At 36.4% G+C, this 72089-nt stretch overlaps 1 long non-coding RNA gene across 2 annotated transcripts; it reads right to left on the minus strand.

Annotated features, from left to right (window-relative positions):
• Window positions 1-1026: 1026 nt before the first annotated feature.
• On the minus strand, window positions 1027-31605 carry LOC149807801 (uncharacterized). 2 transcript variants are annotated; one of them, XR_016417308.1, is made up of 4 exons: window positions 31354-31605; window positions 16185-16411; window positions 1715-1975; window positions 1027-1375 (listed from the first exon to the last, which is right to left on the minus strand). It is a non-coding gene; the product is annotated as an uncharacterized LOC149807801 (long non-coding RNA). The 2 variants fall into 2 exon arrangements; XR_016417330.1 differs by having other exon boundaries at window positions 1688-1975.
• Between the last annotated feature and the right edge of the window lie 40484 nt (window positions 31606-72089).

A 72089-nucleotide genomic window follows, 5' to 3' on the forward strand; every position in this document is an offset into this window, starting at 1 on the left:
CTAGTTTTATGACTCAGGTTTTTTGTTTTAAACCACGATGAAATGCAGACCCTGAATGTATCTTTTAATTCAGCTAATGGGTATACATTTTTCTCTCCCCCATGGATAGATGGTTAACCAGCATATTTTTCCATGTCGGTTAAGGTGCACAGTACTAGTGGCAAATAATGCATAAAGGTTTATGAAGAAACTAATGATGAGAATAAAATAATAAATTTCTAATGAAATGTGCATTTCAGTATAGTGGTACAAAAGGGCTCACCAGGTATTACATATATTCATGTTTTGCACTTGATAATGCAATATCCAGAAGTCTGCTGTCTAATACAATAAGTATGATAGAGAGTATTTACCACGTATGTTGATTTATCCAGATGTACGTATGAAAATTGCAGTAGTAAAGAAACAGTGTAGATGATGTAAAGAGATCAATGTGATTTTTGATAACACCGAGGAACTCATTGTGGACTGTATCTTCGATTATCCTGAATTTCAGACAGTTTGATTGGATGAATATGTCCTGAAAGTAGCATACTATGCCTACAGACCGCAGTAGGGAAATCGCGAGGAAATTCTGTCAGAGTACGGAAACAATTAGAGGCAAATTGTTCTCACAAAAGTTAACGCGCCAATATCAGGTAGCCTTTGGGAAAAGTGATTGCTGTATGCACATAAATATAAAAGAAAGTCACTCATAAATTCATGAAATCCCTCCTTCATTGAGAAAATGTAACTTTTTTCTAATGTGGAGTTTTCACCCAAACCTTTGAAGAATTAAACCTTGCTAGCATCATTTGTCTGTTATACTGGAAATTATCATGAAAAACTGTAACTTCAATCGAACACTAATTTCGTTTCTTGAACAGACTCTGCACTTTGACATTTAAAACATGTTGTTGTCTATTCCTATTCACTTTATATTCATTTAGCTTCCTACCATTGACCATTGCAAAGTCTAATTTTGTTCTAAATGTCTTGACTCTGAAAACTTTAAATAAATACGTTAAAACCAGAAAAGGTGGAATAATAGAACTTTATTTACGTCTAAACTATGTTGAATATTCTATTTTCAGTTGTCATATATACACTGCATACAGGCAGATGGTAACATTGTGTTGGGGATATCTTGGTCATGAAATCCGAGTTGCTTTGCTACCATTTGCAGTATATGCAGTCACGCAGAAGTTTCCAAGTAAAGGTGGAAACTACATGGGTTTCAAGCACTTGTAGTTATCACGGAAATCGTGATGTGAGAACCTGGACAGCCGTCGAATTGTCTTGCCTCAGGTAGTGGCTGCATAGAGATGGTGCTAACTATCACTTGACTGGTTTCCTGACCGTTTCCTCTAGTGCCGCCATCAACTCATAACAAATTCTGAAAGAAGAAATGTTTCTCACCATAATTTAATAAAGAAGAGTCTTATCCACTGCCTATATACACGCCAAAACATTTTAAACAAACATTTTAAATTGAAATATAGGAATAAAAAATGAAATCGTATTCATTTTAAAAAACATAAATATTATTTGAATGTATAATTATTTTGTTACATTATATGACTTTGAATATGTGTAACAAATATAAATCTGCACCAATTTTATTTTGATTAAAATCCAGGACTTTGTTTTGATTGAATAGTAATATTAAAAATTTGATAGCACCATCAAATCAGTAATGATTTCATACATGCTGACGTCAAGCAATTTACGTAACCTTTTTCCAGAGGTATTGGAGTTGAAGCTGGAATCCACTGTGGTCACTCTCATCTGGTTTATAGCTTGAATCATCGGACTCCCTTATCATAGAACACTCATCATCAAACTCATCATGAATATCATGAACATCAGTAACAGGGTCCGTGTAAGGTTCATCAAAACTGTCTGTTTTGTTCTCCATTTCATTATCTATTGGGATGACTAAGAACACTGAATGCCTTTGCTATTCTCTGTATGGGCCAGACATTGACCTGACAACCTGTGAAATGTAAAATATCATACTTGTGTATGCTGATTATCATGGTTAGATGAGTACTTCTCATGAATATAATTATCAATAACAGTGTATTATTGTTCAGTAACTAAAAGTGGACAAGTGCTTACATGATCATACTTGTACCTGTATCGTTGGCTTGTTAATTTTAATGGTGAGATTATAACATTTAGTCACTTTACATCATTGAATTACAACAGTACACATCCACAGCATGAATGAATGATATCACTATAGTACATGAGTTGAAGTATCTCGTAGTAGAGTGTGCATTCATTCATGGAACTAGTTATTTATGTATTATGATTACGAAATTCAATTAAACCGCTCCGGTGGCCTAGTGGTTAGAGCGTCCGCCTCGGATGCGGGAGGTCGTTGGTTCGATCCCTGGCCGAGTGATACCAAAGACTTACAAAAATGGTACTTGCAGCTTTTAGTGTTAGGACTGGTCGGCCCGGTGTCAGGATAATGTGACTGGGTGGGACATCATGCTACATGTCTGCGGCATGATGCCCCAGTGCTAGACATCACTATAAACAGAAATATTGCAGACATCGTAGCGATATGACTGAAAAATTGTTAAAAGCTACGTTAAAAATCAAAATCACATCACATCACATCACACCAAAATCAATTTGTTTTCCTCTCACTACCGCTTGGGGTCCCGAGTGGTCTAAAGCGCTATCCGTTACGGATCACTGCCATCTCACCTCTGTCTGCGTTGGTTCGAGTCTCGGATTCAGCCAATGTGGGTATGTGAGAAAGCTTAACAGTAGCTTCTCGTGGGTCGCTGGTTCTTTCTGGGGTTTTCCCGGGTTCTTCCTCCACCATTAGTACTAGCCGCCATGTATAGCCTATCGTGTGCTGAAAAATGGCGTTAAACCCTACAACAAAAACTCACTAATGCTTGAATTCTCTTGGATCTCTTCAGTATCTCGTCAGTCTGACATTCAACAGCAATATTGCATGATGGTGTCAAGTCCCTGAAGCAAAAGCAATACATGATAAATGTGCTTATCAAATTCTAGTGAACACCTTTGCAATAGATAAGGTGGCATACTTTAAGTTTTATGTATGTTTCAACAATAAATGGCAAATGTTCATATTTTCACATATAAATGGGGTAACCTTTTTATCATATCATTTTGTTATTCTACCTAAGGTTTAATTGTATAAACAAAATGCACTACAAGAAACAACGTAAATGAATGAATGCCGTATTCCAAACTAAATACACAAGCGCAGATTTGTCATTACACAATGGCATCATTATTAATGCTCACATAACTCCGCCAAGATAAATTTGAACTAAGTCGCGCGCTCGACATAACTTTCGAAAGAAAATGACGTGTCTAGTTAAAATTGAAATTTGCAGTCATATTGTGAATGAATGCGCACTGCAACAACTTTTCCATTTGATTCTGAATGAATATATTTTGGTATTTTGTTTCGATTCGACAAAAGTTTGTGATTTTGAACTGGATTCATCTGTGCAAATTATACATGAAATACATCGGATTGAAGTGGCGCGGGAGAAGCGTGTTAACGTCTGCAAATGTGTTTCTGTTTCTGTCATTGAATGTTTGAAATCATAACGTGAGAAACATATGAAGTCTTTCAATTGCAATTATCAAAAAGACGCTATGGAATGTAATGTTTATTTCATTTTGAGTGCAGTAAGGAGGATGCAATTGCACTTATCATCGAAATTACAGCACAATTTCGAAATGTGTAATCCAGATTGAAAACCTATGACATGGCTCATGTAATTCGGATTTGCAGAATTAAGAAAAAACATTTTGAGGAAATTCAGGATGTAAAACTGTAAGTATATTTTATTTTGCCATTCTTATCACCAGATAAAGAAGAGAATATATGACTTGTCACTTGTATGTTATTTGTAAGGACCTAATCTTCCGTCTTTTATATAATGTAGCTAGCCTAAATCCGTAACACTGTATCAATGCGAAATGTGCCGAAACAGCTGGGTTTTTTTTGCAGTCCACGAAACATGTTTTAATTCATTCAGAAACAAATTAAACAACCACAACGTAAAGGACCTCTTACCCGAGTGTATATGATTTGTTTACAAATCAAAAGTGGTGGCGCCTGCGTCATTGTTTGTTTACAATAGAAAGTAGTTCCTGTATTCACGTGAATGCTATATGTGTATTGTCGCGCACGTTCAGTATCGGGGAATACTGAACGATTCTGACAATGTAAAGTTAACGGGGGAAAAAATAAGCATATAATAATAAAAAGTTATTGCATTTGTATGGGAAAATATGAACTCGTTTTGTCGGATGGATATAATTCGCTCCCAAGGTCATGCAGTATTTCCATACGAAAACTCGTTCATATTTTCCCATTCAAATGCAGTAATATATATATATATATATATATATATATATATATATATATATATATATATATATATATATATATATATATATATATATATATATATATATATATATATATATATATATATATATATATATATATATATATATATATATATATATATATAGACGCAATATTTCATAAGATTGCTGGGTACCTTCAAAAAACATGCAAGTTACAAGGGGAATGGGCGTGGATGCTTGTATGAATTCTGACTGAGGTAGAGAAAGTTTTGGTTGCACCCGGATATAGTTATTTCATCCAGTAGATTCTTTACATTTCAATTCAATAACTTTAATAGACGAGTAGGCTCTGGAGGTTTCTTAATAATGTGTTGTTAGACATGGATTATGTACTTAAAAATGAACATTAACATCAAACTACTAAACGAACGATATTACAGAGGAATATTTAAGATGCATAATTTCATCCTGCTATGAATGGCAATTATATTTTTGAATAAAATACTGAGAGATACAAATAGTACAAGCATACGATATGCCACAATAAATTAATCAGTACAAATAGTATCCAAGATTTACTGGTATTTTTTTTATAGCGAAAGGAACTTATAATGTTTATTAATTATTTAGACAATGACATCAAATAGTATTTAACAGAATTTATAAGGGTTAAAGCAATGTGGGTTGGAGGAGGAAAAACCTATAAAGTTCTGGTGTTTCTTAGGTGGGCAAGGTTATGTAAATACAACTATAAGGGGAGATGATATTAGTATAATTGATCCGTGGAATTTATTTAACAGAAGCCATATTTTAATTGTGACATATTTGGGATAGTTTATAGTTAATGCTTTAAGAATTGTTTAAAATAATGAAACATTTATACTGTACTAAGACAAAGTATAATGACAACATACATAAAGATGCTAAATCCAATGAATCGTTGAGAATATGGCACACAATATCTCTTTAAAGTGTAATGTATACATTTATATAATGTTTCAAATTTTGGTATGCCGTTAAACACTGATCGTTTGATAAATGATGTAGATTTTCCGGAGTGGGTGGAGGGGGCACAGGCACATATCTCATCACTGGCATGTGCTTGGCCTGTGATTAATTGCAGATTTGTTTCATCACCTAGAGGAACATTTACAATTTTATTACGGATGCGGCTTTAATTCAGCGCATTTGTTATGCATTGTCGTGGAAGTCAATGTGACAAACATATCTCCCTTGAATTAATCTTTTAGGGAATTTGGCAGATATTAAATGAGTTCTAATTGGAAAATGTTGTCGGATGTGAATAATTATTTTGAACTGAAATGATTGGTTGAGTATCTGTGTTAAACAGCACATCAACACATGATAGGGTATATACCGAAGCATGTGAGGTAAAGCTTCCATATAGTTATATGATAATGCTGTTCTCGTCATGCAAGTGTTACCTTTAACACGTTATCTAAATATCAAGTAAAGCTATAAATCTTTAACTTAAAAATTCATTATAAATATTTTCATCATATTGATATAGTCATATTAATATCACTATTATTAATATTATTATTATTATTATTATTATTATTATTATTATTATTATTATTATTATTTGTATTCGTTTCAATCATCACAATATCTGAAAATTTCAAGAATATTACATCAATTTCATTTCGAAGTGTGCTAGAACTAAATCAAAAGTTCAACAATATATACAGTCTCAGATCTTTCTTAATATTGAATGTAGGTTTGTTATGACGGAAATTATGCTTTTACTACAGTAACCAAAGTGATTATTTAGATCGTCCGCCTCGGACGCGGGATGTCATGGGTTCCAACCACGGCTGAATAAAATTATACTTGCAGCAGCCTAGCTAGGCGCTCCGCATTAAGAGGTTAATAATGGGACATGTCGGCCTGGTGTTTGGATAATGTAATTTGGTCGGACATGATGTTAGATGTCTGCGGCATGATGCCCCGGTGCTATATGTTGTTAAAGCTGCGTTAAGAATCCAAATTACACACACACACACACACACACACACAGAGAGAGAGAGAGAGAGAGAGAGAGAGAGATTGTTATACTTATGAACCATATGAACTGGGACCGGGTTATGGACACGTACTTAAATAATCACCGAAATTGCAAATACACGCTTTACCAGGTTAAAATGTACTCTAAAGCTGCTTTTTATATCCAAATATGTTCTAGACATAGTAAACTTAAAGGGTTATTGAGTTTCGAAATCTTGACATTATGCTCCTAAATTGTATTTCTGGACACCATGTCCATAATGCTGTGTTAATATTATCGTGTAGCTAGTTGTGAACCATGTGTCCACAAATCTGATGACATATCAGTGTATTATAATAAATGTTCATTCATGTCATCTTCGTCGCGTGATCCTTAGCGGCGAAAATTCTTCATGAAAACGTCAGCTTTCGCGTCGAACATATTCTTCTGCTATAAAGATATTATTGTTTCACGAGGAAAGATAGTTAATTTGCGAAGAATAGTCAACTTATAATTAGGGCCAGCGAGTGTAAAAGATAAAAAACAACAAAGTTTTTTTGTGATGAAAGTAAGCAATTCCATCATAATTTTATTATTAACGTAAATATATTGTCAGACGTATGGAGTAAGTAAACATTGTCTTGTCTAGCGGATAATATATTAGTGGTGAAGTTGTAGCGTTTTGAGAGAGAGAGAGAGAGGGTCAAAATATATTATCTTTCTCAATGCATCCTCTTCATACATGTAATCACTAAACTGCAACTAGTTTAAATTAAAAAGCCCCATTATTTCCTTCGCAAACACACCACCTTTCTGCATATTAACAGTTTATTACGATTACGGAAAGGTAGTTTAATAAAAGCTGGAAAATACTAGATCTGGATAACTATTTGCTATGAATTTCATCATGGCTATTAAATGACAAAGTAGAACAAAGCGAACCTACGCTCATAGGCTAGCACGGATCTCTACGGTAAAATCTACCCACCATGTTCAGTTAAACCACATCAATAAATAAAAACTTAAATATTAATCTGAAAAGGGAAACAAAATGTCATTAATAAATAATGATTTATTTTTGTCTATGTAGTTTGATGATAGGTAATATGAAATGGATATCACCATTCAGGCATGAACATGGACAAAAGATTTAGAAATAATTTTCTTCGTATTTGAACATCATGGACCACCATATCTATGCCGATAGATATTTCATGTCTTTCACGAAAGTTTGCGGGAATGGTCGTCTGTACGGATTTATAAAGTGGCACGAAATATTTAATTTCCTTTAGCTAGAATATATTCTGCGTGATCTTGTTTTAAAGCACAATGATGCGTCCGTGCCGATCTACGATAAATCATTAGAAGACGATAGATTATGAAATATTTCTCGAGTTTTCTGATCTTAGCTTTATGAGTTAGTATGTATTTTTCTTAGATCACTGATTAAAACTGCCTTTTGTTCAGTTTAATGTAGCAACACCTAATATCACTCGATAACCTGAGCAGAATTTCTAAAGTATAAGAAATCAAATAATCGGAAGCTAATTTATTTAGCTTGTAAATATAGACGAAAACATCACCAGAGGTTTTAGAAACAAATGTGCCTAATGCTTAAGGTAAATGAATTATAAAAAAAATAACGGATTACAGAGGAGCGACTGCCTTCTGAAGTTCATTTTTAAAATTTACAGAAATGTCAGAGCTGTTACTTTGAATATTTGCAGAAATATTCGCCAGTGTAATAAGAGCAATTTTTTATTCGATATTTAGAACTATAAATATATTCTGAAGGTTATGTAGGTATGTTTTACACAAAATCCATAACGGTTTGACAATTTGAGCAAGCGGATTATTCAATTTGAGCAATCTTAGTTGCATCATTATGGTGGTTTAGGATTTTGATTTGTTTTCTAGGTCACGACCTATTCCCCATGACATTTGCCCAGTTTAGCAAAAAATCCACACACTTTTCGCAACCCATGGATCATTACCATTAATAATCCATGAATGTAAAGTGGCCCAAGCAATATTCATATAGTGACGCAGAGTAGTGACGGGCAAAATACCGCCAATGACAAATTGTTTTTGTTTTAAATCTTTTTATTGTCTGTATATCTGCTACGCCGTTTCTTCTCTGTGATCGGGTTTGTCGGTGATTTTCCTTGTCCGCCAAAATGGTCTCAAACTCAGCGGTACTAATTATTTTGCCTCCGAATAGACATTTACTCACTGTGTTGGGGCTGCTCTGTGTCGTTACAAGCAGTTCTGAATTCACACGGGCACATGAATGTATACATATTAACATTAATTTGCTAGCACCACCAGAAAACGGTTGCTATCTATATAGAACAGGCAATAATTCGATCAGTGCACTTGTGATTGTTGTCGTGGAAGCACTTCCCTTCACTCCACGACCAACAGTTGCTGCTACAGCAAATCTAGAAATGGCACCTACAAAGACGCGACTTTTTCGTTTTCGTTTAGAATATCAACATGATTTTCTTGGTGCTATCTTCTAGCATATGTTGCTTCACCTCTGCCTTTTTTTTTTCTTTACATCAGTAGCATTACGGGTCTATCGTAATTCATCTATTAATGATACAATCGCATAGTACAATTGCACGACTGATAAACCTTGTCCGAACTCATCATGTGCAGGTACAAAACGCACACGCACGCCTAGCCAATCGCCCTTTTTCACTTTTGTATCAATATCATACAATTATCTATAGAAATATTAGCCACGGACATATTTAAATGGCCGACGATTTTGAGCTCTGATGGTCTAGCACACTTTTCATTTGAAAACACATCAATTACGCCTCTACCATATGCGTCCAAAGATTGTTTTTGCCCGATAACTGTTACCCGAACAAGTATGTCCTTTTGTATTAACAATCGATATAAATTTGTCTCGCATGACTCAGTTTTGGTGTAAATTATTCACTGATGCACGTAACCACTTCTCTGTTATAGAAAAAATCCCTGTGTGTTCTGACATCTTGTTGAGTGGTCACATTTTAGGCATTTGCCTGTGCAAAATTTCTAAGTTGGCTTCGAATTGATTGTGGTACATCAAGGTAGATCCAGAACTCACGGTACTAAATCAACTCCAATGGTAAACATATGGAAACACTATCATATTCAAAATTCAAGAACTTAAAATTTCTGGGTGCTGATAATGACGCCTGTAATTCTTCATGCACATCTAACCTTGGGGCAAGCTTATGTGTGGAGAACACCATATGACCCGCGGCACTTTGTTTACATACATATGCATGAATCACGTGTTATTGATTCTGCACCAAATGAATCAGGTGCTACTTTCAGTATTGAGTACTCCTGAGTCAAGCCTGTAAAAATGCTAAAATTGCATCAGTAGAAATTTGTCAATTTTTGTTTTACATTACATATTGGATAAGCTCTCAAAAGATATTTTTCCTAAAATTTTAATTTTCATTATTAACCAATTATGGACCACCAAACCCGTAAATACTCTATTATTTCTTCACCCATTTCTAGACTGGTTCACAGTTCTTCCGTATAATTAGTACCGTGTGTCCTCCAACGGCCAAGTTATGATAAACAAGTATGACCCAGACTCACGCACCATTAAGATGTGACTTTTGGATCAGTCAGAGCCATTTTGATCAAGAGAGAATTCGTCTCTATCCCTTCTCCTCTCAAATTCCATTTGTCTCTCTTCTTTATCTTTTTGAAGTTGAAGTTTTCCTAAGTCTATTTTTATCTTGTGTTTTAATTTGAATTCTGGATTTTCATTCTAGAACTTGACTTTCTAATCAAACCCAAATCTCTTTATCCGACAAATTCTTTTCCAACAAATATTGGACCAAATTATGTTTTTGATTTCCTGCTTCGTTAAAGAAGCCTTCGCCTCAGAAAGATCATATTGCCTGGCAAGCTGTAGCATTTTCATCCTTTTCGCAAGGACTCTAACCGTTCCAGGGTAGAATTTAAAGTAAAATTATCCACTTGAGATGACTTCGCAAAAGTTTGCTGGTTTCACTAAAGATTTCTTAAATATATGACATAATAAAATCAAGGAATAAAGAAAATTCAAGAACGTTTTTCTGATTATTTTACAGAAACTCGTATTCCATACACGCACCTCCAATTTTCTGTTACGAATCTATGGTTTTAAACCAAGTAACAGGAAGGAACATAAACTAACAATGAACTCAGAAAAAACAACATTAAACTCTTACATAATTGCAATGCCAGTAGCTGGTACAGGAAAGTAACATTTCCATTGGTCAGAATGAAACCACGTGATCAAGACGAATTCCGTTCATTTCTGTATGAACTGTAAGGAGAACTACTTTTCCACTTCTATAAATAGAGTCACGTGTACAGCATAAGATAAACACCGCCAGTTAAGGCAGACATGAAGTAAGCATTAAAGAAAAACAACATTCTAACAAACAAACAAAAAATAATTGAAAAAATTTGACTTCCATTGGTTGAAGGACTGGTATTATGATGACCTTATTGCGATCAAGCTGGACATCCCAAGTGCTATAAATAGCTACGTAACAGAAAAACCACAAACATGTCTTACGATTTCTGTTTTTTAATGATGCAAATAAAATAATATAACAAATAATTAAAATTTCAATTATAAGAGTTTAACGTTGTTTTTTCTGAGTTCGTCGTGGTATAAACTGTCAGTTGCCGACTCACACAGCTTACATAACGCCCTTCGGGCGTTATTTGCCGTGTGAGTCGGCAACTGACAGTGATGTCTAAATTTACCTTGATGAACGAAATATAGATACTTGAGAAAATATTGCTCATACAGCAGACGAATATTCCTTGGCTCACAAAGCTTCATTTGTCAACAAGTTTTTCGCTCAGCCGATTGTTGGCAAGAGACCAAATCAGTCTCAAGCTAGTACTTACAAATTTCTATCTGCCACAACTAATAAGAATATAAAATCCGGTTAACAAAAACTGACCAGAAATCCTTATCTCTTCCTATGTGTATTTATTGCAAAAGAATGGGGCAGGTTATTTCTGATTGCTTTAAGTTAATAAAAAAGCAACATAATAAAGACAGAGAAGTAACAAATTATAATTTTTTTCATAGATCAAGGTCATGTTCAAGTATTGGAAACAGTGTATTTGTTGGGTCAAACAAGCTCCATGTTTTGATTTTTAATGAAGAATTATAAACCATTCATATCGAGGGTTCCATATCACTTATTGGGGTTTCGGTCAATCCTATACCTGTTAAAATTTCAAGGGACATAGGAGCTTCTTGGTATTTTATTGTTAGGTACTTTGTCTGAGAAGTCTTTTTTATCTGAAAGTGTTCCTGTTCAGGGAGGAGAGTGCGGTTTACTTTCGATTCCTCACCATTATGTTAGTTTAACACTACACTTAGTTTCCAGGCCTGTGACTTCTGGCGCTGTAAATTCGTTACCCACTGAAGGTGTTCATTTATTGCTAGGCAATGTCCTAAATGATCATAAGGTTGTGGCTAATCGAATTGTAACTGACAAGTCTTATTTGGATAAAAAAATATTTGATCCTGTTAAAAATGAAATCTGATTAGAACCCAAGCTGTGTAGTTGCTACAGGTATAGCAGAAAGAGAGCTTGATAATGAAGTTGATCTGGAAACTATTCATTTCCCTGCCATTTGTAGTGCTAAGGTTTTTGATGGTGTCACATTTTCTCCTATTATTGATGAATCCAAATGTATTGTTCATTGTGATCCACTTTTAACCACTCATTCTCTTATGTCTAAGCAGGGAGACAACCGACAATCACTTGTCATCGAACAGGAAAGAGATCCTGAGATATCTTGATTGATTCAGAAGGCTATTATCTAATTTTACTCCGTACAGGTAACAACTTGCTATCCTGTTTCTAAATTGGATTCTTATGATAATATTTAGACCACCCGATTACCAGCTGATGACCAGTGGTCAGTTAGCTATCAAACTGTAATAATAAGTCAGGAAATTCTAAGTTTAGCCTATGAAACTCCCTTTGCTGGTCATCTGTGAGTCCATAAAACCTATCACAAGATATTACATCATTTTTGTCGGTCTAGTATTAGGAGTGTTGTTTCAAATTACTGAAGATCTTATGACACTTGTCAAATGGTAGGCAAAACTAACCAAAAGATATATAAAGCTAATTTATAACCAGTTCCTGCATTTAATGAACCATTTATTAGAATACTGGATTGTATAGATTCTTTACCTAATAATAATAATAATAATAATAATAATAATGAGGACTTTGTATAGCGCCTAATCTTTAGAAGCTCTAAGCGCTTTGCAACATTAGACAACACCTATAAGATCAAAAGAAACATATAATAATATTATTACAAAAACAAACACCATGAAATTAGAAAAAAACATTAAAATTAAAAAACATGCTGAGAATATTTCAGGTGGGAAACATTATTAGATTTTTACGTTTGTTCTTGCAGTCGAAATAAGTGAGTTTTGAGAGCCCTCTTGAATGTGATCACTGTGTCTTTGTATCTAAGATCAGTGGGCAATTATTCCACGTTGCTGGGCCCTGGTATGCAAAAGAACGCTGTCCATATGACTTTGTTTTCATACTGGGAATAATGAGTATACGATTATCAGAAGAGGAGCGTAAGTATCTTGCTGTGTGTACACATGGGTGAGATCGGATAGGTATCAAGTTAGGGAACCAATACTTGTTGACCATTATGTGTGCGTCAACATGGTTTCCAGAAACGTTTCCTTTACGGAATATTAAGACTAAACTATAGTCAAACCCTTAATAAAGTTCTTTACACCTTTTGGTCTTCCTACGTCCATCGAATTTGATCACGGTTATATTTGTATGTCAGTAAGCTATGCATGAATTAGGTATTCAACAGTTCAAATCCCGCGTATCGCCCCGAAAGCCAGGGAGCATGGGAAAGATGTCATCAGATTTTAAAGAATATGATATGGTCATATTTATTTGGTACCAAAAACGATTGGGACAACGGTGTTTACTGATTGTTGCTTGCTATCAGAGAGACGGTTCAAGAATCCTTTGGATTTAGTCCTTTTGAAATTGTTTTAGGACACATCACGTGGACCATTGAAGTCGTTGAAGTTGTTGAAACAGAAACTTCATTTAACTTAAGAATCTCTGATTAATTTAGTTGACGATGTCTCTGATTTTAAATACAAACTATCGAAATCTTGTGACATGGCAAAACCAATGAAATTGAGGTATGCCAAAACTTTAGAGAAAATAATTTAACTGGTGATAAAATTCATGCTCTCTTGGTCATACCTCAAAGTGCTCTTCAGGCTAAGTATTATGAATTCTATACAGTAAAACAGAAATTAATGTTTTTAAATTGTATCATCGATACTACTGAGAGGCGGAATGGGAAATAACTCTGCTATATAAATCTGCGGAATGGGAAACAACTATGATATATTAATCTGTTTAAAGAATATGTTAATTGAGATATGCTCTGTAAATCATACAACAAATTTATTTCTTCCTCTCCTACATAATGTTGATTGAAATTATGACATACAACTGAAATGTAATGACGTAAGTTCAATCAGTCTTAAAAAATCTTAAATATTAAAATAACTGGATACTGAACTTTCACAAAGGGGACATACTCAAATTAACACATGATGTCCAATAATCAGTTAAAGTAGCTAATATGTTAATACTCTAGCCTTTGAGAACAGTTTGTGATTAGCCGAATGCTATTCCAGAAAATGAATAGACTATATAAGGACTGCATGTCATATCGTATATGACATTTTCAGAATTACCTCAATGAATCAGATTAATTTATTGTCAATTAACCCAACAGTACATGTGTTTCTTCCATTTCATGATAAGAACTTGACACTTGTACCCTTGTGGATCAAGACGATCACGTTGTACATCTTCGTGGTGAAAGAAACACTGACGATACAACTAAACATTAGAGATCAACCTGATATTTAATATAATGACAGTTGTACATTGACGTGAATAACCTAAGCGAGCAAACCCGTTTATGATCAGAATGTTCTCAGCCACGCCAGTATTACTTTCGGAATTGTCACCGTGCGCTGCACCAGTCGCAAAACATATTGCAGTGCAATTCGTTGATTGTATCAAACATATGCTGGATCCGATGGAAACAAAATTGGATTACAAGTGGTTCAATCACTTCTAGATCGATTGTGGCGATCAGTGTCTCAATAAATATTAAAAGCAGTTGTGATACAATCAACATAAATAATGCAGGCTGCGGTTGGTAAAATCATTAATGAGGCCGCTCAACAATGACTGATTTATTAATCACAGATCTGGCAATGGCACGTGGATTACAGTCCAGAATATTAGTACAGTAAAATAGCAGTTTTGATGGTCACTGTATGACTCCTGGTTGAACCACTTCACAATCATGGATTACTGACAATAATAGTCCACAGTGTGCTAAAATGAGTAATAGTTGTGGGAATAGAAGCATTGACCCAGAAAAGTCACGAATATTTAAAACCTCCATAATGACACTACTATGTCCTTTATTTAGTTACCCCTCATAGTTTTCGTCCCACAACAACTGCATATTGAATATAGTTTTGTTGTATTGCTTGTATAGTCGCATGATTCACTGGTTCTCGCTCTTTACGAGGGCAACTCGTACCAGTTCATACACTACACAAATGAGCCAGATAAACATAAATATGCATATTTGAAAACAATATTTTTAGAATAAACACTTTGAAACAAAGCAGAATTTCTCTAATAATATTTATTGGATAAGTGTATGAAAATAGACAAAAAAGGCCGCTATGTGCGGGAGCCCATGGTTACACATATTATGAACGAAACTCGTTTCTTTTACCACAATATGTATTTGCCAATTGTAATTACATCATTTATGATATAACATTCAAACATAATTGGCGGGCGAAACTGGTCGCATACTGAAGTGCCAGGCCTAGATTTTGCCGGCATTAGCATCTCACTGGTAGCTGAAATATTATGTAACAGAAAGTTTCAGCAACATATTACAGATAATTTGTACACGTTTTTACATTCGTAAATAAACCAATGTTTTCTAAAATCAGTTTTTTATCATGTGGTTGCATCGTATTTCAGCCATACATTTAAGACGAAACTGTCCATTTCTCACTCTAAAGATTTACAAAGTTATTATTTTCTCATGTTTATCAGCACACCATGTACCAAATGTGACACGACATAGGACTGAACTTTACTATTACGCCTGCAAAAATACCATCACTTACAACTGTGCAGTACAATCAGAATACAGATGACAGATAAACCTTAAACTGTAATTAAAACATGCCAATACCTTGTATTGAAAACATGTATTTCAAAATATTTCATTTCATGTTAGAATCGTTAAATATAATATGATTATTATTTCTTAAATGTTGCAGATTATATCATCAAAAAGACAAATTACTACTTCAACTAATCAAAGTGAATTCAATTTTGGATTTATTAAGAAGAGTAAATATTAAGGTAACCATCAACTAGAAACTATTTTAAACCACCAAACAGCTTGATCACAATAATTATTGTATCATTTCCGGTATAAATAGTATAGATTCTAGATCCTTTCATTTCTACGTTTTCTCCTTTTCTCTCATTATCTCCTTTAAATATTGTAATTGTATTATGTTCAAAATTAATTGTATATAAATGCCAACCATATTAAGCTTTTTATATGTAGAAAATGTTCCTTGTATGTGAAAGGCATAATTATTTTTTGCATTTCAGCCTATCCAAATGTTTGCAAACCAGGTATGATATAACGATTTTTTTACCATTATTTGTTTCTTGTTTTCGGTCTTTGCATGGTGTTGTAAACAGAGTATTTAATTGTTGCCCAGTCTCTATTTCTAATGACTTGTTCTGTCCCCAAAGCCTTTGAGCAGTTCTTTGTCCCTAGTAATTTTCAGAAGTCTGAAAAACGTTTCAAACTGACTCTGTATTTACAGCATTTTCATGATTTGTCCAGATAACTCCTTTTTGTCACCCAGCTTTCTTTGTTCTGAAATGTATTGAACGCGAATAATTATAGTAACGTTCATGCCATCGACTGTAAATGTAAGTCTCATATAAGATGTCTGAAAATGAATTGCAATAAAAATACATGTGCACGCTGAAGATCTTCATGTTCAACCATATCACTATCATCACCACTTGGAGCGAAAATTAACTTTTTTTCTATTCTTTCTGTACACTTCAAATAAAATCAGTCCTGTGTAACTTCAAACTTTAGAAATCAATATACCGTTGATACGACTATTCTATTCATTTGTTGCTTTCCCCATATATAACTTTCAACAGTGTATGTCTGAAAACTACGGACACAAATTATGCTTTTATAATTCACATAGACTTGCTACAAAGATTATTTACTGAAACGTTTCATAGATCTTCATTATATTATATTTCTATATTTCTGCGCTACACCATTAATCAAACCGGTACAGAGAAACTGCAGGCTACAGAATTCAACAAACCGTTCATATGACTATTTTGTTCATTTAGTGCTTTCTCAAGATATATTTAAACAATGTATCAACATGGTGAACACAGTGTCCACCAAGCAAGCTTTCAGAATTCACACAGACAAATTTGTAAAAAAGAGTATGTCTAATTAATGAAAATATAGCCTATTTCAATTACATTTTCACTGTCCTTGTTCGTCTTTACTTTCAATCAAACACTATTGAGTCATTCAAATTATTAGAAATTCTGCACGTTTTTTACAACTACTGATTGTTATTCATGTAAACAAATTCGTATCAATTAAGCCATCTGCTTAGTTCTTGTGACAATATCAGTTCTGTCAAATATTAGTAGATGATCTGTCAGATTTTAAAAATGCACAACCGTTTCTTTATGTATTATCAAAAGATACTAATACCTTCAGCAAATATATTTAGGATCAGACAAAAAGAATCCATTTGTAAAGTTGTAGCAGCCATCACTGATTTATTTGCAAGCGTAACCTAAATGTATTCTAAATATAAACAATTGTGGATACTAATCGAGGGACCATTGAAGCAGCAAAGATTTATCACAGTTTCCTGTCCTAAGACATGCTATTTAAATATCATGAAAGATGAAATGTGGAGAACTTTGTTTCATTTATAACCTATGTTATATGATTATTTTACTAATTTAATGCTTTCTCAAGATAGATACATTTCAACAATGTATGTATCAACACTGTGGACAGTGTCCACAAATCATGCCTTCAGAATTAACACATAGCCAAACGCATAAGAAAGAGTATGTCCAATGTTTCTATTACATTTTCACGATCCATCTTCTACACTTTTAATGCAAATGTATTGAGTCATTGACATGATCAGAAATCGTGCACCTATTCACGACTACTGGTAGCATGTTATTCAGATAAATAGCTCCTATCTATTAAGCCATCTGCTCAGTTCTTGTAACAAACATAATTCTGTCAGTAATTTTTTGATTGCATTTCAGATGAATGAAATGCACAACCGAGTGCCTTGATGTATTTGTAAAAAGATAATAACTTCAAGGAATATATTTATGAGCAGCCAAACCATCGATATGAATTGCATTGGCAGTCAAGTAGTTTTAATGTCAAACAGAAAATCATGTATGATGTCGTCGGAATATACACAAATGCTGAAAATTGAGGAACCATTGAAGTAGTTTCATTTTCTCCTAAGGCAAATGAAGTCATTATCATGAACGTTGCATGAAATGAGGTGAGCTCATTTGACTTACAACGTCTGTAAAGATTTTAGGCAACGTGTTCAAAGAGATTATCTGCCATGATAGGGATTACCAAATTTGGGAGGCAAAATTTAATAAAAGTATAGGAATGTATCCTGAGGATATACAGTGGAGAACGGTGTTACGGTTTTTTACAGTTAACATTATTCATGATGTATCTATTGTGCTTTCTAAATACATGGTGACTCCACAATGAGTGAAGCATCATTGTGGACACTGTGTCAACAAACCATGCCTATGAAAATCACACGAACTTGTAAGAAAGATTATTTTGATTAAAGATTACATTTTGAATATAATCTCTGTATACTTTAAATCAAATCATTGATGTCAAACTTCAAACTGCAGTGATCAAAATATCATTCATCCGTGTATTTCCTTCATTTGCGGTTTTCCCCAACATATAACTTCAACAATGCAAGTATCAACACTTTAGACAAAGTTTCCACATCCATGTATTTAGATTTCACACAAACCTTGTATAAAGATTGCTCTCAGAGATCGTTAATGAATCGTCTTTATATTACAATTTAATATTCGGGTTTTTTGCTTTAAATCTAAGCAATAATATGTAACTTCAGATTTTAGAAACCAATGTACTGTTACTTGATTATTTTGTTCCTATAATGCATTAACGTCAACAATGCAGGCATCTACACTGTGTACAGTGTCCACAAACCATGCATTTAGAATTCACACAATCCTAGTACAAAGCTCATTCTCAGGGATAGTTAGTGAATCTTCTTTACATGACATTGTAACATTCACGCTCTATGCTTGAAAACAAACAAATAATTTGCAACTACAGCTTTTTGAAATATATGCACTATTACATGATTATTTTGTTCATTTATTGTTATCTCAAGATATATATATTTCCGCAATACATGTATCAACACTGTATACACAGTATCCATAAACGATGCCATCAAAGTTCACAAATAGACGAACTTGTAAGAAAGAGTATGTCCAATGAAATTTAAATATAACGTTTTTCTATTTCACATTCATTGTCCTTGTTCTATACTGTTAATAATAATGTATGAGTCATTTAAATGATCAAAAATCATGTACGTTTCCATGACTGCTGGTAGCTTGTTATTCAAAGAAATTACTCATATCAAATAAGTCATCTGCTCATTTCTTGTATAAAAAAAAAATGGAGTTCTATCAAATATTAGTAGATCGTCATCTAGATTATGAAATGCACAACCGTGTGTCTTGAAGTATTTGCGAAAAGATAATACATTCAACAAATATATTTAGTCGAAGACAAACGAATACATTTAAATTCTTCGGGCAGCCACCAGTTTTAAATTTTAGTTTAAAAGCATGCAAGAATAAAACAAAATGTAGTCTGCACATAAACAAATGCTGATTTTAATCGGGTGACCATTGAGGTAGTAAAGATCCATCACACTTTCTTGTCAGAAAGCAATTAATTTAAATATCATGAAAGATGAATGAATTGAGGAGACCTCATTTGGCTTATAACCTATGTAAAGATTTTGGACGTGTTCAAAGGGACTTATTTCCATGTTTCATCCTAGGAGTTGCGGATTCGGTAGGTGAAATTGAAGAAAAGTGTCGGAAGAAAGATGAGCAATTAAAAAAATGATCAGGCCCTAGCAGATGCTCATCAACTAAGTCTGCGCGACACTCAAGAATATTGTGTGTCAGCACCAAAACGTTCTCTGAAAGGGCATTTGTACTAGAGTATGTTATTCTGTGAATAACATTTCCGTTAGAGCTTGTTATATTGTACACATCATTTCCATTAGAGTTTGTTATACAGTACAAAGCATTATACTGTACATAGCATTTCCATTAGAGTTTATTATATTGAATATAGTATTTCGATTAAAGTTTGTTATACTGTAAGCTTAAGGACAGATGGGTCAAAATATAATATTGCAGGGTCAGAAAATGAGTGATTGAAAAAAAGTTGTTTTTAAAGCAAAAACGTGTAATTATGTCCGATATCGTTTTCTAACAATAAGTTGTCTTACGTTTTGGTATAAATGTTTACTATGGGACATGGCAAATGCATATTAGTGAGATCATGTCTGTGAAAATATAATAGATGATAGCGGTTTACTCATTTCTCTTAAGTTATGTAATTTATGTATGTATTGATTAAAAATATCAATGACTTTGTTAATTCAAATATTATCAATAATTATAGGTTACTGCATTTGTATGGGAAAATATTAGTTTTTCGGATGGAAATACTTCACGACTTTGGGAGTACAGTATATCCATCCGACAAAACGAGTTCATATTTTCCCATACAAATGCAGTAACCTTTTTAATATATGCTCATTTTTGTTTAACTACCTAAGGCTTAATAATAAAGTACATTACAAGAAAAAGGTGTATTTGATATATGCTTTATTCCAAAATAAATTCACAACCGTAGATTCTTCAATACACAATAACAGTATTCATGCGCACATAGCTCCGCCAATCGACCTTTTAACTCTTCATAGCGTACCTTGTGCTCAGTCACTCATTTGAAAAAGAAATCCCATTTTGCTCTATCTAAAAGTGAAATTCAAAGTCATATTATGAATGACTGAGCCATTGAACAAAGTTCCCAGCTGGTCATTACTGAAGGGATTTAGCTGTTCTGTCAAGCCAGCTAAATTCTGATTATCTCCTTCGGGGTGTTTTCCGCACGATGTACATGTGACTTGAGGGACTGGCGTTGACAATAAGCTGCATAACTGTTTCTGCTCTACCATGGATAACTTTTAATCGTAAGCTGGAAAAATATTAAAGGTTTTAAATCTAAATTCTCAAGAAGATGCTGGATTCAACATTGTTTTTGGAGAACAACAATTTCTTGGAGTGCAGTATAGTCTACTTTGTAGTGTGATTTCGGTTTCAGAAAAGTAGTCTGGATTATAGGCCTACAAATTACCGTACTTTTCCGCGATGCGGATCAGTATTTGGAAACCACGTAATTCTTATTAGCAGAAAGAGCCCACAAAGTACATTTTGAGGAGATTAAAGATGCAAAAAGGCAAGTATTTATTCTCATTATTATTACCAGTTATGTATTACATATTTGTATGCCCAGTTATTTGCATGATCTTTGTTGGAGGGATACCAGCATTCAACAGGATTGTCACAGTAGTTAATATAATTATATCAAAGTAAACTAAAAATATGGAAAAATATGGAATAAATTGTGTACTCTGCAAATACCAAACAATTGTCACAGTGAAATGCATCAACCAACCTTGCAAAATATACAAAGACAGATTTATATGAACGTGTGCATATAAAAAGTGTAAAATATATTTTACTTGACAAAATATAAAAATTGCAGGTATTATCCGAGACCAATTTATTCCAGATATTTCCATATTTTTAGTTTACTTTGATATAATTATATTTTCATTTATTCTTTTTATTGTCGGAAAAGAATTGTACGAATATATTTTTCTTTATTTATATTTTTATTTTAAATAAAGACATTAATTAAATCTTTAGAAATATAATTACCAGATCTGGGAAGTTTCTGTCAGTTTCTGCATGGGAATTGGTGTCAAATAAAAGGGGCTGTCAGGATCCATCATTTCCAAGGGCCTTCGTTTCAAATATTGCAGGTAAAGATGAACAGGGTCTCACTCCGGTGTTGTTCCAGTAGAAAAAATGCGAGATATTGTTGATCTGTAGTCATCCTTTCCAGTACCGTCAAAGGTTTTGCTATCCCTCTCAGTATATTGAAGATATTTTGTACCTGTTGAATCTGTGAAAACTAATACATCTCCAAACTTTAATTTTCTGTGCTCGTCTCGGCCTCTAAATCCAAACATTTTTCCAAAAAAGTAGAACAGTTAGTCTGGCAAAGCAGCTGGCGTTTGACAGAGCATTTCGCTGGCTGAAAATAATGGTTCTTCGTTATTTTGGCTTATCGGCTCTGATTCTCTTGCTTGTCTTCCAAACCCAGCCTTCTTCAGTTGCATTTTTTAGAATTTAGTGCTTCGATTGATATCTGAAATGGACGGTCTCTAAGAGAGACGGGATACCCTTTAGCTTTAAGATGCCGTCCTATGCTGTTTCTTATTGAATCTAAAGAGCATGGCTCATATTCAGAACCATTGGCTTTGCGAATCGTTATAAACATCTCGGCTAAATACGTGTTTAAATGATCCGGAATGATATTTTCAATGCAGCGTGCCTCACGTTTGTTATCATACATCCATCGCTGCAAATTTCTGATATCACGTTCACGTTGTCAGCTTTAGCGTCTTTACTTTCAAATGGCTCAAACAGTTGGTTTACTTCATCCACAGACAAATAAAATAAATCAAAAGTGCTGGCGTCTGCGTCCATTGTTTGTTTGCAATAGAAAGTAGTACCTTTATGCACGTGAATGTAATATGTGTATTTGCGCGCGAGTTCAGTATCGTAAAATTTTGCACGATTCTGACAATGTAAAGTTAACGGAGAAAATAAATGAGCATTTAATAATTACTATTCCGTACTGCTGCTTTTGAATAACCGGCAGTAGAATTTTTCAAAAATCAAGTACAGATTATATTATAAGATTGCTTAACATATGATGGGCAAGTGAACTATAATAATTCTTCGTTATCTAAAATATTACTGGTCACAATGTTAAAATGTAGTATTTTAAAGATCTTTTCAGTAAACATATTGTACAGGTTATCCTTAATTATTAATTTAGTATAACTCCAATAATTATGAGTTGACTGAGTATCTTGCAATTTGGTTTTATTTAAACGGTCACGTGATACTGATCTGGATGTCTGATACATCGGTAAATCATAGATAACCCCTTCGGTTCCCGATCAGTTTCCAGTGAACTTTAGGTGAACCATTGTCTATATCAACAACGTATACCATAAAAAACAACAGCAAGAACTCCATTCCACTCCACACCCACAGGCCCCCACTTTTTAGATGTCAAAATTTGCACCCTGAGCTGCTTATTTAGAACGTCAAGCAACGTAAAACTGCAGTCACGCATTTTAAATGTCATCTGTGTATATACAAAGCATGACTTTACCAGTTATTCTCCATTCGTAAATTATTGTATGTTAGCTTGTATACGTTTCACCAGCTGTTATTAAAATCACAGTCTTAAAATCACAGTCTTATGGCGTGTGATCATGGGATAGAACTAAATATAGCCCGGACTGACCCAATGGTATCAAACCGTCATCCTTTCGATCAAAAGTCTGATATGCTAAATGCTGAACCGCTTCCTCCTCTTGGGGAAAATGAGTATTCATACATCTTAGTCTGACTGACCAAACCGTTTTGTTTTTAAATTATGTAAAACGATACTTTTTATTGTTATTGTTAGGACTGGCAAACAATGTGACAGCCAATTTCCAAACTTATTTTTATTTTCTATATACAGCTTCACTACATCTATATACATGCTTTCACCAGTTTGCACGTGTCAGTTGCCATGTGGCCAATATCAGGCACAGGAAAACAGACCGTATCATAACTGGCATAGCCAGGTCAGGCCCAAGAAAACAACCGCAATATAGGTAGAATATTCAGGTCAGATCCAAGAAAAACAAACCATTGTACCTAGCATAGTCAGATCAGGTCCAAGAAAACAAACTAGCATAACTAGCATAGTCAGGCCAGGCCCAAGAAAACAAATTATAGCGTAACTAGCATATCAGGTCAGGGCAAAGAAAACAAATTGTCGCGTAACTAGCAGAGTCAGGTCAGGTCCAAGAAAACGAACTGTAGCGTAACTAAATAGCGTAACTAGCATAGTCAGGTCAGGTCCAAGAAAACGAACTGTAACGTAACTAACATAGTAAGGGCAGACGAAAGAAAACAAACTGTTTTGTAACTTGCATAGTCAAGTCAGGCCCAAGAAACATAATGTAACGTAACTTGTATAGTCATAACGGGTCCAAGAAAACTAACTGTAGCGTAAATTGCATATATATATATATATATATATATATATATATATATATGTATGTATGATGCTACATAAGTAGCATACAAACTGAGAGCTATGTCTTTAAATAAGAACAGTTATAAGAATGTGTTGTCTCCTTATTCACCTGCATTGTGTTGTATTTCATATTTCATGTATATCTGCAGCGATTACCTCTAATCAGTAACTAATTATATAAACTTGTCAGATCATGAAATCAATTTGTGGTGTTCGGTAAACGCTGTTTTGTAATTCATAGAAACACGAAGATAAGCTAATGATAGGAAAAGATGGATGTTATGCAATTCATCAAAATGCGAGGGTAAGCTGATAACCGGAAAATATGGTTATGAAATTAATCGAAACAAGAGGGCTAACTGACAATCAGAACAGATGGCGGTTATTTAATTGATAAAAACGATGCTAGCTGATAATCAGAAAAGATTGCGGTTTGATAATTCATAGAAAAACGAGAGATAGATGATAGTCGAAAAAGATGATAGTCATATAAAGATGACTTCTATGTAACTGATACAAGCACGAGGGCTAGTTAATAACTGGAAAAAAGTTGTTATGTAATTCATGGAAACATGACGGCTAGCTGATAATCGAAAAATGTGTGATTACGTAATTCATAGACAGATGAGCCTAGCTCATAATCGGAAAAGATTTTTGCCAAGTCATTTATAGAAACACGATGAAGAGCAGATGGTCAAAAAAGACTGATGTCAGGCAATTCAGAGAAACACGTGGGCTAGCTAATAATCTGAAGAAATGGCTCGTGAAAATGGGTTAATATGACAATCATAGCCCGCGAACTAAATTTTGTCAAGTGGCTTGATGTGTGTCATTTTCGGTAAATCACAGTTCAAACCATTCAAAATCCATTTTCGTTTTATTCAGGTATTCTCTCACAAATCCTTAATTGTATCACTATAATGTTCACTAGCACCAAGATCGTCACTTTATTCACTTGTCCGTTTGCAGTTTAATCATAAATGGGCATTTTGCAAATGGGATAACAACATTAGGAAATTTAAACCATTCAAGCAAAAACTTAATTGAAGAAATTTGTGACTGTTTAGTGACCCAAAATTCAAAGAGGTTAGCGAGAATGTTTCATTGATTATGAACTTGACCCAATGTAAAATAGGCAGGCGTTCTTGTTATAGCATGAATTAGCTTAGCTTTAAACTGATTCATCTTAAGGATAATGACATTATTAAAAGGGTTTAGAAAAAAATGTGCAAATATAAAACTCATAAAACTGAAATATGCATTTTCGTTTCATACTAGAGTGCGATTCACAACAAAATAAGAAAGAAAACTCAGCACCAGGACATGCCGCTCTGCAAAATGCATGGCTACTTTGATGAGAATAGACACCGCAACATAACAGCTATGTCATGCAATTATCCAGGTCTTTACTGAAAATGCGATATGGGTCCTATTTTAGGAATAAACATATTACCTGGCGAAGCTGACGATAAGAAACTAATGCGTTTGGGACATAAGGATGCAACATTATACAACTGCATGCATTTCAATAACGTAATCTGAGTCGGGATGTTGAAAAACCACACACAAGATAAACGAAGTTTCTTTTTTAATTGTCAATCTTGAGAAAATATGTTCGTATTTACATCAGACGGTTGTAGGTAACTAGACAAGAATATGAACGGTGTAAGCATTCCGTGTCGTGTTTGATGTGATTATAGACAGAACAAGCCATAGAGGCAAATAAGCGAAATGAATACTCGTCCCTTTATCAATAGTGCAAACACTTATTTAAGCCAAACATGTAAATCTCCATTTTTTGTACCAATTTCAACATACTCTCGACGTTTACAATATAACCATATCTTTCCTCTGTAGTTCTGCCATCTTACTATATTGCCACTGTAACATTTCCGTATTACGTAAGTTCAAGTCCGGATACTATCATGTCAATTTAACTCTAGGTACTATAATGACAGGTTAATTCTATGTACTATAATGACAGTTTAACTCCAAGTACTATGATGGCATTTTAATTATATGTACTATAATGACAGTTTAACTCCAAGTACTATAATGTCGTTTAAATCTTTCTACTATAATGACAGTTTAACTCTATGTACTATAATGTCAGTTTAAATCCGGGTCCGATAATGTCAGTTTAACTTCATATAATATAATGTCAATTTAACGATGGATACTATAATGACAGTTTAGCTGTGCTCATCATACTGTCAGTTTGACTCGGGATACATTAGTGTCACTTTATCTCTATGAATTATAATGTCACTTTAACTATTGGTACTCTTAAAAATAATGTAGTAAGTCACTTAGTAAAGGTTGTAGTCAAACACCACTATGCTGATTTATCCTAATATTGTGAAGTTGTCTGTGAAATGATATATTTTAGCTGTATGTTTTCTTGCAGTGTCAAAAACTTGACAGGACGTATGCCAGGATCTTTGAAACTCAAGTGTTACACGTTTGTGATATCAAATTCATTTTTAGCACATGGATATCAAGTGTGAAGTAATAACATAATCTGCCACCAGCAACACTTTGCTCCAATTTGACACTAGACGGGACATATTGCAGGCGGACAATAGCAATACTGTACTACAAGCCGTCGCTAGCATTACATTGCTCCATTTTGACAATACAAATCCACTGCTATAGTCTGTCACTAGCAAACCATTGCTCCAATATGATACGTGCAATATGTTGCTCCAGTGTGATATTAGAAAGCCACTGCTCCAGTCAGACACAGAATCGAACTATCCCAATCTTACACTAGCAAGATATTGATCCAAACTGACACAGAAACGTACTGCTCCAATCTTACACTAGCAAGACATTGATCCAAACTGACACAGAAACGTACTGCCCCAATCTTACACTAGCAAGACATTGATCCAAACTGACACAGAAACGTACTGCCCCAATCTTACACTAGCAAGACATTGATCCAAACTGACACAGAAACGTACTGCCCCAATCTTACACTAGCAAGACATTGATCCAAACTGACACAGAAACGTACTGCTCCAATCTTACACTAGCAAGACATTGATCCAAACTGACACAGAAACGTACTGCCCCAATCTTACACTAGCAAGACATTGATCCAAACTGACACAGAAACGTACTGCCCCAATCTTACACTAGCAAGACATTGATCCAAACTGACACAGAAACGTACTGCCCCAATCTTACACTAGCAAGACATTGATCCAAACTGACACAGAAACGTACTGCCCCAATCTTACACTAGCAAGATATTGATCCAAACTGACACAGAAACGTACTGCCCCAATCTTACACTAGCAAGATATTGATCCAAACTGACACAGAAACGTACTGCCCCAATCTTACACTAGCAAGACATTGATCCAAACTGACACAGAAACGTACTGCCCCAATCTTACACTAGCAAGATATTGATCCAAACTGACACAGAAACGTACTGCCCCAATCTTACACTAGCAAGACATTGATCCAAACTGACACAGAAACGTACTGCCCCAATCTTACACTAGCAAGACATTGATCCAAACTGACACAGAAACGTACTGCCCCAATCTTACACTAGCAAGACATTGATCCAAACTGACACAGAAACGTACTGCCCCAATCTTACACTAGCAAGACATTGATCCAAACTGACACAGAAACGTACTGCTCCAATCTTACACTAGCAATACATTGATCCAAACTGACACAGAAACGTACTGCCCCAATCTTACACTAGCAAGACATTGATCCAAACTGACACAGAAACGTACTGCCCCAATCTTACACTAGCAAGACATTGATCCAAACTGACACAGAAACGTACTGCCCCAATCTTACACTAGCAAGACATTGATCCAAACTGACACAGAAACGTACTGCCCCAATCTTACACTAGCAAGACATTGATCCAAACTGACACAGAAACGTACTGCCCCAATCTTACACTAGCAAGACATTGATCCAAACTGACACAGAAACGTACTGCCCCAATCTTACACTAGCAAGACATTGATCCAAACTGACACAGAAACGTACTGCCCCAATCTTACACTAGCAAGACATTGATCCAAACTGACACAGAAACGTACTGCCCCAATCTTACACTAGCAAGACATTGATCCAAACTGACACAGAAACGTACTGCCCCAATCTTACACTAGCAAGACATTGATCCAAACTGACACAGAAACGTACTGCCCCAATCTTACACTAGCAAGATATTGATCCAAACTGACACAGAAACGTACTGCCCCAATCTTACACTAGCAAGATATTGATCCAAACTGACACAGAAACGTACTGCCCCAATCTTACACTAGCAAGACATTGATCCAAACTGACACAGAAACGTACTGCCCCAATCTTACACTAGCAAGATATTGATCCAAACTGACACAGAAACGTACTGCCCCAATCTTACACTAGCAAGATATTGATCCTGTCTAACACTAGCGAAGCACTGCTCCAGTGTGACACAGGAAATACTCTACATCAATCTTAACTAGTAATCCATTTGTTTAATTCCGCCAATAGTTATGCCCGGATCCAATCTCTCACTAGAAACGTACTGTTTTAATACTAACATTACATTGATGTTGTGACCGCTCCAGTGGCCTAGTGGTTAGAGCGTCCAGCTCGGATGCGGGAGGTCGCGGGTTCGATCCCCGGTCGAGTCATACCAAAGACTTACAAAAATGGTACTAACAGCTGTCTCGCATGGCACTCAGCATTAAGAGGTTAGTGTTAGGACTGGTCGGCCTGGTGACAGGATAATGTGACTAGGTGGGACATCATGCTAGACATCACTATAAACTGTCACATTGCAGACATCGTAGCGATATGACTGAAAAATTGTTAAAGCAACGTTAAAAATCCATATCACACACACACACACACACACACACATTGATGTTGCCTGACACTAGAAACAAAATGTCATAATACTTCATCGCATATATGTAATCTGACACTAGAAATGTACTCTTCTAATACAAACATTACATTTATGTGGTCTAACACTATAAACGCACTGTTTTAATACTGACATTACCATGATGTTGTCCGACATGAACACACGCTGTTTTAATTAATACTAACATATCATTTATGTTTCAGTCACTATAAACGCACTGTTTTTATACTAACATTACATTTATGAAGCCTGACACCATAAGCGCACTGTTTTAATAACATTGCATTACTGCAGTCTGACACGAGACACACGCTGTTGTAATTAATACTAACATTACATTTATGCAGTCAGACACTATAAAGGCACCATTTTCATACTAACATTACTTTGCTGCAGTCTGACACGAGAAAGACGCTGTTTTAATTTAATACTAACGTTACATTGCTGTAGTCTGACACCAGAAACGCACTGTGTTAATGCTAACATTACACTGATAGAGTCTGACGACCTAAACTTACTAGAAATCTAAAAGAAACTACAAAGGGATCTAATCAGGAAACCTTACTCACGATCTATAAATCCCTAATAAGATCCAGGCTGGACTATGGTTGTCAAGTTTACAACTCAGCAAAGCAAACACTCTACAAAAACTTGACACCATCCAACGAAAAGCACTAATCGTGCACCGGAGCACTACCGTCCACTTCACAAGACGAGCTCCAAGTTCTCACTGGAGAAATTCCGTTATACCTGAGAAGGCAAGAAATGATACTCAGGTACTCAATTCGACTAAATAACCACCCAAATACACCACACACACACACACACACACACCCTGCAAAATAGCCATAAACAAATGTAATATCACGTTTAGACAAAAACTAGTATCGAATATACCAGGCGGCAAACTAGTCCTAGACCTAAGGGAAAAACTACCAATCCTTGAGCAACAGGAAGAATACACCAAGCCACCTGACCAAACCCCTTGGATCCAAGCTAACCCAGGGATAAATACCAAAGCCACGGAAAACGGTAACAAACTTCATCAGGAAAAAAATTTTAAATCAATAATAACAAATGACATTGAAACGACATGCTAAAGTATATACAGACGGATCCAAAACAGCGGAACCGCCAAGAACAGCAGCTGCATTTTAAATCCCAGAATACAACATCCAAATGGGAACCAGATTACCAGATCACTACTCAGTCTTCGCCACATAATTCTGGGCAATCAGTGAATCACTCCAATGGATCGCAGATAAAAACATCCCAAAATCTGTCATTATAAGCGACTCCCTAAGTGTAATCACTTCAATTAAAAACCATCACACTTAGACAAGAGGGCTTTTTCTTGACATTGCTTACTATATGCTCAAAGAATCATCCTCAAAAAACCAATTATTCGAATTTATTTGGATACCATCGCATATAGGGATCCCCAGAAATGAACAAGCCGACAAGAAGTCGCACAAATTAAATCAGGAGACCCCAGTCCAGCCACGCTAAGATATAGTTCCACAGAAGCACAATGCTTTGTTAAAAACTTTATAATCCAAAAGTGGCAGCAACATTGGAATTCCTCTCACAAAGGTTAGGAAATTGCGCTCATTCCTAAAAACAGTAGATCGATCCATCAAAGGGCTACAGCGTTGAACAAAAAAATCATTAACCGAATAATGACAGGAAAAACCAGACTAGCAGGAAATTTTGTAAAAATATATAAGTTCAAAACCAGCAAACATAAATTGTCACAATTGTCACAATGTAGAAGACCTCAAACATATATTCAATGATTGCACTAAATTCAGGAAAGCAAGAAACAGCTTCCAAAAGGCTCAAAAAGAAATTAGATCACCTTATAAATACCCAGACTTAATATATACATCAAATCCAAATAAGCATCTAACTAATCAAAACGTAATAAGATTTCTAGAAATACCAGGCCTCAAAAATAAGATATAAATAACCAAATTAAATAATCATATAAGGCTGGCGACTTTGATAAGTCACAACTGATCCGAGCACTCGGCAAAGAAACCTGCCTGATTAATATACCCTCCGCCCCCCACCCCACCCCAATCCAAACCCATAACAAACTTAGGTAAAACAATTAGGACGGGCGGTTTTGACACAACCAAAGAGATCTGATCGCCCACCTATCCCAACCAATTTAGTGAAACCCCCACCAAATATTAATATTCATATTTAGGGGAGGGGCAAAAATTATCTTATCTCTCTCTCACCCTTCTCAAACCAATCAAACTAACCTACAAAACAGCACAGGATATTATCAGTTTCTCTTTGGCTATACTGATCAACCAAAATTGAAACTCACCTTGAACACAAACCTAGATCCAGCGGACACCACCAAAGAGAACATTCGACGGCCCTCCCGCGCCTTCCCTCCCTTGCCACGCCCGGGCACTACAGTATAGCGTGCTATGCGGGCATAAATGTTCCATATAGATGAGTGAGTGTAGGTACCATTCCCACTCAACAAAACAAGTTAAATAAAAATTAAAAACACATTCGACAGGAGTGCGTGCTGGGTCTATACCCACTCGTGTCAGAATACCCCTCTGCTAGCATGAAACATTATGTTTCGCCAGCTGACGCCAACTGACGGCTAAATTATCAGCACTCTTTGAGGGCATAAAAGCCTGGGGGATGAGGCACTGTTTCCTTCCCTCAGGAACAATTACCATCCTGCGGTGCAGGAATCAACCAGAGGCACATACATTTTTTGTGCGCAAGCCTCTTTAATGTGACTAAGCAAGCAAGCTGACAGGAGACACGCGCTGTTTTAATTAATACTAACATTACATTTATGTATTCTGACACCAGAAACGCACTGTCTTAATATTTACATTACCTTGTTGCAGTCAGACATGAGATACACGCTGTTTTAATTTAATACTAACATTGCATTGCTGCAGTCTGACACTATAAACGCACATGTTTAATATCAGTATTGCATCTATGCAGTCTGACACCAGAAACGCACATTTTAATACTAACATTGCATTGCTACAGTTTGACATGATACACATGCTGTTTTAATGTAATAATAACATTACATATCTGTAGTCTGACATCAGAAACGCACTGTTTTAGTTAAATACTAACAAGTCATTGCTGTAGTCTGACATGATACACACGCTGTTTTAATGTAATAATAACATTACATATCTGTAGTCTGACATCAGAAACGCACTGTTTTAGTTAAATACTAACAAGTCATTGCTGTAGTCTGACATGATACACACGCTGTTTTAATGTAATAATAACATTACATATCTGTAGTCTGACATCAGAAACGCACTGTTTTAGTTAAATACTAACAAGTCATTGCTGTAGTCTGACATGATACACACGCTGTTTTAATGTAATAATAACATTACATATCTGTAGTCTGACATCAGAAACGCACTGTTTTAGTTAAATACTAACAAGTCATTGCTGTAGTCTGACATGATACACACGCTGTTTTAATGTAATAATAACATTACATATCTGTAGTCTGACATCAGAAACGCACTGTTTTAGTTAAATACTAACAAGTCATTGCTGTAGTCTGACATGATACACACGCTGTTTTAATGTTATAATAACATTACATATCTGTAGTCTGACATCAGAAACGCACTGTTTTAGTTAAATACTAACAAGTCATTGCTGTAGTCTGACATGATACACACGCTGTTTTAATGTAATAATAACATTACATATCTGTAGTCTGACATCAGAAACGCACTGTTTTAGTTAAATACTAACAAGTCATTGCTGTAGTCTGACATGATACACACGCTGTTTTAATTTAATATTAACAATGCATATATGAAGTCTGACACCAGAAACGCACTGTTGGAATACTAACATTACATTCATGTTGACTGACATCAGAAACGCACTATTTTCATTTAATACCAACAAGTCATTGGTGTAGTCTGACAGGAGACACACTGTTTGAATTTAATACTAACATTGCATCTATGTAGTCTGACACCAGAAACGCACTGTTTTAATATCAACATTATATTTATGTAGTCTGACACTAGCACTCACTGTTTTAATTTAATACTAACAAGTCATCGCTCTAGTCTGACACAAGGAACGCTCCATTTTAATACTAACATTACGTTTCTGTAGTGTGACCATATAATTAATCAGCTCCTATCAAACGTTACCAATACATTTCAGAAATCTTTTACTCCAGTCTGGCAATGCCAATACATTGCTCCTGTCTGACAATACCAGTAAATTGCTCCAGTCTGAAAACATCGTTACATTGGTTCAATCTGACAATATCAATGCACTGCTCAGTCTGAATACATCGTTACATTGGCTCAATCTTACAGACTAGCCAAACATTGTTTAAGTCTGAAGACATCGTTATTGGTTCCAAAGAAAAGACAATATCAAGACACTACTCCAGAGTATGAATACATCGTTACATTGGTTCATTGTTACACTAGCAAAATGTTACTCATTTTAACACACTAGTTCCTTTTACTCAAATCTGAAACAGAAACGCATTGATTCGATAAGACACTAGAGGCATACTTCTCCAGTCTGATACTAGAACGCTTTGCTCCAGTCTGATACTATTAATAAATTGCTCCAATCTGACACTAGCAACACATTACTTCAACCTGACACTAGCAGGTAAGGTCTCCAGGCTGACACTAGCAATAAATTGATTCAATCTTACACTAGCAACGCATTACTTCAGTAAGACGTTTGCAGGATTTGAACCAACACCATTCTCGTCACCAATCCAAACAATGCTCACTTAACATGTGTTAAATGATGACAGCTGGACTGATATCATTGAGCATGGGATAAATGTAGTCATTAGATCAGTATCACTGAGCATGGGTTAAATGTTGAATGTAGACATGTAGATCAATATCACAAAGTATGGGCTACATGTTGACATGCAGGCCGCTACAACTGAACATGGGCTATGTCACATTTGCTAAGAATAGGTATTAAGACATGTATAATTGCCGCGGCCATGTGTTTGCTGTCTAAACATTGCCGCGGGATAGAGTTATTCTCTTACGCACGATTACCGTGACCCGACAGCAGTATAGTGGGGCTGCCTAGGGACAATGATAAGAACACTTAAAAACATGGTCCCGGCACTCTGGGGACAATGGGAATTTAACATTGTGGGGCTGTCTACAGACAATGGGAATTTAACATAGGGAATTTTAACATGGATAGATCTATAGAGTGACAAAAAGTATTAGGCCTGCCTAGGGACAATGGGACATTCATTACAGAGGAGGTGACGTCACGGTACTAACTATTAGCAACAAAGGAGCTGCCCTCAATCGACCAAACAGCGGGATAATAACCTAGAACGCTTGGCGGGAGCGGGTCTGGTGGGACAGATACAGAGACAATACATACAACATACAACATACATGACACAATACATTATACAACCGACTAAACATTTTTTAGGCAAGAAAGCAAATATTTTCGAGGCATATGAGTGATCCTGAAAAGGACCTTTGGGTTCTTCTATGTTCTCCAGTTCTTCCAATATGTCCTCACTTTCTCAGTCATTCCTTCTTCCTCCTTTTTTCCATCTCTGGCATCCAGTCAGGATGACCCATCGATCTACATTTCCCTGCACCTTCATCCAGTTTTGATTTAGTCTGTCAAAGGTTTTTGTTATTTCTGTTTTCTTTGTCCTTTTCTTTCTTTAGACCACTTGTCTTTTGTCTTCTTCACGTCTTTTTTCATCACTTTTTCATTGGTTCTTCTGTTTGTTTAGCTGGTCAAGACCCACTTCACAAAGGACCACTCTGTCCAATGCAATATGTCTTCCAACAAACACCTTACTTTCATCACATTATCTGTGGCCTCCTTCAAGGTGCCCACTCTTACATATGGAGGTTGAATGAAGCCTAACTTTTCTACTTCCTTTTCGATCATACCTTGTACCAAATCCCTGGTAACTTTCAGGCTGGCCACTTGACTTGTCACAAAGTCTTTGGTAACTTGACGCCTTCATTCATTTTGTAACCTTTCCACCACACAGGCGGCATCCACCACCCAGTACCAACTGTCCTTCAAAGTGTTAAACAACTATATTGTCATCCTTTTTTATTATGTGTAGAATGGCGCGAACGAGAACGCTTTGACTTTAAATTTGTCAAGCACGGACGTGAAGGAAAACATCCTTTACACTCACTTCACATATTATCTACTATCTACACACGGGAAGGAGAAAAAACAAACCCATACTCTGCTATCCACAAACCACAAATATACTATCCACATAAAGTTGATGAGCAAAAATAAACTAAAATATACTATCCACACACGGGAAGGAGAAAAACAAGCCCTTACTCTACTATCCACAAACCACAAATATACTATCCACATAACGATGAGGAGCGAAAACAAACCAAAATATACTATCCACACACGGGAAGGAGAAAAACAAACCTTTAACTATACTATCCACAATATCGAAGTATACTATACACTTCTGAAGGAGAAAAAACAAGCCCAAAATATACGATCAAAAAACCACAATATCTACTATCCACACAAACGTACGTGAACGCTTACAACCCACAAAATCTACTATGCGCACTTATACAAACACACACTTTACTATCCACACAAACATAAGCGAGCTCATACAAACACACACACAAACATATACACACATACACACAATTACATCAGCAAAGGAATCAGTGTTTATAATCACACCGCTCCACGTATTCGCCAATTGGCAATTTGAATAGTCTCTTTTCTAGAGATCTTGGTAGCCCTGGGAAGGGCTGCTTTGTTTGTAACTTCAGATGCACCAGCTTAATGGTGACACCTCCCAGGCCGAGTACCACAAACACAACGCCGACTCCAATCGTTGTCCAAATTGATTGTTGTGGTTGGAAGCACAGACGGGATTTTAGTGGCTTCACTATCCCATTTCTCCGTTTGAGTGATAGTGAAGGCTTGTTCTTGTCTTCTTCGTCTATTATACACCCGCGGATGTTGTGGTCGCTGAGGCTCCCATTCTTGTCTTTGCCTCTCCAATTCCACATCCCGATTTTCTATCTGGGGAACCACGGGTCTTGATGGTGGTAGTGGCTGTGGTGCTTGTTGCAGGGGGGGTGTCCTCACCAAAAGCTTGACTTCGCTGGTCTGTCTCGTGATGAGGTGAGGTAAGATAGGTTTTTGTTTTCCTCCGCTTCTTTTCTTTTCTTCTCCTCCACTTTTTTTCATAACTCTGGTACTTTCTTTTATGGTCTCCATGGCCAGCTCATTCAACAGGCGCCGGGCGTACTCCAGGTTCATCTGAAGTTCCATAAGCTTGGTTAATCTGCTGCTAATTCTTAGTTCACGAATCAACAAGGGATAGCCAGACTGACGAGCGCTCCAGTGAAGGAAAACACCACTGACACCAAAACGTACAAGATCCATATCTTTACCCCAAAACATGGATGGCGCGAACCTATAAGAACACTCACTTTTTTACTTACAAACACTAATTACAATCACAAACTCACCGACTATTTTGTCAAAGTTAAAGAAACTAAGTGCTTATATGCACACTTCTATTTTTCTTAACTTACTAACATACCACTGGCAATTGAATTAGTATCTCTTTTCTATAGTATTTGGATAGCCCTGAAAAGGGTTGTTATTTTATGGACATGGAGCTATGACAATTGTTTATTGTCTGATATTGTGTCCCCGTCTGGCGGCAGGATTTCCCACAGGATAGTGTCTGCTTCTTCGGAAAGAGAAGGAGAACTCTTTTGTGCCTACGCAGCAGTCGACAAAACCTTTGTCTTGGTTCCTGTTGATGCTGCTGCTGCTGCTCTCTGCTTCTGAAGTCTGTACTTCTTCATCCATTCTTCTTTCTTTTTCTTGATTCTCTATCTGTAGACCTCTTTTATCAGGTCTTCAGTCACTTTTAACATTCTGACATTCTCTATCCCTGCAGGCTTCTGTATGAGGCTGTGCCTGACACGATGTAAATTCAAGTAAGCTTCGTTCAGCTTGACTAGCCTTGAGCACATCTTTATAGCAGGAGGATTCAACAATTGATGGGCAGACTGCCAGTCAGTCAGTCATTTTAATTAAAGTCGTTTGCGCCCATATGGGCATTTACTACTAGTTAGTGCTCCGTTTGGGGATATTTGATTTATTAGAGGAGGAGGAATAGTGCCACTGCCCACAACGCATTAATGCATTTTGGAAGTGCTATTGAATAGACCGATTTCGAGACTTTGATGTCTCACGGGACTCATGGTGAGTGGAAATGGCCCACACGCACTCATTTATATGGTACATGTCTGGCAGTGGCAAAGGTATGTCAGACAGAGTGGAATGAATGCCCCTACATCCGGGAGGTTTTCAGGTTTCCCAGTTTCCGACTAGTAAATGGCGTCGTTTTGTAATTCGGAAAATCATTTGTACTGTTTGTAGGATAATATAGAGATGACATGATGAATCTCCTAGTCTATTTAAGGGAAATGCATTTAGTCGAATATTATTTGTGGTTTCTATTCTAATAATTAGTGTTTCCTCCTTGTACGGGGGGGGGAAGGGCTTGATGACTGGGGTTTAGTCATCTTATAGTTCTAAATTCTTAGGACGTATTTCCTAATTATGCAAATATGGTGCCACATTGTGTAGCTGGTCCTGATGCCTTTGGGTTATTAGCCACCTTATGGGTCTTATTCTGAGTTCTTACTTTTGATTTCTAACACGTTATAAGTCATTTCGTTGCTGCATTGTACAGCGGGCCCCGATGGCTGGGATTTAAGCCACCTTATGATATCTAGGTGTATTGGCCAGTTAATTCGTATATTTTAAGATGAAAATTGATGGTTAATTAGTTACTAATCATCTACTGCATTGCTTAATTGATCATGCATTCGGACGACCCAGGGTGGTGCAGTGTGTGATAGGTGCAGGTGCAGCATCAGCCCACATTTCGCGGAAAACACACCTAGTTGGGCGTTAAACCGTATGTTATCCCCACCCCTAAATTCCCGCCCAGTCATTCCACGAGGGATGTCCGGTGATGTGGTAATCATATATTGTATAATGGATATTGAGATATGTCCTACTTCTGAATCTGTCACTAAACTGCATTGCCTGTATAACCACCCAGAGTACTGTAGTGGGTGATGGGGGCAGGTGCAGCATCAGTTCGCATTTCGCTGTACACGCCCCTACTTGGGCCTTAAACCGTATACTACCTTCGCACCCACTTCCCCACCTGTTTTAATGCATGAAACTTACGGATGGGTGATTGGGTTGAGTAAGTGGCTAATTGTAAGACTATATAGAATTTATGATATGTCGAGCCGGTCTGAGTATAATAGGTAGGATTATATCTTGTCGAGTTTGTCAGTCTCCCTAAGGAAGATCAACATGGCAGAATTTGTTTGATTGGTGTTAGGATTAGTTTTATAAAGTAGTTCGGGGTAGGTATATGATGATCCAATTTTCTTTAATGTGGTGGTTAATTTTGTCCTTTGCTCTCCATATCTCGGGCATATGTTGAAAACATGCTGGAGATCATCATCAACGCAGTTGGGGCATTTTGCTCCATTTCCACAGTTATCAAGGACATGTTTCCCCATACTGTTTGCAAGTAGGGTTGTTCTTGTATTAATTTGGTTAATGATTCGTTGATGGTGTTTGATATTGGTGTCTGGTGCTTTCGGTTTGGGACTCACTGTTTATTTGTATCGAGTAAACCGTGAGTCCTTTGGGGCATGTATCCCATTTGGTTTGCCATTTAGAGGAGATATTTTTGGATATCATGCTGTTTAATTCTGGGACTCTGTACACGATTTTGGCCGGTTCTTGTTCGTTGAGTTTGTTTTTTGCTGCTAAGTTGGCCTTGTCGTTACCTGGGATGTTAATATGCGACGAAACCCACATGAATTCTACATTTTGGTCTTGTTTTCCCATGTTGTTAAGTAGCAAGTTTGCTTTTTTGGGGAGATTTCACGCCCCCTTGAGTTTCCTGTTTCCACGGTTTTTAGCACACTCAGTGAGTCGCTTATTATGAATGTTTTCTGGAATTTCTGTTCGTATGCTGTCTTCACTGCTTCAAATATAGCCCAGAATTCTGCTGTGTATATTGAACAATTATCCAGGAGTCTGCTTCCTATTTCCTTATTCAATTCCGGTATAGTGAGTGCTTCAGCAGTCCTATCTGGGTTGTATGATTTTGACACATTTGTGTATATCTTGACAAATTCTTTATAAGAATTGTCTAATATAGTCAGGATCTCTGATATATTTCTAACGGTTGTTCTTCTTTGGATCCGAAAGTCGTTGCTATGGTGATGATATTAGGTTGTTTTCTTGTCCATGGCTCTGGATATCGTGTCGTTTCTGCACGAAGGCAGCCGAGTTGTAGTTGTTTACATAAAGAGTGGATCTTTTTCCCAGATGGTGGGAGGGGGACGAGTCTCCGGCTAAATGGGATGTTGTATTTGTTAATGATGTCCCTTGTGGGATGTCAGGGGTTGTGACTGGAGATTCTGGCTGCATATCTTAATGTTAACTCTTCTCTTCTTAATGTTAAAGATGTTTCGCTTATTATGATCTGTAGTTCTTCTTCAGAGGTATTTTGGAGTGTGCCTGTACATATGCGCAGAACCATAGCTTAGATTATGTCAAGGCATTTGAGAATGAATTGTTTGGCAGATGCGTAGATTTAACATCCATAATCCAGTTATGAACTAATGAAGACCCTGTAAAGTGTTACTAATTTGTCTTGGTCTGCATACCATTGTAAACCTTTGATGTTTTTCGGGAGATTAAGGTCTCCATTACATTTTCGTACTAATTCGGTGATATGATAATTCCATGAGAGGTGCTGGTGGTAATACATACCTAAAATGTTTGCGAATTTTCCAAATTTGATTAGTTCGCCTTGAATGTATAAGGTTGGGATTTTTATAATGTACCCTGTAAGATGGGATAATAGTACTCCAAATGTTTTTCCTTTTGATAGTTTGAACCCCCATTTTTCATCCCATTTGCCGATGTTAGTTAAATTGGCTCACAGTTCAGAAATGAGCTGTTGGCTGCGTGGGTTGCCCGCTTTCCATATGCCACTATCGTCAGCAAATTGTGATAAATCGATTTTACTGAGGTCAACATAGCGTTCTAGGTCGTTTATCATGATATTAAGCGTAAGACACGTCCTTTTGGGGTGCCATTTTCTAGCACATATTCTTCTAAGTATTGTACACATATTCTTGTTTTGATGTGTCTGTCTTTCAAGAAGTGTTTGATCCATTTGTGCATGTTTCCATAGTGGTTCAATTTGGCGACGAGACCATCAGTCCAAAATAGATCGAAGGCTTTCTCAAGGTCTAAGAAGATATCTATGAGGTGTCGATCATATTTTCGTTTAGCATTGAAAGCTAGTTTGATGCGAGACTCAAGCCATATTAGTTGGTCTAGAGTGGATCTTTTGTTGCGGAAGCCACTTTGGTTTTGTGAGAGAAGATTGTTGCTTTCAAGGTGATGTTTGAGTCTGTTGTTTATCATTGACTCCGTCACCTTGCACACAGTAGCGGTGAGGCAGATTGGTCTGTAAGAGGATATTTCTGTTGGGTCCTTACCGGATTTTGGGATCGTGATAAATATAGGCTGTTTCTATTTGTGGGGAATTTGTCCTGTCTGTCATGATTGATTAATCATATCTAATATGATTTCTTCTATATTTGTTGGTATGTTCTTATATATTTCATATCCTAGATTGTCTTCTCCTGGAGAGGTGGATTTCTTATTTCTAAGGGCTGATCTCCATTCGTCTAAGCTGAACAGGTCATTTGATGGAGAAATCCTTGGGTCTAGGTCAGTAAAGAAGTATGGATATTTATACTCTATTGTTGCTCTATATGCTTGAAATTTAGCAGTATGGTTATCATTTTTTGCACACTCCAGCGAAACATTTTGTTAGCTGATCTGCTTTTTCTTTGTTAGTTGATGCACTCTTGATATTTTGAATATTTTTACTATTGTTGCCTCGCATTACTGTTCCAAACCTGTTTTCAATTACATTGCTTGATTTGAAGGGTGGAGCAATAATTTTGTCAAGATGTTTCCTTTGCTCCTTTGATAATATTCTTCGCTTGTTTTTCTTTTGCTTTGTAGTTTGTATAGTCAGTTGATTGTCGTGTATGGCGAAATTTATTGAGGGATTTCTTTTTCTCCTTGATTATATTTTTGCAGTCGTCATTCCACCATGGGATCGGTTTTTTTTTTGTATTTGGAGTGATATCAGTTCCAGTAGTGGGGATGTTTTGAGTGGCGGCCGTATTTATCGCTTCAAGGATTGTTTGGTTGTATTGGTCGAGGTCGTCTTCCTGTAGGTTGGTTATAATTACACCGGCGAGTAAGGAATTGAATGAAAACCAGTTGGCTTTGTTTATTCTCCATTTGGATACATCTGATGAAGTGGAAACTGGATTGGTAAGCTTTATGGTAATAATTATGGGGAAATGGTCGCTGCCCAACGTGGAGTCTCTATCTACTTCCCAATTAGTCATAGATGCTAATTTGGGTGTGCAAATGCTTAGGTCGATTGGCGATATTGACCCGTCCTCTGGTGAAATTCTGGTTTTAGTATCATCATTTAATGTGACCAGATTGTTGTTGAGGACCCATTCTTCGAATAATCTGCCTCTCTTGTTTTGGTACTTTCCTCCCCATCTTTTGCTATGTGCGTTGAAGTCACCACATATCATAACTCACTCGTTGTGCTGATTAATTGATCATAGTTGAGAGGAGAGACCGCACGTGGCCTGCCAGCATCATAGATATTGAAAATTTCGAATGAGCACTGTGGATGAGTGTCGATTAGTACTCAAGTGTTGTGGGTTTGTCATGGTCATTTGTAGATATAGAGTGTTGTTGGAATAATATATTTGGGAGTGTGTCGCTGACAAAGATGGCTAAACCACCACCACCCTTTTCTCATCCTCTCGCATAGTGAATTTACTGGTTGAATAACCTGGGATTTTGGGTATATGTTTAGCTTTTTGGTGGATGAGGGTTTCTTGGATAACTATCAAATCACGTTTGCATTTGGTTTGTTGGAGTTTATTCATTAGTTCTGGTTTATTGATACTTAATCCCCGGCTATTCCATTGCCAGGTTATTAGTTTCTTTTTTCTGGTTGTATCCATCCTTGATGTTATAATTAATTTTTTTTAGTAGATTATATGGTCAAAATAGCGTGTGGCTTCGTGGTGTTTTTCTAGTAAGTCAGATAGTAATTTAAAAAATGGAATGCAAGGTATATGATGGTTTTGAGAGATGTCTGTGATTCTCACCATGAGATCTTTTAGGTAGGTCAAAATGGTGGCATGTGAGAAGACTTCGTAGGGGGTCACACTTATGTTACCTGCATTGCTTACGCCTTGTTACATTTTATTTTTTGGTTTGATTTCGAAATTCCCGAATGAAGGTCGATATATCAGACTTAGTTGGTTGGATGGTGTTACCATTAACATTACTTTCTTGTTTTAATTTGTGTTACACCTGTTTCTTTTTATTGTTTGAGGGCAGGGGAGTGGTTATTTTGTCAGCTGGTTTGTTGGATTTGAGTAGATTGGGTAAGGGCGGGCATAGGCTTAGACTTAGGGATAACAGGCATTTGTGGCGCTGGCTTCGTTTCCTGCATGGTACGTTTCCATTGGGTTGTGGCTTTTGCTTTTGCATTAGGCAATTTTTGTTCCGTCATGACTTTAATAATTTCTTATTCTCTCCTGGTGTATGGACATTCCTTGGAAATGGGATGATGGACTTCGTTGCAATTAGCACACTTCTGGCCACATGTGTCACATCGTTGTTTGTTTTTGCAACTGCTGGCGTGGTGTCCCCATGCCTTACAATGACTGCATAAGCGACGATTGTAGTTGCATTCAAGGAGTGGATACGAGTAGCCATCAAGGTAAACGAGCAGTGGTGGGACTGAGTAAAATTCCAGTAGAATTATGTTTGTCAGTTATGGACAGACTGTAGACTACCCCGCTTTACATGGTTCAAGCGCGGAAGGGATAGAAAATATCCCTACACTGTTTAGAGTCGGAACGCTAGGATAGTTTGATCTAATGGTGAGGGATAAAGAAAAGTCAAAGAGCACGGTTCATTATAAAAAGTGAAAACAAACGACAGACGCCTTTTTCAAAACACAACATTTTTATTAAAATAACTAATAACCAACAATTAGCAATTAACAATCAAACAATCATTTTTCAAATAACAAATTATTTTGGACTAGTTTGACAACGTTGTGAAGTCAAGCTAGACTTCCAAGAATGGAAGTCATTGAGCCATTGATGTACACTACAGTTCCTAGCTATAGACAAAAGATAACCATAATGGTCACAAAGCCATCGATCTATTTTGTCATCGTTTCTAGAAAAATGACGATCAAAATAAGTCACTAAATGTTCTAAAGAATATCCAAGAATGCGTTGATGAAGGAAATACACACAATATTATCCACACAATATGGAATATGTGCCTTGTAATTTCACATTATTGAATCGTGTTGTCTGGGCATTTCTTCTCATAAAGTCGATGATGTCGTCTTCCAAAGGTGGCAATCCATACGAATCAAAATACTCCACACAACCTTCTTTAGGAAAACAGACGACTACTCAGTGGGTTCCTTGGAGATGGCTGTCGTCCGTGTTGATGGCACAAACTTGATGGTCTTGAAGTTTACGCACACGACAGGATTCCAAGAAGCAGTGTACGAACTGTGGTTTAAAAGGTAATAAAGTTCCCAGGTATCCATTTTTTGTAAAGTTTTTTCTTGTTGTTTTTCTTCACAGGTAATGATAAGTGATCAGTTCAATCCTGACTTTGTGCTTGAAAATGTCTGACAAGTAACCATTTCGTCGTTTCTGCTCTTCACTCTGAGCCAAGAGGGCTTCGATGTGATGGATCTCTAGAGTCATCAATGGAAGAGAGGAATGATCACGCAAGTGTTTATACCACTGATGCAATACAGTTTCTTCCGAGATGAGACTTCAAGCTATCTTCCAGAAACTCGTCCAATTTTTCTTCTTGACTCAGCATCAGACATCGTGTTAAATTTGACTGGGATGATAGTTTTTACATCCGTAGCAATCTTTTGTGACCAATTCCGTAATCGTTTCTGCCAGATGTTTGGCAAAACAGGAGACTACATGTTGTTCTTGTTCTGGCCATCTGGACGTCATCACCATATTCTTTTTGTCTTTGTCTTGGGCTTCTACTTTCACGGTATCCTTCCAATCCATTTACATAGATTCTCCACTATTTAAAGAGGGATTACAGTCTTATATAGTTTCAAATAGTCTAGATTGACTTCTCTCAAATAGTTGATTTCTATGGTATTGTCGAATTCGGCATTCAATATGACGTTCACGGTTTCATCAGGAACTCGGTCTTTAAACTGAATTTCCACACAGATTTGGCCAGATTTTATAGGGTGGAAATGTCCCTCATCGCTACCTTGACACAAAGTATAGCCTCCTGCATAATCCTCGTACGAAATGCCATGACTGGTGTTGGTTCCTAAATGTCCGTTGGCTTCGTACAGGGACAAGTACGATCTCAAGTAATTCTTCTTTTTAATGTCAGGTTCAAGGGGTCTGGTACACAAAAAAGGTTTTTGCCATCGCGACTGACTTCGATTTTGGACACGCCAAAGTGTTGAAAGTTGAAAGAATTTGTATCAATGACCCCGCTGAAGGCTGAATTTTCGACGATACCATGGATTAAACGTTTGGGTAACTTTCCTTGGAACAGATGATATTCGATCATGGGTCGCGTACCCTTGGGAACGTTTTTACTTTCACGCGTCGTATCGGAACGTGGCGGTCGTTCTGCTCAAAGTGTGACTGACGTAGTTTCTCACTTTAGGTAACAATTCCACGCGGCGCACTTAGAGTTTGGCTTCTTGTATGATGGTTTTTGGATTGCCACCAGTAGCATCAGCAGTATCAGCCATCAAATATAAAGCGACACTGCTGAGATTCAGCCTTAGGAGGAGATATGATTTTGTATCGACCTGTGTTGAATCCCACAATCCTTTAATCAAAGCAGTGTTGTTAAATTGACCTGGCGTGTCAGGTTTCCATACCACGCAAGCATCTAGATGAGTGTTTTCGGCTTCTTTTCCGTACGTCAAGACAGTTTCCAGGTACGCTCGGGAAGGTTACGTATCCATGCTGTTGATGACCAATTTGTTATTCAAGTACAAAATCACTCCGCTGAATAAAGAATGCTTAAATTTTTGACGGAAGCTTCTTTCTTATCGCTGTCTATAACACCTCCATCCTTATGTATAACTTTGCTTTTCAGGTACAAGTAACTGCTGTTCGGATCGATGTAATCTTCGAGCTGTCCTTTTATTTCAAATTCGATAGGAGCTGAATCCGTCAAAGAGGAAACCGGATGAAATTCGACCCATTGGGATTCTTGTATCGTCATCATGGTGGGTGGCATGGCAAACAGATATATTTCTGACTGGGAACAGGCAAAAGGCTCTCGGTGCATCATCTTTTGTAATAATCAAAACGTCTAGTCTCGGATGGTTCTTCTTTTCTTAGTCTTTCTATCTTTGCAAGTATGCAGGCTTCTGAAGAGGTGTTTTCTTTGTCGTCTCGTTCTGACTTGTCCTTGCTGTGTCGTTAGGGGATCAGGAATGCCTGATTCTGCAGTGTCAATGTATTTATTGGCGTTTCTTCGTTGACCCAAAATGTCTTTGCTTGTTTACAGCAGGACATTTTTGATTGTTCTCAAGAAAGCTTCTTTGTGGTTTTGTTTGGCGATGATGACATTTTGGAGAAATTCTTTGCCTTGCGTCAATTCAGCGACTTTTAAGGCATGCAATCCTCGTGTCACAATCGGTTTCAACACCGGAGAAGCCGAACGAAAGGCCCATTTCAACCTATCTCCTAAACCATGTCCTCGCTGTCGAGCGACGCATTGGTACACAGGATACATGACTTACAAGTCGTTTGAGAATCGTTTTTCAAAAATGGAGTTTAACCGTTAATTTCCCTTTTGAGAATGGAATATTTTGTCCCAGATCTCCTTTTATAGCAATCTTGAGTGTCGAAATACGACTTACTGACAGACAAATAGTGAGGATGTATAAATTCGCGGTGAACGTTTTAGGTGTTTCCACCTTCCTTGTTAGTGACCGTGGCAGAATCCACTTTGAAATGAATGACACGCAGTAATGGTACGGATGTGTGTCCCACCACGTTGTACTCCACCACATCGGCAAGACTTTGCACTTGATCAATCCTTGTCTAGGTCGATGTGTTCCGTCATCATTTGCAAGTGCCCTGCTGAAAAGCGACACTATTTGCAAATGTAAGGATATAGTGAACACACGTCCACGTTTTTTATTTGTTCTCCTTTTTCCTCATCGGCATGGTACAGCAAACAGTTTGCATTTTTCCTTCCTCCGCACAAACTATCCTGTGGGTTCAGTGAGTTCAACAGCTTGCAACTTTCCACGATGCGTTTAAACTCGGGATCGGTTTTCAAACGGAGATAATACTCGCGTTCCCACATTTCGACCACTTGGCATCCTTGCTTTTCTTACTTCAAGCATCGCTGACCAGTGGTCAGGTACAAGTCGTCCACGTTCGTTGTAAAATCTGATTTTTCGTGTCACGTTCAGGGTAATAGAGGAGACATCCGTGAAATAAGCAACCGTTAAACTCGTACACGATCTTGGTGTTTTCTAAGTCTCATCCATCCACCAAATACGTTCCGATGGTTTTTTTTTTTGCCTCCTCCGTTGCGGACATGTTGGATCCATTTGTCTTCCTTGTCGCACAAGCAATGTATCCAGCGTAAGTCTTTGCCCGAGTATTGACGTTTGACAAAGTTGGTCGTTTGAAGGCTGATGACAGCCTATGTGTTTTCAGGCATGAATCGTTGGCGGTATATTACAAAATACGCTTTGGCGATGGTGCATGCTTTTTTCGAAGGATCGATCCCTCCGTGTTGCATGAACAGTTCTTGAAATGTTCCACAGAAAAGCTGTAAAATGTTCACGTCAGAACGACAGAACTTTATCACTTCTTCCTAAAAGTCGAAGGTGTTCGTGGCGTGTGTCTGGTACCAAGCATATAAAGCTTCTCGTTGTTCGGTACGCATGTTGTCGGGGTCGTAGTAGTGACCCTCAGGCAAATTGGGTAGAACGGCCTGTTGATTTGCTTCGGTATTGAAAAAGTGCGGAAAGTAGCCTTTGGCCATTTCTATCATGCTAACTGGACAAAGGTTTGCCGTATCACATCTACATGTTATAGGTTTGTTCCGATATTAGATGCAACCCACGGGGTAAACGGGGCGTGTTCTCATTCGTCCCCAAGTGGACTGACAGCGAGAAGGACATTGTCCGGTAAGTTTGATTGGATCGGTTCACAGCGATATCCAATCGGAATTGGGACAGAGGGTGTGATTACAATTTAGATCCTACTTATAATTTCATAACTCTCAAGCAAAAGGTCAGTAGTTCTCCTGGGAAGATTGCTGAGCAAACAGGATTACTCCGAGAAAGCCACTCGTAATTTTGCGGTATGTACCAGCCTGTGCGCTGGACCTTTGACCTCATCTCTCACCCCATGGAAACAAACAATTTACTAATTACAGCCTATTAGCAGAATATGAATTGTTCCTTCGATACCTCAAAAATAATACAACTAATAAAATGTAATCAACAATATAGAGAATGTGAGACCCAATAATTACTAATAAATTAATAAACATAATGCTCTTCTCTTTCTGATTTTCCTTTTTATAGAGGGACACAGGGTACCTTCATATGGGAGAAGTATGAGACACAGGCGTTACAGGGCTAAGTAACAAGGCGCTACGCGAAGTGAACAGACCTGGGAAAGAGACTCAGAAAAAACCCATACGAATGATACGGACAGACAGAACACATAGACGGGGAGATAGGAGTAAACTTAACACTAAGGGTTACCCATAATAACGTGCAAAGAGTTAACTAACATATTTTTACCTATTTGATTTTAGACCCTTGTGGATTACTTTTCTGTTTTAAATGTACCATATACACCAGATATGGCCAAATTAAAACCATACTGGCAGACAATGCTGTGCCCATAATTTAAGAGAAGCATATGGAATATAAAACAAAACGCGGTTTCTTAAACAAGGGATGGCTGTCTCTCTCAAAATGAGAAGCGTCTAATATTGAACACACACATGAAACAATAGAATTTGTTTTCTCCTCTCTTTATAAATGCAACCGTTTCTCATTCAAATCTAAATCTAATATCAGAAATCCAAATTATAGAAAATAAATTTTGGATCAAATAACAAATATGTATGTTTAGTATGTATAATTATCTTTGTAGTTTCATTTACATGCGTATTTGAGAAATGGACTTGAGCTTATATAGAGAATTATGTAGATTGTTAGCTCGAGGTCAGAATTAATTTTGTAATTCGCTATTAGGTTACTTCGTAGTAAACTTATGCTTTATTAATACGTTATGTTACAATTTACACATGCTAGAATAGTGAGTTTAGAAAATGGTTGAAGTCTGTAAGATTAGTTGCTATGGACGTATAGATATATCCGAGCATGGATATTTGAATGTTTGTGTACTGTATATGAGTTGTAATGTAAAGAAATGCGTCTGATTGTTATGATATTGGTTAGTATAATGGGATTATGAATATGTACTGATGTGACGCAGTTTATTGATGTATGTATGAGAAGTAATTTATACCGTGCTTTTATGAGGACGTTGTTTTACCATACAAGGACGTTTGAGTATTTCGATGTGACTGAATGCGTGACAGAAGAAATTTAATAGCCGTATTCTGATGATAGGCTGGGTGTAGTGTGAGATGAGAGGGCTTAGGAAAAATATTGTACCGTCCTTGTATTTTCACAGTAAGCGTTTTAGGGGACAGAACTTCCGGTTCAGTTGAATCCTTAGTCCTCAAGAGGTGGAGAGCAGTCGAAGTCGACCAAAGTCTAGTCGGTGGATTGAATGTGTATAGACGGTGGTGGAGGAGGAATTCGAAGAAAGTCGGAAGGAAGAGGAGAAGGAGTTGGGAGGAATAGGAGAGAAGAATACACAGATGAGTATAATACAAGGACAGGTGGAAATCTATCTCACGCTACTACTCAAGTGATGTAGTAGGCTATAACAGGGTCGAGCGGATGAAGAGTACTTGGGAAATTCGAATCACTTGACTATTGAATAGTTATTAAGTTGTTGGTCGTTGAATTTCACTTTTTTGTTTATATTCAATCATTTAACCGTCGGCATTGCTGACTGGGGGATCGGAGCTTTACATCTAAATTTCACTAATTTAACTTCCAACCAAAATCGAGCCTGGGTGGGACTTCTTTAATAATTTAGATAAAATATAGGGAGCACCACACCCCAACCATAACAACTCCCACAGGCTAAATCTTGACATGTAAATCCATATTTAGAGATCGAAATAAGAATCGGCCAGGTGAATTTGAAGAATGCAGGTATCAGAATCGTCCTGGTGAATTAGTAACATACATCTATCAGAATCGGCCTGGTGAATTTGAAACCTGGATTCAGAATCGACCTGTTGAATTTGTAACATGTATCTATCAGAATCGATCTGGTGAATTGAAACAGTAAGCACACTACTTAATTCTCATCTTATACAGAGTCACTCCGGATTCCTACAAATAAATCATCAAATTAAGTTATATAGACTTATTATTGAGAATTACATTTATAAACAAAATAGAACGGAATGTCCTATCCCTTGATTCTACAGGAGAATGCTTGAGTTCTTATTAATGTGTATCAACGTATTCAATGACCAGAGTCTGAGATCGCTGTCAACATGATACATTATAGGCATCTCCAATCATGGTCAATATGGTGCATAAACAGCATTTTAAATTATTGAGATTTGTGCATGTTCGGTGTCGGAGATAAGGTAGAAGGCATGAACCTAATTATTATAAGCCTAGCATTTATAAATTCACATATAAGCTAATTATGTAATGTGGTTTAGATTTACTTTGAGTTAGGCTTGAAAATGGGTTGGTTTGTTTGGCAAATGCCTGTCACAGTTAGACTAGCATTGGAGATCAAATGCGTAACTTGGGCTGCAAATGAACAGCCGACTTGGCTTATGTATTTACGTATGTCTGCTACAGAGGTAACTATCTAAAACTCGAGATGGTTGAGGATTATAAAGTATGCTAATTTGTTATAGTAATAGTGAACTTTGTTCATGCATAAGGCATATACTGATTCTTTTAGCTGCCTTGTCACAGGAAAATATTCAAAAAAGCTCTTTGCTGTGAAAAATGAATGTAAAAAAGAAGAATTGGTGGCAGTGTTGGTTCAGTATAAGAGTCACCAGTTGTATAAGGAATTACCCTGATTGCCGAAGTCAAATTCTCACATGCATGCTTTCTACAAAAATCATTAGTTTGTTTTTATTTTAAATTCAGTCTAAAATTATTCTCATTTTTCTGAAATAGGTCATTGTCGGATGAAATTTCACCAGAAAAACTGTCCAGTGAGACCTTACTAGCAATACCGGACTTGAATGGTGTGTGAGATCATTGTTAACAAGGTCCAAGATCAACGCCTTCATTGTACACGATAAGCGTCTGAGATCTTTGACGTCATGGTAAAGGCTCAGCGTCAGAGATCACTAACAATATTTTACATTGTCGGTGTCAGAGATTAATTCCAACATAGAATAGGACCGGCGTCTGAGATTAATCGAGTATGTTCCGGTTGTTTACTTCGTCTTCTTCCATCCATCCCTTGACTGGTACTAGGAAGCAGGAAGCAAACAGACAACTAACCATGCAAGCAATAACCAAAGGAATAATTTTCAGACTCCATACATTTTGTTCCGTGGGTTGCTTATTCTATAACCACCTGCTTATAAAACTTACATTACATGGACGTTGTGATTGAGTTAAGCTGATTCTCAAAAACACTAATCCATATTAAGCTTCAAAATATAACCTGTTCCCTGCAAATAAACAAATGAGTTTATTAGTACTCTACAGGTACTTACAGCTGCCGCGCTGGGTGATCAGCATTAAGAGGTTAGTGTTAGGGCTTGTCAGCCTGGTGTCAGGATAATGTGACTGGAAGGAACATCATACTACCAATCTGCGTCATGAATCCCCAGTGAGAGACATCAATATAAACTGCCACACCGCACACATCGTAGCTACGTAAGGAATAAAAAAAAGCACATACGCGTACACACACACCTTAGTACACTACAAGACGATGAATTGTTTATGGAAGTTACTGGAGAAGATCATTCATGATGCAAATATTAAAAACCATACTGCCTGTATAGTTCATTATCAGTATAAGACGTAGAGATGCGATTTGATTGACACACACACAATATATATATATATATATATATATATATATATATATATATATATATATATATATATATATATATATATATATATATATATATATATATATATATATATATATATATATATATATATATATATATATATATATATATCCTTTATTCACTTCCTAGAAAACCGCTCCGGTAGCCTAGTGGTTAGAGCGTCCACCTCGGATGCGGGAGGTCGTGGGATCGATCCCCGGTCGAGTCATACCAAAGACTTACAAAAATGGCACTAACAGCTGCCTCGCTTGGCGCTCAGCATTAAGAGGTTAGTGTTAGGATTGGTCGGCCTGGTGTCAGGATAATGTGACTGGGTGGGACATCATGCTACATGTCTGCGCATGATGCCCCAGTGCCCCAGTGTAAACTGCCACGCTGCAGACATCGTAGCGATATGACTGAAAAATTGTTATCCAAATCAAACACACACACACACACACACACACACACACACACTTCATAGAAGCAAATTATCATTGTATTTTATGATAAAATATATTGGAGAGCAATATGTAAAGCAGGCGTATGGGAGATTTCTTACCATTTACCTGGCTTATCTTATACGTTCTGTTATGTTTATATTTTCGCACAGCAAATGTATGTAGTAACACAAATCTCTTTCCTAATTCGAGGCAAAACAGTTTTCTAAACATTGGAAGAAAAGTATGCACAATATTGGACTTAAACTTGTTTCGCTTTCATGTATAGCGGCTAATCTTACCAAATACCATGGAAGCTTCTAAAAATAGCTAAAGTTTCTTGGTCATTATCTTATCGACGCGGTAGAGAAAATACTGATCTATTTCACTACAGTCAATTATCATACTTATTTAATTTTAAACTTCAGTAATTCACGGTCTATGGTAATTCACGACCTAACTCATAGCCTACAATAATTTACGGTCTTTAATTCAGGGCCTACGGTAATTCACGGCCTAAATTAACTCACGGCCCTACGGTAATTCACCGAATACGGTAATTCTCGGCCTACAGTAACTCACGGCCTAGGATGAAATTAAAGGTATTTCTTTACGAGCAATATTTGTTGGCACCATAAGAAGCAAAAAGTTATTTCTACCTACCATTTCTCTAGTATCCTTTGCTCTATTAAAGATATAGCTGTCATCATAAGACTCATAATAGTTATTTCACTCTGCCAGTTCCGATCACCCAGTACTATATTAACATATAGCTGGCATCAAAAGATGATAATAGTTATTTCGCCCCAGCATTCCCCAATCACCCCATGCTCAATTAAACACACAGCTGGCATCATAAGACCCTAACATTTGTTCCACTATACCATTCCTCAAGCGCCCCACGCTCAATTAAACACACAGCTAGCATCACAATAAGTTAACATTTATTTTACCCTACCTTTCCCCAATCACCTAATGCTTTATTAAACAGACATTGGGAATCATAATACGCTAATAATTTTTTCGCCATACATTCCTAAGTCACCCCGTGTTCTATCAAATATACACCTGGCATCATAGCAACCTAATAGTTATTTCGCCATACCATTTCAAAACTACCCAGTGCTCTATGAAAATTATAGCTGGTATCATAAGATGCTAATAGTCATTTCATTCCAGCATTCCCCAATCACCCCTTGCACTATTAATCATATAGCTGGTATCATAATACGTTAATAGTTTTCCCCCCGCCACTTCATAACCATCCAGTGACTTGTATTCTTTTTACCCTTTTGATTCAAATATCAAAATATTAGTGACGTTCAATGGCAGTATGTTGTCGTCATAACTGAATGGCTTATGTTCCGGATAGATTTACCTCCCTAGAAATACATGTATACCGTTTGCAGAGTAATCCCTTCTAGCTGTAGCATTATTATTGGTTAATATTAAGATATATTTACAAAACAAACATATTTTGCAAACTTTATTGGCGACACGCTTAAAATCATTCTCACTCTGGCGTCTTGAATTTATTGACATTTTAAAATAATCAATTGTTGACCTTGACCCGGACGAGACCAGGCAGTACTTCAAGGGAAGTTAAACTGAACATAGTGCACCATATGAAATGATATATTCCTTTATTATGAAGAGTGTGCTTTGTTGCTTTGAAGGCACTTTTAACAACACACAAGGATTGTATAATATTATTCAGATGAATTCAGAAATATATGTTTGCTTTCTTATCGTTTGAATAGGTCTACTTTATATTTGCCAGATTGGACTTGGTTATAGTTGGAGGTGCCGTGGAAGAGTTTTTGTAGGTTCCATATCGTCTGCAAATCCGTGCGATATAAATGCAATAATCCACTAAACGAACCGTCCGCGTAAATACACTTTGGTTGCATGTACGGAAAGTCGTTGTTTCTCTCACAATGAAATCTTGGTTTATCAAATGAAGACACATTCATAATATTCCTTAAGCTGAAGTCATTAATCAATATAGGCTCACATATTTGAAAGGATAATTAGTGTTCGTCAGCATATATTTAATATAGAGACATAATACACATAATAAACCACATTTAACAGACACCAATAGCATAAGCAGCAACAAATATATCGGTAATAATAACAAGAAGAGAAAAAAGAAGACAAAGCTGTTTGCTCAGTAATAAAACTCGCGACTAGTAGGTCGAATTTATAGGTTTTATACATTTCAAGCAAAGGGAGAAAAATAAATTAAATAGGTCATAACTTTGTGCATCCTTTTAGATCAGGAACACCTGCCTCATAATCGTGATGTCTAAACATAAATCATAAAGTAATGACGTAGTTGCAGTACAGATAGAGAAAATTATACTGAACCTGATATTTAAGGATACAAAGGGCGCCCGAACAAGTGTTTTGCTCGAGAAATATGATGCAAGATATGCATTTCTAATAGGACATTTGTGATACGTGGGTTTCAAGTTTTACCGAGTCATGGTGTTACGCAAAATATCCAACTAACTTTATAACTCCTGACCAGTAGCATGCATTTTATGAGTAATGCAAAGTACAAAATGCTTCTGGGCTGAAACTTTAAGCGACCGTCATTTGAGTATGGCATTAGTGTTATTCGACCAGTTGATCATTTTATAATGGAACTGACACTATAATTTCTTTACATATTCGATTTTCCTTGCAATAAGGGATCAACAAATGATTTTCGGGTCGATAGGGCTTTGCTGTATCGTTCTCTGCTGTATGGTTCTTAAACGCACATGTGCAGCATACAAATTCCTCCAATCAACCAACACCCAAACACTCACTTGATGCTAATTTCAGATTGGCATGGTCTCTCTTGCTTTAGAATTGCATGACCTATCAATCAGCTTTTCCATGCAGAATATTAGCAAATACCTGAAAACATCAAGGGACGTCCTCATACTAAGAAATTAGGGAGAATTCATTTTACAAAATCAGTGTATGCTACCATCAAGTCTCGCCAAGAATATACATTATAACGTGTGCTCCTAAAAAATCACAAACTTCTAGTTTTGAGAAATATTTTCACGCCACCGACAACCTATAATCAAAGAAATAATCGCTAAAATCTAAGAAGACTATAAATAGAGATATATTTACAATTTATCCCCACCCTATGTGTGTTACAATATGAAACACTTCCAAATATGATACATATCCCTTACATAGCACCAGAATGCGTGTAATATCTATTGCATGTATCAGGAAATTGAGGAAAATCACTTAAATTCGTACCAAGGAAGGGATCTTCTGACTCTAGAATATCACAATGTGACTTAATAAACCAATTAATATGAAAATTATTCAAATAAGTCTATTGATTTGGCGGTTACTTCCAAGAAAGAAAAATAGTATAGGAACTTGTGCTAGACGTACATAACAAACAAGGTTTAACGCAACCAACAACACATATAGAAAACTATTTTCAAAGACCTCAAGACAACTGTCATTTACAGCTGAATGGTCCTTTTTGCGTCCTTCTGGAATCAAGCTACAACTCGGACAGTGACACAATAAAGAATCTTGAATACATTTTCACAACTGCGATGAACTACACATAAAGTATGGATGTGAATTCCAGTCGTTTGTGAATACGCAGAGCAAAATAAAAAAAAGATAAAATTCACGTTCTTTTTCTTCTTTTTTATCCTGACCGTCCTTTAATAGTTATAGAGTTCATTGTCATGTCTTTGAATGGAATTATTGAAGTTGACAACTTGAACTCAAAGACAGAGTTTTGTTTCTGGACAAAGGTGTGACCTTTAGCTATTTGTTGAAACAAGATGTCCACCGGTGATGTAAATTACCAATAATCTGCAAGCACTGTTCTGTTCTTGGAATGCAGATGTTGCTTATAGCAGTCTGGACTGAACAATGTTACTTTGGAAGTTGATTAATGAACTAGTTAATTTCCTTCCGAAATACAGAGCCTAGAACTTAAGCAACCATGACATTACTGATAGAAATATTGTGATACTTGAAACAACAATAAAACCTTTTGGGTGAAGATAAACGTTTCCATCCCAGAAATCTTGTCATCTAAGTACGAGAATGCATGGGAATTATAGGGATTACTATGGTTGGTAAACAGGCCGAGGAAGCCTCGCATTTAATGTAGCGGAAGAAAGAGGAGCAATAGAAAAGCTAATGGGGCCCTAGCGGAGTCGGCGTAACACTGGAGAGTGTTGTATGTCGTGCCGAAACGCATCTATGAAAGGGTATTCATACCTGATGATGGAACGGATTGCAGTGCAAAACTGTATTTATATACATTTGTACTAATTTGACACGCATCACATACATAACTATTTGGTAAGGAAACAAAAATTCTATGTGAAAGAGAGTATTAGTCTATGAACCAGCTATAAGGAGACGTTTGAGAAAATGAACTGTGAAGCGATGCATGTGTCAAACATCTTTGATTAAATAACCCTAAGATCAGTTATGTGTCACCCAAATCTTCCTGAAAAGTGAGATGCTATTCAATGTCATTGTCACTGTGTGTTTTGTGTTTGTATAGGTCTATGTCTGTTTAAAAGCAAATAAAACGGAAACACTCTTCTATAATCATTTTGTGTGATACAGTGTATATGCTATCAGTAACCTTTAGTGCGTGATATTATGTTTGCCTGTATATGGATAGCATACGTGTAAAAATTGTCCCTACCATCTTGCGCGTGATAGTGGCCAATTTCAACCAACTTGTTTCACATCCTACCATTTTCATGTTGTATTAGGTGATAAGGTTTTCTTCACTTCACATGGAATGTTGGATAATATCAATGTTTTGTTGGTGGATGGTTGATAGCCATGTATTGCTCACAATGCACGGAAAGTAAATGTGGGGTATTGGATAGTATATGTGGGATGGTGGGTAGCAAACCTAAAATACAAAGACAAGACATGAGCACTCGCTACAAGAACTAAAAAACATGAAATATGTGTAACTCACAGAGACAATGAATAACATAATTGCCATAAATATGACATAGATATGCAATCAATAATCGTGATCATGAAAATGTCTGCCATTCAAAAAGGTTGGAAGTTTCTGGGATTTTTGTCCTATCTCTTTTTTGATTGCATTATAACATCATTATACAAGTTTTCACTAACTTCTTGTATGGAGTGTTTGTCAGATTAAACATTATATCTACTGTTAATACAAACGACGGACATGAAATGATATGTGTTTAAATCAATAACTATAAACCCATTCTTCCAAGTTTGTATAACTGTAACGTTTGACCTAGAAATACCATGTTTATTAGTCATCACTAGTCGTTATCAAAGTGGTACCATTACACCCGAGATATTGCATTTGTTTATGAATACCATTCTCTTCACAGAAAAAAAGAAATATGTAATAGATTATCAATATGCTGTTACCTGCCTGTGCAATAATTTCTTCGGTACAGATGATACAATTCACAATCACTTACCACAAAAAAGGTAACAATTTAGTATGCATAATGAGTGAAAATTTACATATGTAAACTCGCTTTTTGCTTTGATTTTAGTGCAATGCTAGTTTCTGGCAATGAACAGAGAAATTATGTCAAGTGTCGAATTTTGAATTATATTGAACTTTAAAGGTGAATGCATTGAGCATTACAATTTTATCGCATTTAAGCCTGAAAGCTCTTTGTGAAGGGTCGACCTATCTTCTTTACTCTCCCGTGTCAGTGCTAAAACTTGAAAGGCTAAATTTTATGACTGATCGAGACTGAAAGGGGCATTGCTACGCTGTCCTTAGAATTAAATATTTTAGCTACCAACCATAACCACTTGATAGAAACCCATGTCAAAATATCATTTTCAAATGGTATGTCACAGAATTAGGCAAAAAAAAAATTGGTTTTGCATTAGAACTATTTGACTATTTTTCGTTGTACATGCGTACAACGTTATCTAGGGTGAATAAGTGTTTTTCTAGGTAAGCTACTGTATTAACATGTACCTCGCCGGGAATTACTTGCGACGAAGGGACATTAATAACATGATATGCACGGGTATTCTACCCTGACTTTTGCTCACTGTCCTATGGATTTAAGTAAAATCAATTTCTAAACCGACACTGGTCGTTTTGGATCACGTCAAGGAGTGTACGCTCTCCATTGTTTTCCAGCCATAGGGGTAAGTGTTGAACTTACATTTCATTTGATATGCGAAGCTTATTCGGGATGTAATGTCTTATCGCGTAATAATGCATTTATTACAACGCAGATTTGAACTTTGAATTACAAGTCACTATTAGAGGTTAATGTATTAGCATATATCTAGAGATTTTACAGAAACTATTATTATGACTAATTTGGTTTAATTGTAGCTGATTGTGACTGTCACTGTGATTGTGACTGTGAATATGACTAGAGCTGACCAGAGCTGTCTGAAGCCGTCTGAAGCTGTCTAAAGTTGTTAAGAGCTGTCTGGAGTTTCCAGAGTATTTAAGGCTGCGTGCTGTCGATACGTATGTATGTATGTACGTATGTCTGTGCCACGGACGTAGACGTAGCAAATTCAAAAGGGTGCTGTATGCTGTCTGTACGTGTGTATACGTATGACTGTACATGTGGTGGATCCATAAAGGGTGCGAGCGGCCGATAAGAGTGTGGGCCAACCCAAGGATTCGTGCGACTGTACAAGGGGTCTAGAAGCATACGTTAGGTTCAATTATTGTTCCAATTGCATTTTTATGTTCATAGGATTATTTAGAATCTTAGTTGTGTTCATAAGATTATTTTGAATCTTAGTTGTGTTCATAAGATTATTTTGAATCTTAGTTGTGTTTACAAGATTATTTTTAATCTTAATCGGAGTACATATCTGAGATTATGTGAATCTCTCTTGTAGTGTGTAATACTGTTTGAAGCGTATCTGTAGTCCATGAGGTTTCTTGAATCTGTGCTTCATATTGATTTCATATTTTTGGTTTATTTTCAGTGTGTGAATGTTGTGTAGAGTGATTTGAGTCAATCGTACGTTGAGAGCGTGAGAGAATCATTGTATTTTTACATCATATATTTTTCTTTATTAATTCATTGCATAAATTTCCATCTTTTTCACATTGTGTTTGTCTTATTCATTTAGTCCAAAAACCCACTCGGCTTCTATTCTGCGACAGGGTAATTGATATGCCGTACTGTCCTTAACAAATTTTATGCTGTCTGTAAATTTGACCAAAGAAATGATTGTCTTGGGGAAAATTTAGGAACCACTGCCTATGATTGGCCAGAATAAATTAAGGCGTACACTTTAGGAGCAATCTGAATTTAAAGTGACGACCTTACTCGAAATTCTTTAGTCGAAAATCCTGAGAGAGGAGAAGCTTGGCTCCGAGGAAGCCTAAATAGACTAGTGCTTTCCTCGTTAAACAAGAAAGGGACCATGCAGCTGTCTTGCAAGAAAAGACAGTTGTTTAGTGCCTGGAGGCAAAGTTCTGAAAGAGAACAGTACTAAAGTACTAAATTTTACTTTCACGTAATATTCTCTATTTTGATTGTTTGTTTTATGCAAATGTGTTTGATATGACTAGGTTCCATAGTACGTATCGTTTATTCAATTTCATGGATAGGTGTTGATGCTATAGTTGTTATACAATTTATTTTCTTCAATTTCATGGAAAAGTGTTGATGCTATAGTTGTTATGCAATTGATTTTATTCAGTTTCATGGAAATGTGTTGATGCTAAGGTTGTTAGGCAGTTTACATTTTAATTTTACAGTTATTAGTTCATTTGTAGAATTCATTGTATGCGATCCAAATTTTCATATGTGTAGAATTTCAAGGGGATATAGGAAATAATTTCCATTGTCTGTTAGGACGATTCTGATTCTCATGAGATAACGATAATTGCCTATTTATATTTGATTTTGTAATGTTTAAATAATCTTGTAGGTCAGAGATTGCTGCGAGTTAGAATTTGTGAATTTTATGCAATAGTAATCAAACATGTAGCAACATAGGTAAAGGAATACGGTAATGTTCGATAGACCGCTCACGCGGTAATTTATGTCCTGTCGCTATTAAGCGATGATAATGTACTACCGTATTAAGTCAGAATTTATGCAGTGTTTGGATAGTTATTTATGCTTCTGAGTAACGTAAGTGAGTGAATTTACGTACAGTAGAAAGTGGTACATACATAGATTTAGGGGTTATTTTATCCTTTAAGGAATAGCTTTCTGAGAAAGAGACGGGACAGTCTAAAGACAGAAGTCCGAGAAAAAAGAAGAACGAGATTAGAATAAAGGACCAGAAGGTCCATGAAGGGACGATATACAGAGAAGAGGAAGTCGATGAAATAGGAAGACGGTGATACACGGTCAAGGGAGGAAGATGATGTAAATCAGTCGTGGACATTGCGCCTTTTTCACCACTCGTTATTATGATGAAATAAATCCGAATTGGACACTGCTATTAAATTCTGTTGACATAATTTAAATTGAATTGGAATTGCCGTTATTAAGTTGTTTTGATTAAATTTGTTTGTTTTTTTTTCTTCTTGTCTACGGGGGCTCGTATTGCTTTATTTCTTCACAATAATCTTGCTCGGTTCTCTGTTGAAATTCTACTCCTTTTCACTCCCACCGGGCTATAACATCGAGGGAGGTCATCCTCTAGATAACGCCAGCCCAGTCCAATTAACCACTCCTCTTACTAAGAGGGTGACGTTACAAATAAGAAATGTAAGTTTCAAGCATGTAGAGATGTAAGTTTAATCATCACGTGGTAAACCTAACGGCACATATATGTTTGTTCTCCTTTATATTCACCCACGAAATCGCTTTGAAACATGAATTTAAAACTAATCTCATCACTCTTAAGACGTTTGTTTATTGTTATTTGTATCTTTAGTTAATCATTCATTCTGCTGCCGGTTACATGTGTTCTTGCTGGCTTGCTTGCTTGAATTATTCCTTTTCCAGAAATATATAAGACATTATTATAAAGTCCAAATTCCACATAATAATACGAAGAAATAATGTGATGCATGTGTCAGTTTGAAGTTTTATTAACAAAATTTGTATTCCAAAAAGGAAACTCAAGCCCTGGGTTGGTTTAATGACAACGCATCACTCTGGACGTAAAGGAGTACAACCCCAATATAAACATAGACTTGTGTGTGATTTGGACTGTTTTTAACGTAGCTTTAACAATTTTTCAGTCATAGACTTTAATTCAACAATCAATTTGACAAAAAGAACACGATAAATAGGAATAAATAAATTTAAAAAGTCGTCCAGCTACTACTTTGAAACTGCATGTCATGTATCACGATTCTCCGCAAGTATCAGTAGTTGACTGAATAAACACGATAAATAGGAATGAATAAATTGAGGAAGGCGTTAAGTTACTACTTTGAAATTGCATGTCATTTATCACGATCCTCAGCGAGTATCAGTAGTTGACAAAATAAACATGATAAATAAGAATGAATAAATTTGAAAAGGCTTCCAGTTACTACTTTGAAATTGCATGTAATGTATCCCGATACTCAGCTAGTAAACAATGTCACCTAATATGAAACACTGCGTAGGTTTTTCCAAAATCCTGTAGTAATCTGTAATCCAGGAGTCTACGTGTGTTTCATCAAGCGTGGCGATATTATTTATCACACTCAAGTTTTCAAGAAAGGTCATTTGTAAAATTTTGAAATGTATTTGTTCGCTTAATATAATTTATTTTATTCTGTGTAATCCTTATTTGATAGTTTGCCTTTGATTTAGAAATCCTTCTTTGCTAGCTTAAAAATTCATCAGAGAGATTGCCTTTGTCTAGTAATCCTTCTTTGCTAGCTTAAAAATTCATCAGAGAGATTGTCTTTGTCTAGTAATCCTTCTTTGCTAGCTTAAAACAGCATCAGAGATATTGCCTTTGTCTAGTAATCCTTCTTTGCTAGCTTAAAAAAATCATAAGAGAGATTGCCTTTGTCTAGTACTCGTTCTTTGCTAGCTTCAACTAAATCACCAGAGAGATTGCCTTTGGGTTAGAAATCTTTCTTTGTTAGCTTAAACTAAATCATCAGAAAGATATCCTTTGTCTTAGTAATCCTTCTTTGCTAGCGTAAACTAGAACATCAGAGAGATTGACACTGTCTTAGTAATCTTTCTTTAAACTGATATCAGTGCAATTATTACTTGTACGTTCAATCAAATTGCAGAGAAAGCATACCAACGATTTGTGTTTTTCTCTCCATGAATAACTAGCTATTACCAATTGTATTTCCCTCCATGTATAACTAGCTACTTATTAATTTATATTTCACTCCATTTATAACTAGCTACTTACCAATTTGTATTTATCTCCATGTTTAACTATCTACGTACCCATTCCTATTTCCCTCCGTTTATAACTAGCTACTTATCAATTCGTATTTATCTCCATGTATTACAGGCCACATGCAAAAGTAAACCAAGCAATAATTTTATATATAACTAGCTATCAAATGACATAAGAGTTTTGTGTTCATTTGTTTTCAGCAAAGAAAGCATTCATCTTTTTCTAATACTCAGTTTATTTTCTGAAAGTAGGGAAAATATATTGTGTTCTTTATCATGACTATTGATTACTTTCTGAGTAGGATGCAAGGGTATTGTCAAAACCAACGTCTATTCGACCATTTGTCCTACTGTCTTTACATGTGTATATCGTTGCCTCCATTCATCATGCGGTCTTCTATGTCATCATACAGAATCACACAAGGCCGTTCAAGTTCTTATGTATCATTTGCCCACATGAACACACGGCTTTCCTGTTCTTATGTACCATTTGCCCACATGGACACACGGCTTTCCTGTTCTTACGTACCATTTGCCAACATGGACACACTGCTTTCATGTTTTTACGTATCCTTTGCCCACAGAGGCACACGGAAAATATAATAATCTATAGCATTGACGTATACATGTCCATTCTAAGCAAATTCAGTTTAAAAGGGAAACAGGTTCAACGATGAACACAAACACTGATAACTGCGTTCGATATTTTTTGGCCAGTATAAAAACAAATAAAAACATATATTTGATGATAGGCCGCGAACTACTGAAGCTTCTAAACAAAATAACTTATAATTCACTGTAGTGAATTACGATGAATAGTTTCAGTGACACGTTCATAACAGTATAGCATTGAACTTCGAAGCTTCTTGTAAATGCTTACGTGGCCCAATGGAAAATATAGACGCCTCCAAAACAGAACTATCCTGGTTCTAATACAATAAGGGGCGATTTTTTTTGTAATGGGATATCTTACATTGACCTGGGAGGGAGAATTGTGTAGCTGCTAGTGTGACCAAACGGATTGTAGAACAATAAATAATGGAATCAACAGCTACCGTTATCATTTTTTAAATTTTCAACAGATATGGCGGGAGAATTTTGAAAACATATCAAGATCAGGGACAGTTGAAAATACATGTTTGTGGGATTCAAGAAGTCAATGACAAAGCTGGGCAACTGGGTCATATTCTTCTTAATAACTGGGTCAGCACCATGACAAATCTGGATAACTAGGTCATATTCGTCCTAAATTTTGGTTCAGCATTATTTAGTATTTGTGTGGTCTGTGGGATCTGTCCTTCATTTAGTAAGGATTAGACAAACATATTCCGTATGGAAGGGAAGTGGGTGTAGGTACGTGATGCAGTAGATATAGGTGCTTTGAGAAATAATAGATGGAGATATATGTAATGTAGAGAGGAATTATGGAAACGGTGGAAGAAGAAAGCATATTAGACTGTAGCGACATATCAGAAAATAATGTATCTAAACTGTTGTGAAGATGGAGAGATGGACAGATTAAAGAATAATTAAATCATCTACTATGAGTTATTTATTTATAATGTACCACTTAGGTCTCAGCACTCTGATTCTATAAGGTTATATGGACAAGAGACGAAGAAAACCTACTTGCCAATTCGTTTGAGGAAAAAATAAAAATTATTTTTACTTGCTATGAATGAATAACGGATATACTCCATGTCGTGAGTGATAAATGTAGTATTCTCGCTCGTGGCTTCGCCACTATTGAAAATACTGAGCTTTTAACCCACTCGATGTGGAGAACACTTCTGAATTGACATTCTGTATTTGGCTTCTGGGACATGTTTGTCAACCAATAAACTCTAAAACTTGTCAAGCTGTACTGCTGTATGAGATAACGAAGTTGCCAGGTTTGCTTGGATGTCATGCATTAGTTGGGTTTTCTTTATCAAATAGAGGTTTATCTTAGTAGCAAACATGGAATGAGGGTTGGTGACACAATGTTGGAAGTTTAAAGCGGACGAAATACAATAATATGTAGATTGACATATAAAACACATAAAGCCTCTCACACTTTAAAAGCTGTTCTCATTTCTCAAAGAGTCAATTTACAACTTTCAGGTTGGATAGTCAGTAAGAGGAAATATTTGCAAAGCGATAATAGTGAGACCCCAATTGACATTTATGTTATCATATTTACCATATTGAAATAACAGTGTTTCAGTATCCTGGGGAATAGTAACAATATACCAATATTCAAGGAAAATATACAAATAACAGTATAATAATAAAAATAATAATACTAATAATAATAATAATAATAATAATAAAGGAGAGGAATATGCAAGGAAAACGTACACTAATATGGAAGGAAAATTCAATAATAATAATAATAATAATAATAATATGCACGGGTAAGAAGCAACAGTACACTAATATGCCCTATGTCGGTCTGGTTATATGAGAGAAATCCTCACTCAGAGCGAAATATCAGTATGTGTTGCTGTCCGAAAGATGTTTATACCAGACCGTGTACACGATTAATTAATTGATGTCGCAGCTAATGTTCAACTACATATCTGTTACAACATTATCATTCACGTGGATGATAGCAAGACAAAATTCAACTGGCAGACAACGTCAAATTCATTTCCCGATTATGTCCAACGGTTTTGCAGATGGACATATAACACAATTAATTTTACTATATGTTCTCTACATTTGTTTCTCAGTACTGACCTTTCCACTGTGTGACAATCAATACAAATCATATGTTAATCTAAAATACCTTCAAAGATGACTTCATGGTGAAGTTCTCGTCAAAGGCTGACCTGCTCTTTTTTGAGATGCTGGACTGTCAACAGAGTAACATGTAAACAGAACACAGATTTCACTTCCGGATCATCACCAATGCCTTATTACTCACTGTGCACTGTTGCCAAAATACACACACACAACAACACCCTGAGCTCATATTCTCAAGAATAAACAATTACTTTTAAATCCCTACCAAAAAAGCATAAATAAAACTCTTCTATCACCACCAAAATGAGAGAGGAAAAAATGTTCTAAAAATAGATTAGAACTACATTCGTGAGTACTGAACTGGAAGTATTAATTGTGACCCGATTCCAGATGATACGGTCATGGAGGTTTTTGGAAGTCGATGATGTCATAAGCATTGATGTAGTTGCTTGTTTCCCAGCCAGATTTATTGGACTTTGCGCGGTGTTATCATCTTATACATGATCTGGTCAGAGGATCAGTCAACGAACATCTTCCTGAGGAAGATTTTACAACATTAACTCAAATCATACGGATTACGTTTTTCCCAGATCATCTAATGCGCGTCGGCAAATTGATCGTGGATGGGTCCCTATTACGCTGCTGCGTTTTATTATAGTAGTGTGGATATTGATTCATCTTGTTGACTCTGTCGCCGTAATGATATTTGTTTTTAGTTTCATACACAATTATATGAAGCAACTCTGACATAAATATCACATGAAAAGTATCGAATTAAAAAAATATTGTCAGATTTAGCTTCGTAGCTGCAAATGATTGAATGTGTATGTCTCAATGATTAGTTATAGACCTGGGAGAGTTAGATTTATTCGTTCGAGACTACTAGCGATAGTACAATTGTGTGAAATTTTCATGACACACATTGAGATGGTTTTAAATATCAATACATTCTACTGAGAACTTTGATACTCGCATATTTAGAAATAATTTACTCTTGAGAAACAGATTCCACCGCAAAGACACTCACGTCTAAATTGATTCAAACATTTATCGCTGCTCGAAATTATTGTAGTGTTCTACATTTTGATTAAACTGTGTTGTTTTCTTAAAACTTATCAACACACGTGTGAATCAAAGTTAATATCAACGCCCAATACTCCATATGGTCATTGAGGAATCAAGAATCTATCCACGCGGGTCAATGATCAAACGCGTACGATCCGCCATTAGAATAGTATTGAACGGTTAATGACCTAGTGGCAATGCCAATTGTGTCACAGATACAAGATCCACTTGGGCGTAATAAACTTTATCTTTCTTGGCGGAGAAGGATCTGGCAAAACCCCGAGAGCAATCTATATATTTGATTAGTCTGATGTAGTAGCGTTAACACTGACGCACAGGTTTGCCGACGACATGGAAAACGTAATGTAAATACACAGGAACAACCACCTTTCTTTCGAAACAAAGGCGCTGAATCATTGACACTAGAACGCACACGTGTGTTCATCTGGTATGTAATCTATTATGTCAGTAAAAACACAATAGAAGCATTTATCAAGTGGCTGAGTCAAAATAACATCCACTTAAGTAGCAACTATGGACATCCACAACTAATTAGCCGATCTAGAAAACTAATCAAAATCCTAAACCACTATAATGACACTACTAAGATTGCTCAAGTTTAAAAAAAAATGCTTGATAAAATTGTCCAACCGTTATGATTTTTCGTAAAGCATATCTACATACCCTTCAGAATATATGTATAGATCTAAATATCGAAGAAAAAATTGGTATTATCACACTTGCGAATATTTCTGCAAATATTCAAAGGAACAGTTCTGAAACTTCTGTAAATTTTAAAAATGAACGTCAGACGACAGCCTGTAATGTTTTATGTTATTGAAGAATAACTGCAGAAGGCGTTCTATACTCTTTATTAAATGCAAGACATCAGTACAGTTAGGAAGGGAAGTAAAGACTGCCCTGAAAGTATGTTTTCCCATGGAAAATAATCCCTAGTGAATGTATAACATAAACCAGCTGTTGGTGTGTATCAGTTCTAGTGCAGTGTGGAATGTCTGATTACTTTTACTGTCATGTGACGTTTCAAAGCTAATGAGATTAAGGCTTACACTACATCTCCACTCCTGAGAAAGTTACCATTATAACGAAACGTGATCTGATGACCGCATTTCTAAACAAGCTACCTAAGCTTCATTTTTATAGGTTCAGTCTCTCGGGTGGTTTTGACAATCTTCCCGAACGCGTGAAATGTCCGTTTTCACTGGTTGACACTGCTCTGCTTTCCTCTGAGTCAGACAAAGTATCAGGGTTTGAAATCGTCACTCTAAGAGGCTCCGATAGTGAGGTAGGCATGAGAATTACATTTCTCATATTACGCCGGATTTCACCATTGTCAGTTACTACCATGTATGTACGACGTGTAGATGCCTCAGAGTTAACAGAGCCTGAAGAAAAATAAACATTAATCCATACTTTATTCCCTACCTGAAGTTTTTCCATATTTCGGGAGCGATGTCGACGACCATAATTTCTCTTTTGAGTTTGCATTTGATAGTTTTCCGATTTCTTCAGTTTTATCAAATCCGGACATTTCGGTTGTAAGCTTTTTTTGTGCCATTGACAATGTAGTTTGTAATTTTCTTCCCATCAATAATCTGGCAGGGCTGTATCCATTCTGTAATGGTGTTGCGCGTTATGTCAAAAGAGCTATGTAAGGATCGTTTGCTGTTTAAGCATTCTTTTAAGTGTTTGAACAGCTCATTTGGCAAGACCATTGCTCTGTGGATATTTTGGACTACCTGTAATATGCCTGAACCCGTACTTTGTTGCAAAATCTTTGAGTATTACGAATGTGTATTGCGGACCATTATCTGAATCTAATACTTCTGGCATACAGTGTTGCGCATAGATTGATTTGAGATGATTGACAATTGCTTTTGAACCTGTGCCTTACAGTTTCGCTATTTCGATGTATCGTGAAAAATTATCAGTCACCAAGAGATATGTTTGACCGTTCAGTTCAAACAAGTCTGAAGCGACTCTTTGCCAATATTGACTTGGAAATTCAGTTGGTATCATTGTTTCAGCAAGTGTTCTAACTTAGTGCATAGTCCTATCTACCAAATTGACGTTTTGACGCGTTCTCGGCATTTAACTATGCCTTGGTGACCATCGTGAATTCTCTCAAGGACTTTTTTATAAGTGATTTTGGTACGACCAGATGTGTACCTTTCATTCAAAAAAACATTTTGAAATATTTATTCACCTCTATCTGCCCAGTACGATTGAAGTTTTCCGTCAATAGCGGATTTCTCTGACCACCCCTTTTCACAGAATTGTCCAAATTGTTTGCAAATCGAATCATTTCGATATTCAGACTTTATTTGTTCAAGTCGAGTATTTGATGCGAGCTAATTACTTACTACGAAATCAATATAGGCGTTAGGTTCAGCTTGAAATTCGCAGTCACTCTCAGAATGATAACTTAAAGGTGCTCTGGATAGAGTATCAAAGTTAATAGATTTTTGCCAACAACATAAACTATACAAAAGTTGAATCTCATCAAACACATTCTAAAGCGTTTAATTCTAGGGGGTAAATCTCACAAGATTTTGTGCTCATTAGTGATACTAATGGCTTTCGGTCAGTTTTACGTTTGCATTGTGACCCAATTAAATAGCTACTGAAGCATTCACATGCCCATGTGATTGCAATGGCCTCTTTATCTATTTGAGCATATCGTTGTTCAGTTTCTGACATACCTCGCAATGGGAACCCCACCAATCTCAGAGCCCTACTGTGCTTCTGCCGTAGCACACACCTAGTCCAAATGAAGATGCATTTGCAGATACAGCTATTTCTCTATTTGGATAATAATGTGGTAAAGTTAGTGAAGATGTCATTTCTTGCTTGATATCTCTAAAGGCTTGTTCTTGATCTGGACAAGTCAACGAGTTTTTTTCCTTTCAAAAGCTCATGTAATGGTTTTGATTGTTCTGCTAAATTTGGACTAAATTTGTCAAGCTGTTTTCCTGTACCGAAAACTCGTCGTATCTCTGTTACGAATTTCGGTGTTTCTATTTCAGTTGTAGCTTTGACTTTTCCAAATCAGGTTGGCAACCATTTTCGTCAACAACGTGCCTAAGAAACTTAATGGATGGTCTCTAAAATTCACACTTTTCAGCGTTCAAAGTGATGCAGGCCCTTTGAATTGATTTCATGACTATTTCTAGTCTTTCTTGATGATGTTTCTGCGTTTACCCAAAAACAAGAACATCGACCATGTGACAGAGTGTTCCCCCATGTCGCTCCTGAGTTTCTGACATACTTTTCTGAAAAGATTCAGGCGCGGAAATGATTCAGCATTTAATGAGATTAAAATAAAACCTACCAAAAGGAGTAATGAAATTTGCAAGGCGGCGTGAATCTTCTGACAGGTTTATCTGCCAAAAGCCTGAGTTTGCATAAAGTTTGGTGAAAACATTTGCACCTGCTAGTTTTGCAAGGGTTTCCTCAATTAATGGTAGTGGGTGGTTCTCTCTTTTAACTGAGTTATTCAGTTTAGTTAGATCCACGCAAATTCTTACCGTACCGTTTGGTTTCCGAATGAAAAGCATTGCCGCTTACCACTAATTGGGATCATCTACTTTTGAAATAACACCCATATTTCCATTCTATGCAACTCCTCTTGAACTTTATTCAATAAAGGGATAGGAACCTTTCTTGGTGTAGATAAGGCATAATGTTTGGCATTTTTGTCCAGAGTTATAGAATAAAATGGTTTTCCCTAGACCTTTAAACACATTTCGGAATTTCTCGCGATAATCCGTATCTAAATTATATAGACTTATTGTGAATTTTGCTAGCATTTTGTGAGTTTTTTATCTGAGGCATTACTGAGGATATATTTACTTGTTCAATAATCTTGAAAGCCTGAATCATGTGCCTGCCCGAGAGTGCCTGATTCAGTCCCTTTACAAAAATATATGTATTGTACACTGAATACACTGTTAGATTCCAGCACTTTAAGCTCAGAGTTGCCAGGTCCATACAGTTTTCGATCAAACTTTGATAGGTTTGGGTCTCTGATTTTTCGTAAATCCCTCTCAGGAATTACAGTCACATCAGCTCCAGTATCATTTTTGAATAAAAGTGAAGCATTGTTCAATCTCACCTGCATTCTCCACGGATAACCCTTCTTTGTCCCTAGAAATCCAGATTCCGCTCTCGATTATATTGTGCGAACTGATGATTCTGACAGCATTTTGCATAATGTAAGATTTTTTTGCACATGTGACATTCTGCAATTGCTGTATCATATCAAACTTTTAGCCCTCTTTACAACTTCCATTGATTCGTATGTTTAAATTCACAGTGTATTGTTTGTTGACAATCAGTCGACAGTTATTAAATGCGAAATTAACGCATTATAGTTTTACACAGCAATAGGAACAACACATAAATTATATTTTTTTCAGTTCACAATGTAGCTACTAACAGAGCCTTTTCAAACATTATATTTCGACATATGTTTCGTCTTCTCATCTCCCGTACTGACGATGCCTAGTATCACATTAACAAGAATAGCTTTGAACACGTAATGAGGTCACTTTGTTTCAGATCATGATTTCCTGGATGTTGCTTAATGATTAGACAACGGGGTTGAGTGAAATAAACACTGATGATGTGAATGCTCAAATGAGCCTCATGTTCAAATAAGCATCTTTTCTTCAGCAGCAGAGGGGGCGAACAGACCACTTGTCTGAAACCTAATTTGCTTAAAGTATAAGCTTCTTCCGAAATAAAAAAATAAGGTCACTACTAACCTGACGGAGAGTTGTGTTTACATACCAGAGGTCCCGCCCCCTCTTCTGCTATCAATTTATCCAAAAATTTTATCAAGTCCAATACGATATCTTGTTCTAGGATCATGTAAATTTATTGTTATAAACCCGTGCTGGGTTGATTGTGCTTGTGAAAAGAAATTTCTGAATTTAATTATATCCATGTCACCGCTACACCAAGTCTGATAAATATTTTGCAATGTGTGCGTATCAACTCCATTAAACATAACTAAAATACTACAGTTATCTCTGATCACTATTGGTATTTGTGTGTATCGCTGAGTAACATAAATCACATCAGTGTTTTTATGTCTGCCGCGTGAAAACATTCTGGCAGGATTTGATTGCTTGTCCAGCATCACATCATTGTGTACAACTAAATTGTTAATAAATCCGTCTAAAACATCAACGCTCGGCGCTTCATCAATATCGGTTATAAACTCTATAACATCGTTATCTTCGTCCCGTAATCTTGCGTTTTCATTAAAATCTTTAAGTACATCATAACATCGTTGATCATCAACTGATGATGCTACTAAATACAACTTATCCCATTTTAGCCATCTCATTATCAGATTAAGTAATAATTGCGTCTTACCCGATCCAGATGGACCTTTTATTATCATTCTGATCGAATTGGGAAATGCAGGATGGTGTTTAACTGGCTCTTGTTTTCGTGTCGCTGAAAAATCAATTATATCCATATATAAATAATATGAATCTATATTGTTTACGTTGTAGAGTTAAAACTCCAACTAATGATCTATCTACGGTTACAACAAAAAATGCGAGAATAGCGTATGGTGGAAGATGTGCAGTATGTAACAGAAAATAGTTTTCGTTTCTACCCAGAAAAGATGGTGGTGCTATTGCTAAATTAATGTCAAATTAAATACCCTGGAGAAAAACATCTACCAGGATATAATTATTGTGGTCCTGGTACTCGACTTGATATCAGGCTTGACAATCAGGATCAACCAAAACCAGGTGAGTATCCCATAAATGATATTGATAAAGCATGTCACGTTCATGATGTGGCTTATAAAAATAAAGATCTACAACATAGGCATATTGCAGATGTGAAGTTGATTCATTCGCTAGATTCCATAAAAAATAAAAATATCAGAGAATCATTAGCTAATTGGTTAGTAAAATCTGCGATGAAAGGTAAACTCGTATTAGGGGTTGGTAATTAATTATAAATGGAATCAATTTATTATAGTCCAAGGGGATATTGGAGGGGTAAAGCAGCAATTAGTAAACTCGCTG

Source organism: Sinohyriopsis cumingii, chromosome 1, assembly GCF_028554795.1.
Source record: "Sinohyriopsis cumingii isolate HCF-2022 chromosome 1, ASM2855479v2, whole genome shotgun sequence".
In the NCBI taxonomy this organism is placed as follows: domain Eukaryota; kingdom Metazoa; phylum Mollusca; class Bivalvia; order Unionida; family Unionidae; genus Sinohyriopsis; species Sinohyriopsis cumingii.